The following is a 72,089-nucleotide window of genomic DNA, read 5'->3' on the forward strand; positions in this document are numbered from 1 at the left end:
CTAGTCGGGTGAACCAGTTGTGTTGCGACAATAGGTCTCTTAGAAGGTGGATTCCTTCCATTTTGAAATGTCTGTAGGTGACAAAAACGTTCAGTTGCCGTAGGTTGATAACCGGTCTGTAGTCTCCGGTTTTCTTTTGGACTACGAAGATGTTGCTGAAGAAACCCGTATCGTCTGGGGCGGGTTCCACCGCCCCCTTGTCGAACAGGGTTTGGATCTCCGTATCTATGATTTCGGTGTGTAAGGCCGACGCTCTTATTGGTGGTGGGCGTCGGTCCTGTACCGGGGTGTCTGAGAATTCGATCTCGTAACCGGCTACTGTATTGAGGATCCAGCTGTCCGAGGATATCTTTTCCCATTCCTGTGAAAAAAGAGACAGTCTGCCTGCAGTCATGTGCGAATATAGAAAAGGTATGTCGGGAATGCTCACCTGCATTGAAGCGTCCACGTCCACGGGTGCGGGTGTCTCTTGAACGGAAGGATCCTCGCTGGAAGTTGGATCTCGAGGTTGGGAAGAATGCTTGAGATGATTGGTGTCTGGGGCCTGTAGGCCAGAATCGGCTGGTGGCTCGGCCCCTTTGGCGACCAGCCCTGGCAAAAACTCCCCTGCGTGGTGTGGTGTTACGAAATACTTGTTTGATGGAGGTCTGAGCCTTATTCAGAGTGGTGAAGATGCTCACATGTTTCTTGAGCTCAGTTATGAATGAGTCACCAAATAGCTGACCGTTCGCTAGCGGTCCCATCTCTTTCTTGCCCAGCTCCATCAGTTTCGGGTCCATTTTCAATAATGCAGTTCTGCGGCGTTCTGCGCACATTGCTGCATTGGTGTTGCCCAGCATACAAATAGCCCGTTGTGCCCATTCGCGTATAGTGTGGGCGTCCAGTGTAGTGCCTTGGGAAAGGGCTAGGTCAGCCAGGTATAGCATTTTCGCTAGAGGACCCAGGATGTCAAGGAGCTTGTCTTGGGATTCCCTAAGGCCTTTTTCTATCCCTTTCCGCGCGGGACATGAACAGGGATACAGTAGAATCAAATTCTGGGGTCACTGCGATTTTGTCTGGTAGAGTTGGTCTTGGGCATTCTGCCCGAAGCCTTGCCCTGACTTCCTTGTCCATTGGCTTCCTCAGCCAGAAGTGGATGAACTGAGCCAGGTGATCTGGCAACCCCCATTCTGTCGATCTTGGGTGTCGGATCGTGCGGGGGTCGAACATGGCCATCCCCTGGGGGTCTATGAAGGTGCCCTCTTCTTGATCAAGGTATGTGTCTTGATCGCATTCCTTGTCTTCTCCTTGGACATCTAGCCAGTCTTCATCTTCCGAGTGTGAAGCCCCCACCTTCCATTCGTCCATGATGTCGAGCGATGGAGGGGGACTGCGATCGTCGTCCTCTGAGGACGGAGAGTATGGAGGGGAAGGTTCTCTCCTCGCTGCCTGGCGGCTCTTTTTCACTGGAGCTTTGCCTCTTTGTCTCTGGGTGTCCGATACGGTGCCCTTCCGTTGCCGTTTTATGGCGTGGAGGTCTCCGGGGAGGACATCTTCCATTACTTCCGTGGGTAGATCAGTAGCTGTATCGGGTTTTGGGTTCTGCATGAGCAGTCTGCCAATAGCTTTCTCCACGGAGGCGGCTACCGCTGAGTTAATAATTGTTTGCCAATCTGATGGTGGTAACTGTGGTGAGTCACTCATCTTGTGTTGTATGTTGGGTCTGTCTGTGGAAGACAGAAGAGTGTTAGGTTCCGAAATATGTGAAAAGCCGTAAGATACAGCTTTCACTATTAATGTGGTGTCATATATAGAGTCACATATATAATGGTATAGCAGGGGATGAGCCTGCTAGTATTGAGTCACTTAGTTTTAGTTTTAAAAACAGGGGTAAGACTGTTTATACTAAGACACTTGATTTATAGCAGGGGATGAGCCTGCTAGCAGTGAGTCACTTGCATACATACAACACTTATGTATTTAGCAGGGAAGAAACCTGCTGGCACTGTATCATTTGATTTGAAACAGGGTATGAGCCTGCTGGCACTGGCACTTGTATTATAGCAGAGGATGAGTCTGCTAGTATAGTGACTCTTTGTGTGTAGCAGGGGATGAGCCTGCTTGCACTAGTGACTCTAGATGGAAAGCAAGGGATGAGCCTGCTTGTATTGTGACTTTGATAAGTACAGTAGGGGATGAGCCTAACTGTACTGTGCCTTTAAGATGTACAGCAGGGGATGAGCCTGACAGTACTGTGCCTTTAAGATGTACAGCAGGGGGTGAGCCTGCATGAACTGTGCCTTTAAGAAGTTCAGCAGGGGATGAGCCTGCATGAACTGTGCCTTTAAATATGTGCAGCAGGGGATGAGCCTGCAGGCACTGTGCCCTTAATAGGATTGTATGTGACAAAGGTATATATACACAGTATGGAAAAAAACGAGTATTAGAAAGCTATGAGGATGGGTCGTTTGAATAACGACCGTAGGAAACGCTAATGGCCGTCGTGGGTCTCGCGAGCGCGAGATCCAAGATGGCCGCCGTTCGCGCCAAAACGCTAATGCGGTCCGCGATATGATCGCGGTCCGCCGTCCGTTACAAAGGTCGCCCTGAACGGAATAGTCCCTCCAACCCCACACCCTTCTCCTGAAAAGTCTCTGTGTTACCTCCCTAACACAAAAAAACGAACGTGGTCGCGTAAAAACGCAGCGGAAAGATGACAGGGAGAAAGGGAGACAGTGGTGAGGAGAGGTAGGGCAAGAGGGAACAGTACAGAAATAAATAAATGAACTATATTACTGACAGTATTAAATAGAAGAAACCAATGAATTTCTAACAGTATAAAAGTCAATAAAAGTCAATAAATAATTTAAGAAGTTGTACTCTGACCTGTGCCTTCCGGAAGCAGCAAAGAAAGAGGAATAGACACGCCCACCAAAGACTTATATACAGGCTATGTTGGCCTAGGATTGGTTAAAAGTTTTTGATTGATTGACTTGTGCTGCTGGAGGCATAAGTAAAGAAAGTTATGCAAAATAGGAAGCCTCCTGTCATGTAATAAAATTGTTTTGTAAATATGTTTGCTTGCTATTGATTGCTATTTAAATTAGCTATTGTTTGCTAATAAGCAGAGGCCTACCCAGGTGTTAAACATTCCTAGTGGGAGGTGATTTTAGGAGTATATAAGGGTAGTTGTCATTAGCTTGGCTAATAGAGCTTGGTTGCTTCATCTAAGTGTTGCTTCTAAGTGTGTGTGTGGTTGGAGATATTCTGGAGAGTTTTACAGAAGCTTCAACTGTCTAATAGTTGTGCTAAGAGTTCTTTTTTACTGTTACAGGTAAGATTCATCTGTAGGAAAAGGTTACTGACTGCACAAGGTTTGATTTCCTGTTGGTAATTATAAGGCATTTGATTGGATTAGGTAGCTACTTGCTATTGATTGCTATTTAAATTAGCTATTGTTTGCTAATAAGCAGAGGCCTACCCAGGTGTTAAACATTCCTAGTGGGAGGTGATTTTAGGAGTATATAAGGGTAGTTGTCATTAGCTTGGCTAATAGAGCTTGGTTGCTTCATCTAAGTGTTGCTTCTAAGTGTGTGTGTGGTTGGAGATATTCTGGAGAGTTTTACAGAAGCTTCAACTGTCTAATAGTTGTGCTAAGAGTTCTTTTTTACTGTTACAGGTAAGATTCATCTGTAGGAAAAGGTTACTGACTGCACAAGGTTTGATTTCCTGTTGGTAATTATAAGGCATTTGATTGGATTAGGTAGCTACTTGCTATTGATTGCTATTTAAATTAGCTATTGTTTGCTAATAAGCAGAGGCCTACCCAGGTGTTAAACATTCCTAGTGGGAGGTGATTTTAGGAGTATATAAGGGTAGTTGTCATTAGCTTGGCTAATAGAGCTTGGTTGCTTCATCTAAGTGTTGCTTCTAAGTGTGTGTGTGGTTGGAGATATTCTGGAGAGTTTTACAGAAGCTTCAACTGTCTAATAGTTGTGCTAAGAGTTCTTTTTTACTGTTACAGGTAAGATTCATCTGTAGGAAAAGGTTACTGACTGCACAAGGTTTGATTTCCTGTTGGTAATTATAAGGCATTTGATTGGATTAGGTAGCTACTTGCTATTGATTGCTATTTAAATTAGCTATTGTTTGCTAATAAGCAGAGGCCTACCCAGGTGTTAAACATTCCTAGTGGGAGGTGATTTTAGGAGTATATAAGGGTAGTTGTCATTAGCTTGGCTAATAGAGCTTGGTTGCTTCATCTAAGTGTTGCTTCTAAGTGTGTGTGTGGTTGGAGATATTCTGGAGAGTTTTACAGAAGCTTCAACTGTCTAATAGTTGTGCTAAGAGTTCTTTTTTACTGTTACAGGTAAGATTCATCTGTAGGAAAAGGTTACTGACTGCACAAGGTTTGATTTCCTGTTGGTAATTATAAGGCATTTGATTGGATTAGGTAGCTACTTGCTATTGATTGCTATTTAAATTAGCTATTGTTTGCTAATAAGCAGAGGCCTACCCAGGTGTTAAACATTCCTAGTGGGAGGTGATTTTAGGAGTATATAAGGGTAGTTGTCATTAGCTTGGCTAATAGAGCTTGGTTGCTTCATCTAAGTGTTGCTTCTAAGTGTTGCTTCTAAGTGTGTGTGTGGTTGGAGATATTCTGGAGAGTTTTACAGAAGCTTCAACTGTCTAATAGTTGTGCTAAGAGTTCTTTTTTACTGTTACAGGTAAGATTCATCTGTAGGAAAAGGTTACTGACTGCACAAGGTTTGATTTCCTGTTGGTAATTATAAGGCATTTGATTGGATTAAGTAGCTACTTGCTATTGATTGCTATTTAAATTAGCTATTGTTTGCTAATAAGCAGAGGCCTACCCAGGTGTTAAACATTCCTAGTGGGAGGTGATTTTAGGAGTATATAAGGGTAGTTGTCATTAGCTTGGCTAATAGAGCTTGGTTGCTTCATCTAAGTGTTGCTTCTAAGTGTGTGTGTGGTTGGAGATATTCTGGAGAGTTTTACAGAAGCTTCAACTGTCTAATAGTTGTGCTAAGAGTTCTTTTTTACTGTTACAGGTAAGATTCATCTGTAGGAAAAGGTTACTGACTGCACAAGGTTTGATTTCCTGTTGGTAATTATAAGGCATTTGATTGGATTAAGTAGCTACTTGCTATTGATTGCTATTTAAATTAGCTATTGTTTGCTAATAAGCAGAGGCCTACCCAGGTGTTAAACATTCCTAGTGGGAGGTGATTTTAGGAGTATATAAGGGTAGTTGTCATTAGCTTGGCTAATAGAGCTTGGTTGCTTCATCTAAGTGTTGCTTCTAAGTGTGTGTGTGGTTGGAGATATTCTGGAGAGTTTTACAGAAGCTTCAACTGTCTAATAGTTGTGCTAAGAGTTCTTTTTTACTGTTACAGGTAAGATTCATCTGTAGGAAAAGGTTACTGACTGCACAAGGTTTGATTTCCTGTTGGTAATTATAAGGCATTTGATTGGATTAAGTAGCTACTTGCTATTGATTGCTATTTAAATTAGCTATTGTTTGCTAATAAGCAGAGGCCTACCCAGGTGTTAAACATTCCTAGTGGGAGGTGATTTTAGGAGTATATAAGGGTAGTTGTCATTAGCTTGGCTAATAGAGCTTGGTTGCTTCATCTAAGTGTTGCTTCTAAGTGTGTGTGTGGTTGGAGATATTCTGGAGAGTTTTACAGAAGCTTCAACTGTCTAATAGTTGTGCTAAGAGTTCTTTTTTACTGTTACAGGTAAGATTCATCTGTAGGAAAAGGTTACTGACTGCACAAGGTTTGATTTCCTGTTGGTAATTATAAGGCATTTGATTGGATTAAGTAGCTACTTGCTATTGATTGCTATTTAAATTAGCTATTGTTTGCTAATAAGCAGAGGCCTACCCAGGTGTTAAACATTCCTAGTGGGAGGTGATTTTAGGAGTATATAAGGGTAGTTGTCATTAGCTTGGCTAATAGAGCTTGGTTGCTTCATCTAAGTGTTGCTTCTAAGTGTGTGTGTGGTTGGAGATATTCTGGAGAGTTTTACAGAAGCTTCAACTGTCTAAGCTTGGTTGCTTCATCTAAGTGTTGCTTCTAAGTGTGTGTGTGGTTGGAGATATTCTGGAGAGTTTTACAGAAGCTTCAACTGTCTAAGCTTGGTTGCTTCATCTAAGTGTTGCTTCTAAGTGTGTGTGTGGTTGGAGATATTCTGGAGATAAACAGGAGGTAATCTGAGGTATCCAGGAGGACAAATAAAAAAAAAAAGGTAAAATTTGTTTGATTTAAATTATTCGCCTCATTGGAATGGCAGACTTAGTTCAGTGTAATAGTTGCTTTGCATTTGTTTCACGTTCCACTTTTTGGAAGTTTGGTTGTTGTCTAATCTGTAGACAGTTCTCTATCTTGCGGCAGGAGATTGTATTTTTGAAGTCTGAGATTTGTAAATTATCTGGTAAACAAATTCAGGCTGGAACTGCTGCAAAGCCATTGCCGCAGAGACATACTAGGAATGGCAGATGGATTACTGTAGGATCTGGTAGACTTGGAGTTGTGGATAAAAGGCATATTGCACAGTCTGTTGTTCTACATAATTCATTTTCTGCACTTTCAGAGTGTAGTGGTGTCCTGGAGATAGGCACTGAGGCTAGTGGTGTTGTGCAGAGAGGCACTGAGGCTAGTGGTCAGGGCCGGACTGGCCCACCGGGATACCGGGAAATTTCCCGGTGGGCCGCGGCACCTGGGGGCTGCTCTGGCAATGTATGTGCCACCGGGTGGCCGGTCCGGTGGCACATACTCTGAGCCGCCGGACCGGGTGGCTGCCTCGCCGGTCCGGCGGCATTTCTAATGCCGGGGGCTGAGCCTGAAGGAGGAGGGAGGAGCATGTCTCTGTACCATGCTCCCTCGCGGTTCCCACAATTCACAGCACAGGAACCGCGAGGGAGCATGGTACAGAGACATGCTCCTCCCTCCTCCTTCAGGCTCAGCCCCCAGCATTAGAAATGCCGCCGGACCGGCGAGGCTGTAGCGTGGAACGCGCTTCCCGCCCTGACTCCTCTTAGGTAGGTGCAAGAAAGTGCAAGAAGGGGAGGGAGAATGGGTGGGGGGTGCAAGAAAGAGACATAGGGGAGGGAGAATGGGGGGGTGCAAGAAAGTGACAGAAGGGGAGGGAGAATGGGTGGGGGGGTGCAAGAAAGAGACAGAGCGGGAGGGAGAATGGGTGGGGGGGGTGCAAGAAAGAGACAGAGGGGGAGGGAGAATGGGTGGGGGGGGTGCAAGAAAGAGACAGAGGGGGAGGGAGAATGGGTGGGGGGGTGCAAGAAAGAGACAGAGGGGGAGGGAGAATGGGTGGTGGGGGGTGCAAGAAAGAGACAGAAGGGGAGGGAGAATGGGGGGTGCAAGAAAGACAGAGGGGGAGGGAGAATGGGGGGTGCAAGAAAGTGACAGAAGGGGAGGGAGAATGGGTGGGGGGGTGCAAGAAAGAGACAGAGGGGGTGCAAAAAAGAGACAGGGGGGTGCAAGAAAGAGACAGGGGGAGTGCAAGAAAGAGATGGGGGGGGTGAAAGAAAGAGACAGAGGGGGAGGGAGAGTGCCACAGGAAAAGGAGGGAGAATAGAGAGACAGAGGGGGGAGAATAGAGAGACAGAGGGGGAGGGAGAGTGCCACAGGGAAAGGAGGGAGAAAGAGGCAGAGGGGGGAGAATAGAGAGACAGGGGAAGAGATATGTGGGAGAGAGAGAGAGCGAGACACATGGAAAGGGGGAGAGAGACAGAGGGGAAGAGATATGTGGGGGAGAGAGACAGATGGGAAGAGATGTGTGGGGGAGAGAGAGACACATAGAAAGGGGGGAGAGAGACAGAGGGGAAGAGATATGTGGGGGAGAGAGAGGGAAAGGGGGGAAGAGACAGAGGGGAAGAGAGATGTGGGGAAGAGAGATGTGGGGGAGAGAGACACAGGGAAAGGGAGGAGAAAGAGGGGAAGAGAGATGTGGAGGAGAGGGAGACACAGGGAAAGGGGGGGAGACAGAGACAGAGGGGAAGAGAGAGACAGGGAGAAAGGAGAGAGACACACAAGGGGAGGGGGAAGAGAGAAACAGAGGGAGAAAGGAGAGACACACACAAGGGGAGGGGGAGAAAGGCAGAGGGGGAAGAGAGAGACTGGGAAGGAGAGGGGAGACTCCTCTCCCCCCCCCCACCCCCCCACGAGGCTCTCCCCTGGTGGTCGCAGTGTTGAAAGTGAACTCTAGCCCCATAGACACACTACCCCCACACACACACCATACACATGCACACATTGCCCCCCACACACATTTAAAGCCCCCCACACACACATTCACAGCCCCCCCATACACACATTTCCCCACACACCCTACGCATTCACACACTACACCCCCCCCCCCCCCCACACACACACATACACTGAACCTTTCACACACACACTGCACCCCTCACACATTGCACCACTGCTCCTATACCCTACTACAGCCCCATATCCCAGCAGACCCCAGGTAAGTTGTCAAACTGTTCTTAACCCCTTAAGGACCAAACTTCTGGAATAAAATGGAATCATGACATGTCACACATGTCATGTGTCCTTAAGGGGTTTTAAACGGTTTGACTTCTTACTCTGTGAAGGGGTCCCGGCACTCCTTGCGCAATAACCACTACACAGAGCAGTACTGGTTATTGTACATGGATTTTTTTCCCCTCCCGGGATCAGGCTCTGGATCCTCCAATGGTATATGACATGTATATTAATGTGTGTATTAGTTATATACATATATATATACATACATATATATATATATATACATACATACATACATACACACACACACACACATATATATATATATATATATACATATATACACACATATATATATATATATATATATATATATATATATATATAAAATTATGCCTTTTATATTTACAATAACATATTTAAAGTGAAGCGCGCACCCACAGGACTTCAATATAAATAAGATAACGTCAATTTTTTACAGTTGTGCCATACATACATTCACTATTTCAGTCCCATTACCAAGCTTTCCTTAATATGTCAAGGTAGTTGGACTGAAACATTGATTACATGCACGTCTGCTTAAAATAAATCAGCACTTTTGTTTATTTTGAAGCCTATGAGTGCTTTTCTTTACGTTGGAGTAATAGTTTTTAATTTTAAGTTCTCTTTTCTAACTCTGTATCTGCACACTATGCTGGCGCGACGCATTATGGGGCTGGTAAATCTTTTTTTCCAGGGCTGCTTTTAATTCCCAGTCCGGCCCTGCTAGTGGTGTTGTGCAGAGAGGCACTGAGGCTAGTGGTGTTGTGCAGAGAGGCACTGAGGCTAGTGGTGTTGTGCAGAGAGGCACTGAGGCTAGTGGTGTTGTGCAGAGAGGCACTGAGGCTAGTGGTGTTGTGCAGAGAGGCACTGAGGCTAGTGGTGTTGTGCAGAGAGGCACTGAGGCTAGTGGTGTTGTGCAGAGAGGCACTGAGGCTAGTGGTGTTGTGCAGAGAGGCACTGAGGCTAGTGGTGTTGTGCAGAGAGGCACTGAGGCTAGTGGTGTTGTGCAGAGAGGCACTGAGGCTAGTGGTGTTGTGCAGAGAGGCACTGAGACTAGTGGTGTTGTGCAGAGAGGCACTGAGGCTAGTGGTGTTGTGCAGAGAGGCACTGAGGCTAGTGGTGTTGTGCAGAGAGGAACTGAGGCTAGTGGTGTTGTGCAGAGAGGCACTGAGGCTAGTGGTGTTGTGCAGAGAGGCACTGAGGCTAGTGGTGTTGTGCAGAGAGGCACTGAGGCTAGTGGTGTTGTGCAGAGAGGCACTGAGGCTAGTGGTGTTGTGCAGAGAGGCACTGAGGCTAGTGGTGTTGTGCAGAGAGGCACTGAGGCTAGTGGTGTTGTGCAGAGAGGCACTGAGGCTAGTGGTGTTGTGCAGAGAGGCACTGAGGCTAGTGGTGTTGTGCAGAGAGGCACTGAGGCTAGTGGTGTTGTGCAGAGAGGCACTGAGGCTAGTGGTGTTGTGCAGAGAGGCACTGAGGCTAGTGGTGTTGTGCAGAGAGGCACTGAGGCTAGTGGTGTTGTGCAGAGAGGCTTGAAGACTATGGTGAGGCCTAATAGAAAGCAGTTGTTGTTGGGGGATTCCATCATAAGAGGTGTGGAGATGGACAATGGTGGTCTTGTGAGGTGTCTTCCCGGAGCTACTGCTCACAGAGACAGGAGACGTATCTGTAATATTGTTAAGCAAGCAAAGCAGGAAGGGGAATTGGATGTACTTGTCCATTTAGGGACAAATGACTTGGCTTGCAATGAGGTTTCAGATGTTAAGGAAGTTTTTAGTGTTTTTGCCAATGATATACGGCAGGTTGCTTCCACACTGTCATTCTCTGAAGTTCTGCCTGTGCATAACACTCAGAACGACAGGCGGATGCGTATTAGGGACTTTAACTTGTGGCTTGGTGAATGGTGTCGGGAGCAAGGATTTGGCTTTATTGCTCATGGTAGCTCTGTTTGGAATGGAAATAAACTGTACAAAAAAGATGGTTTGCATCTTTCTCAAAAGGGAACAAATGTTCTCAGTGAGCAGTTCAGAGGTTTTGCTAGGATGTTTTTAAACTAGGAGGGGGGGGCAAAAGGGTGATAAAACATCAATCCAATTGTCCCCCAAAACAAGGACAGAAGGTGCCTGTAGCAAGTGTGTTAAAAAATGATAAGCTTAGAGTCATGTCTACAAATGCTCGCAGTTTAGGGAATAAGATACATGAACTTGTGGCAATAATGGCAACTGATAGTGTAGATTTAGTCGCTGTTACCGAGACATGGTATAATGAGAAAAATGACTGGGACATAGCAATACCAGGGTACTCTTTATATAGAAAAGACAGGGAAGGCAAGAAAGGGGGAGGGGTGGCCCTGTATGTAAAGGATAGCATAAAATCTAGCCTAATAAAGGTTAGTGAGGCGAACATAGAGTCCGTTTGGGTTACGTTAGAATTTGGTAATCACACAGTAACTCGTGTAGGTGTGATTTATAGGCCCCCAGGACAAATTGAAGAGTTAGATAATCTACTAGTTGAAGAAATAGCTAAAATGACAATGAAGGGGGAAGTTATCATCATGGGTGACTTTAATCTTCCTGATGTGAATTGGAAAACAAAAATAGCTACTTGTGCCAGGAGCACACATATTCTAAACTCCCTACTGGGATTGTCTCTAAAACAAGTCGTTGAGGAGCCAACTCGTAAAGAGGCCATACTAGATTTAGTGTTAACAAATGGAGATTTGGTATCAGATATTACTGTAGGTGAAAGTTTAGGATCCAGTGATCATCAGTCAGTGTGGTTTAATATAAGAACAGTGACTGAGTCACACCACACAAAAACAAAAGTTTTAGACTTTAGAAAAACAGACTTTTCTAAAATTAGAATATGTGTAAAGGAGTCATTATCAGACTGGAGCAATTTATATGGAGTCCAAAATAAATGGGATTATTTAAAAGTTGCACTACTGAAGGCAACAGAAAATTGCATTAGGCTTGTCAGTAAAAGCAAAAAATTCAAGAAACCACTGTGGTACTCCGCAGATGTGGCCAAAATAGTAAAAAACAAAAAGTTAGCATTTAGTAATTATAAAAAAAACCAGAGTGAGGAAGACAGAATGACCTATAAGATTAGGCAGAAAGAGGCTAAGCAAGTTATAAGAGCTTCCAAATCCCACACAGAAGAGAAAATAGCACAGTCAGTAAAAAAGGGGGACAAAACTTTTTTTAGATACATAAATGAGAAAAGAAAAGTAAAACAAGGATTAGTTAGATTAAAAACAAAAGAAGGAAGGTATGTAGATGAGGATAAAGGTCTAGCTGACTGCCTCAATGAATATTTTTGTTCGGTATTTACAGATGAAAATGAAGGAAAGGGACCTCTGTTAACAAAAAGGATAAATTAGTCATTTATTACACGTGAGTTTACAGAGGAAGAGGTTCTATTTCAACTGTCAAAAGTAAAGACAAATAAGTCAATGGGACCTGATGGAATACACCCAAAGCTATTAAAAGAGCTTAGTGGTGTACTAGCAAAACCATTAACAGATTTATTTAACCAATCATTGAAAACAGGAGTAGTCCCAGAAGATTGGAAGTTAGCGAATGTTGTGCCCATTCACAAGAAAGGTAATAGGGAGGAGTCGGGCAACTATAGGCCAGTAAGCCTTACTTCAGTAGTGGGGAAAGTGATGGAAACCATGTTAAAGGATAGGATTGTTGAACATCTAAAAACACATGGATTTCAAGACCAGAGACAACATGGGTTTACTTCAGGGAGATCATGCCAAACTAATCTTATTGATTTTTTTGATTGGGTAACTAAAATTATAGATCAGGGTGGTGCAGTAGACATTGCTTACTTAGATTTCAGTAAGGCTTTTGACACTGTTGCACATAGAAGGCTTATCAATAAACTACAATCTTTGAGTTTGGATTCGAATATTGTTGAATGGGTAAGGCAGTGGCTGAGTGACAGGCAACAGAGGGTTGTAGTCAATGGAGTATATTCGAAGCTTGGGCTTGTCACCAGTGGGGTACCTCAGGGATCTGTACTTGGACCCATTCTCTTTAATATTTTTATTAGTGATATTGCAGAAGGTCTTGATGGTAAGGTGTGTCTTTTTGCGGATGATACTAAGATATGTAACAGGGTTGATGTTCCAGGAGGGATAAGCCAAATGGAAAATGATTTAGGTAAACTAGAAAAATGGTCAGAGTTGTGGCAACTGACATTTAATGTGGATAAGTGCAAGATAATGCATCTTGGACGTAAAAACCCAAGGGTAGAGTACAAAATATTTGATAGAGTCCTAACCTCAACATCTGAGGAAAGGGATTTAGGGGTGATTATTTCTGATGACTTAAAGGTAGGCAGACAATGTAATAGAGCAGCAGGAAATGCTAGCAGAATGCTTGGTTGTATAGGGAGAGGTATTAGCAGTAGAAAGAGGGAAGTGCTCATGCCATTGTACAGAACACTGGTGAGACCTCACTTGGAGTACTGTACACAGTACTGGAGACCCTATCTTCAGAAGGATATTGATACCTTAGAGAGAGTTCAAAGAAGGGCTACTAAACTGGTTCATGGATTGCAGGATAAAACTTACCAGGAAAGGTTGAAGGATCTTAACATGTATAGCTTGGAGGAAAGACGAGACAGGGGGGATATGATAGAAACATTTAAATACATAAAGGGAATCAACACAGTAAAAGAAGAAAAACTACCACAACAAGAGGACATAGTCTTAAATTAGAGGGACAAAGGTTTAAAAATAATACCAGGAAGTATTACTTTACTGAGAGGGTAGTGGATGCATGGAATAGCCTTCCAGCTGAAGTGGTAGAGGTTAACACAGTAAAGGAGTTTAAGCATGCGTGGGATAGGCATAAGGCTATCCTAACTATAAGATAAGGCCAGGGACTAATGAAAGTATTTAGAAAACTGGGCAGACTAGATGGGCCGAATGGTTCTTATCTGCCGTCACATTCTATGTTTCTATGTTTCTATGTTTCTATGTACATTATTATTTCGGTTTGAATTTGGTTTTCCTTTTCTTTTTGTTGTAATGACTTATTTCACCTCTTAATCACTATATTCAAAGTTAAGTTTTATTTTTAGAAATACCTAGTCTAATTGGTTGATATTTGCCACTCCACCAGTGATAGTTATTATTTTATAACATGACAGGAGGCTTCGTATTTGCTTAAGTCTCTCTTTACTAGAACTCCACAGCAGCACAGAAAAACAACCAATCAGAAAAAAGTTAGGAACTATAAAACTCCCCTTCCCATGCATCATTTCCTCTTTCTTTGCTGCTCCGCAGACAGTACAGGTCAGAGTACCACTGCCTCCTGCTAATAGTTGGTGGCTTTGGGATTTATTTATATTTCTGTGTTTTACATGTTTTATTATTTGGGGACATGTTTGGTATAACTGGCTTGCCACACTGCCTTATGTGGCACTGGGCTTGGTGGGGAGTTTTGTTTTCCTTCTGGCTCCCTTTTCCCTTTGGGGCTCTTTCCTCTGTGTCTGTCCCCTTATTATTTATATTTCCGTTATATCAGTATTGCATGCTGTGACATTACTTTGCATTGCTGGATAGTTTGAGACTGTCTCATATAGAGTGCTGCACTATGAATTATATCAGTATTACATGCTGTGACATTACTCGGCATTGCTGGACAGTTTGAGACTGTCTCATATAGTGTGCTGCACTATGCATTATATCAGTATTACATGCTGTGACATTACTCTGCATTGCTGGACAGTTTGAGACTGTCTCATATAGTGTGCTGCACTATGCATTATATCAGTATTACATGCTGTGACATTACTCTGCATTGCTGGACAGTTTGAGACTGTCTCATATAGTGTGCTGCACTATGCATTATATCAGTATTACATGCTGTGACATTACTCTGCATTGCTGGACAGTTTGAGACTGTCTCATATAGTGTGCTGCACTATGCATTATATCAGTATTACATGCTGTGACATAGCTCTGCATTGCTGGACAGTTTGAGGCTGTCTCATATAGTGTGCTGCACTATGCATTATATCAGTATTACATGCTGTGACATAGCTCTGCATTGCTGGACAGTTTGAGGCTGTCTCATATAGTGTGCTGCACTATGCATTATATCAGTATTACATGCTGTGGCATAACTCTGCATTGCTGGACAGTTTGAGACTGTCTCATATAGTGTGCTGCACTATGCATTATATCAATATTACATGCTGTGTCATAACTCTGCAATGCTGGACAATTTGAGGCTGTCTCATATAGTGTGCTGCACTATGCATTATGTCAGTATTACATGCTGTGACATTGATCGGCATTGCTGAACAGTTTGAGACTGTCTCATATAGTGTGCTGCATTATACATTATATCAATATTACATGCTGTGACAGTTTGGGGTCTGTCCCACATAGTGTGCTGCACTTTACATTATATCGTTATCTGGATGCTGTCCCTTTATCTCTACATTACTGGACAGATTGGGACCGTCCCACATAGTGTGCTGCACTATACATGATATACCGGATTCACAGGGATTCGGATCATTGGACATTTTATATTACCAGGAGTTATATTTCACATATAGGGAAAGCTTCACTAGCGCTGACCCTTAGGGCTCTTCTCTTACTACATTTATATATGACCTAGCCTTCTAGGTCTGTGCCCTCTGTCTGGTCTGCCTTACCAGTGCTCTATTGAAAAGCCGACTCCTGGACGTACATAAATCCCCTTCGGCCGCGAGCCTAGAAAGTTTACGGGGATTTGGATACTGTGGGGGATTTCACGGTACCCCATGGATTGGCCTGCTATATCTGTGCCCCATTAATTGGCCTGCTAGGTCTGTGCCCCATTGATTGGCCTGCTATGTCTGTGCCCATTAGAACGGCCTGCTATGTCTGTGTAATGGATCTACTGGATCCGGACCACTGTAACACACGCGAGAAATACTCACAGAGGTATAACGGGGGAGAGACTCCGACTTATTTAAACACACTCCCGGAGATGGTATGGCTAACGGATGGACCTCCGGTATTACGAGAGTGCCGGTTTTGGTATATTCTGCACCATATAATACAGAGAATAGCTTTCTGTTTTGGATATCCAGACCATTACGAACAAACTGCGCAGACAGTTTCTCCCATGTCAAGATGTCAGGAGATACGGAGACCTTCATGGAGAAAATGGGCACTGCCTTGCTCGGATAACAAGATTAAGGAAGGCCTATTACCCGGTCTGAAGGTAAACTGTACGTATGGATCACATGGTAAGACCGGAAACCCCGGTTGTCTTGACTTCCCCGGTCATTACGATCTTGGGATAAGATGGCAGGACTGCCCCGTCTCCTCGGAGCGCATACCTGGTGAACAGGGTTCGGAGATGGTGGACCCTCCATCTATACTCTATTTATCCCTCACGGGAGCCGTTTTGTTGGATTCGCGCTAACCTACTTTTCAACTACCGTCGAGGAGACCTATGAGACTTTATGGAGGTACCTGGTGTGCAAATCCGGATGGAATCCGGATGGAAATCTGCGCTCCGGTTTGCACTTCCCATCCCTTTGAATATTTCTTGGATTCATTATTCCCTGAATAGTCGACCACCGTTCCTCCACACAAGTTCAGTTCGGAACCCTGAATGGACGTCCTTTTGGAGTCTTTTCTCTACCACGTCCGAGAATTACACAGTCCATTTGGAATATTGGAATCACTTAGGATACGGCTAGTCTGACCACACTCTTGCCTGCATTATAAATTTATTCTCGGATGAGACATCTCACCGGGTAGGCCAGGAGGGAATGAAAGATCCTACTCGGTTCTATTGTGACTTGGTGGTGGACTTGGGCACATCCCTTGAGAGTGGAGGTCTACCTGCAAGGCCACATCGCTGGATGACCCTGGCACGATCGGAGGTGCCTCCTTACAGATCAAGAGTTGAGACATGGTGGCAGTTTCTTCTCCTAGCCCTACGTCCGCAAATGGCCTTCGATATTTTACAACTACAGGAAGCTGGCTGATAGGTCAGCTAGCCAGCTCATGGAACGTCTGCTAGGAAACTGGTCGCAACACCACGTACAATGGATCTATCGGCGGATGGTGTTTTTTTCCGTGTTTGAGATGCTGCGTCGACTGGCATCTTCATTGATCCATCTTCTGTCGTTTATCGCAGTTGGTAAGTCCTATGAGGATTACTCTGATATCTCCTGGAATGGGTACCAGCGACACAAACAGCGTTGGATTGGTGAACTGAGCATTGAAACAGCAAATACGAAGCCTCCTGTCATGTTATACAATTGTAGATTATGCTAGCTTTAGTGTACCTATAATCTTAATTTTATTAATGACAGGAGGCGAGTATTTCCCACCGATTCTTATCCCTCCCTTGTTTAATTTTATAGTTTGAGTTCATCAGGTACGTATGCAACTCTGCTTGTTGTCTCTGCTACCTGTCAATTGTTTCTTATATCTGTTTTCTTTTTCATAAGTAGGGCTGGGATATTCTGCATATTAGTGTAATTTTGGTTGCTACATTGGGTACCTACATGTTTGTTCAGAGTACATTTCATTGGATAATCAACCTGTTCGATTCTGTTTTTCTCTCGTTTAAGTTTAGAGTCCATCAACACTATCTGGTGTGGCAGTTCTTCTCGGAAGGTGGACTTCATTGTATCTAGGACTTCGTTTCTCCCCATTGTATTCTCTGTATTTGTTTCTGTCTTGTCGCAGCTTGAAAGAGGAAATGATGCATGGGAAGAGGAGTTTTATAGTACCTAACTTTTTTCTGATTGGTTGTTTTTCTGTTCTGCTGTGGAGTTCTAGTAAAGAGAGACTTAAACAAATACTCGCCCCCTGTCATTAATAAAATTAAGATTATAGGTACACTAAAGCTAGCATAATCTACAATTTCTCGCTCTCTCTTGGCAGTTCTCTTTTTTTCCTCACTTACTAGAAACCTCAACTAGAAAACAAGAAACCACTAGTGCCTACCCGAACCTTTCTTCCTTATTCATTTAGGTCTTCAGTAGTGGGAGGTTTCCGCCCACATGACAGTCTTCATTTTGATGACGCAGATTAACCACTGTCAGGGTACCTGAAGCCTCTACCTCCGAAAGAGGTAGAGACTTAGCAGTTTACTCCTCCAGCAGGTCGGCTTCCTCCATCCCTCGCGGCTCTCCTAGACACTCTCACGCCGGCCGCGAGGGATCCGTCTCATTTTATGACGTCACGCACGCTGCCCGACGTCATGAAGTCAGTCCGGACCGATCTGTCACTCAAGTGACTGGAAGCCACTCAGGACTCGTCGGAGGCGGGTATACTCACTGTAACCAGGGTATTTAAACCTGTTTCTCCCATTCACTCATTGAATGGGAGTCATTGAATGGGAGCCTATCTAGTCACACAGTGCTCTGGCGATTTCAGTTATTCCTTTGGTTCCGACCCGGCTAGTTTGACTTACTCTGTTTCCCTCTGGTATCCTTGACCCGGCTTGTTCCTCGCTCACCTGTCCTCTCGTTCCCTCGACCTCGGCTTGTTTCTGACCATTCTCTTTACTCTCCGTACGTTAGTCCGGCCATTCTAAGGTCCGGTATACGTACCCTGTCCTGTTTGTACTTTGCGTGTTGGATCCCTGTCCCGATCCTGACATTACGACAGGGCCAATGGATCCTGCAGGTACAAACAGTCAGGTTGGTCCCTCTGATTCCAGGTTTGACGCCATGGAACACAGAATGGACCAGATGGCACTAGCACTACAGGCGCTATTATCTCGTGCCAATAACCCACCTGAGGAGATCCGTACTACTTCCATCTCTCCTGTAAGTTCTGGTCTAGAGGTAGCCACTGTAGGTGCCTCTTCCCGTATTACCCCACCTGTACGTTATGGTGGTTCACCGGAGAAGTGTCGTGGTTTTTTGAACCAGATTAGTATCCACTTCGAACTACAACCTCGCTCCTATCCCACAGATAGGGCGAAAGTTGGATTTATTATCACCCTACTCATTGAGAAAGCTCTGAGATGGGCCAACCCACTATGGGAGAATGATAACCCATTGGTATATAATTATAATGCCTTTGTAGCTGCATTTAGAAGAACTTTTGACCCTCCTGGTAGGAAGGTTAATGCAGCCAGATTACTGTTGCGCCTGAGACAGGAGAACCGAACACTTGTGGATTATGCACTAGAGTTCAGGTCTCTGGCAGCAGAAGTCAAGTGGAATGAGCAGGCTTATATAGATGTATTTTTGAACGGGCTATCAGATATTATCCTTGATGAGGTTGCTACTAGGGAGCTTCCTGAGAATTTAGAGGACTTAATTTCGTTCATTTCTCGTATTGATGAGCGTTTAAGAGAGAGACAGAATACTAGAGAGAGGAACTTCAGACCTGCCTTTAAATTAGCCCCTACATTTCAAAGTCCTGATTCCAATACCTCACTGTATCCTGAACCTATGCAGATAGGCAATACTCGCCTCTCTGAAGAAGAGAGGCAGTACAGGAGAAGGGAGGGTTTATGTATGTATTGTGGAGCCAGAGGTCATTTGCGTCTTAATTGTCCTACTCGCTCGGGAAACGCCCGCACCTAAGTTTCTCTAGAGGACAGGCCTTGGGTGTTTCTATTTTGTCCTCTACGCATAATTATAAAGATCACAGGCTTCTGCTACCAATTTCTTTAACGTGGGAGAAGGGAATGCTAAAGACCATGGCCTTGATAGATTCCGGAGCTGCTGAGAATTTTATCGACCAAGTCTTTGCTACTAAACACACTATCCCATCCCAGTTAAGGGATACACCCTTGGCCGTTGAGGCCATAGATGGTAGACCTTTACTTGAGCCTGTTATCTCTCGTGAGACTATACCCATTAACTTAACTATTGGTATCTTACACGAGGAGAACTTATCACTTATGCTCATTTCATCTCCTTCTGTTCCCATAGTCCTGGGCTACCCATGGTTAAAGAGACATAACCCTATTATCGATTGGGAATTAGGGGAGATAATCTCATGGGGCCAGGGTTGTCAGGAGAGGTGTTTACGCAGGGTGTCTCCATTGGCTATGATTAACACACCAGATAGTTCTACCCAGTCTACAGGGAGACAGATACCTCCTCTGTACATAGACTTGAAAGCAGTGTTCGATAAGAAGAACGCTGATACACTACCCCCACACAGGACCTTTGATTGTAAAATTAATCTTTTGCCCGGCACCATGCCCCCCAGGGGTAATGTATATCCTCTATCCATTAAAGAGAATTCTGTTTTAGAGGAATATATTCAGGAGAATTTAGACAAGGGATTCATTAGGAGATCCTCTTCTCCCGCCGGGGCTGGATTTTTTTTTGTTAAAAAGAAGGATGGCTCACTCAGACCATGTATTGATTACCGAGGTTTGAATAAAATAACCATTAGGAATGCCTATCCGATCCCCTTGATTACCGAGCTCTTTGATCGGCTAAAAGGTTCTAAGATTTTCACCAAGTTGGACCTCAGAGGGGCATATAACTTGGTGAGAATTCAACAAGGTCACGAGTGGAAGACGGCGTTTAATACCCGCTACGGGCATTATGAGTACACGGTCATGCCTTTTGGCCTTTGTAACGCACCGGCAGTATTCCAGGATCTAATTAACGAAGTTCTTAGGGAATTTCAACAGGATTGTGTTATTGTATACCTGGATGACATTCTCATACACTCTAGAGAGATTGAGACCCACCATAGACAAGTCAGAAAGGTATTACACAAACTTCTACAACACGGCTTATACTGCAAATTGGAGAAATGCAGCTTTGACCAGACCCAGATAGATTTTCTTGGATACGTGATTTCTGGGGAAGGCTTTAAGATGGATCCTGACAAACTCCAGTCTATTCTAGATTGGCCATTGCCTAAGGGACTCAAGGCTATCCAGAGGTTTATTGGGTTCTCCAATTATTATAGGCGCTTCATTAAGGGTTACTCTTCTATTATTGCACCTATTACCAATATGACCAAACAAGGGGCTGATACTAAGACTTGGTCTACTGAAGCTCTCGTTGCTTTCAAAAATCTCAAAGAACTTTTTGCTTCTGCCCCGATATTAGTCCATCCTGATACATCCTTGCCGTTCCTACTTGAGGTCGATGCCTCTGAGACAGGAGTAGGTGCCGTTCTCTCACAAAGGTTGGGGGTGGATAAACCGTTACATCCTTGTGTTTTTTTTTCCAAGAAACTTTCTGGGCCTGAGAGCAGGTATGACATCGGAGACAGGGAATTGTTAGCAGTCATTAAAGCCTTGAAAGAGTGGAGACATCTATTGGAGGGCACCTTACATCCGGTTACTATTTTGACGGACCACAAGAACTTGTCCTATATTGGGGAGGCTAAGCGTTTGTCCTCTAGGCAAGCTCGTTGGTCCTTATTCCTGACTCATTTCAATGATGTACTTACTTACAGACCTGGCTCTAAGAACTCTAAGGCCGATGCTTTGTCTCGACAATATGAACCTTTCACTGTATCTGAACCGATTTTTTCTTCTATAGTTCCTAAATGCAATATTGTTGCTAATACGAATCTCAGGATTCATTCCCCGTTACTGGCCGAGATCATTAAGCTGCAACATCTAGCACCTAAACAGACTCCTGAGGGTCGACATTTCGTTCCTCCTACTCTTCAACTGGAGCTGTTGCAATGTTTCCATAACAGCAAGATGGTGGGACATCCTGGTATCCGCAAGACGTATGCTTTGATTTCTAAAGACTTCTGGTGGCCTGCTTTACGTAAAGATACTAAAGATTTCATCGCTGCGTGTGAAGTGTGTACTAAGACCAAACAACCTCATACACTCCCAAGTGGATTCCTGCATCCCTTACAGGTACCAGAGAAACCATGGTCTTGTTTGGCCATGGACTTTATTGTCGATCTACCTATCTCTAAAAAACAGACTGTTATCCTCACCGTGGTTGACAGATTCACCAAGATGGCCCACTTCATTCCCTTGCCTAAACTTCCATCCTCCCAAGAGTTGGCAGAGATATTCGCGAGGGAGATTTTTCGCTTACATGGGATACCTTCCCAAATCGTATCTGACAGAGGGTCCCAATTTGTTTCCCGTTTTTGGAGATCCTTTTGTTCTCAACTAGGTATTAAATTAAATTTCTCTTCTGCCTATCATCCCCAGTCTAACGGAGCTGCTGAACGTACTAACCAAAAGATTGAGCAATATCTACGTTGTTTTGTTTCCGAACACCAGGACGATTGGGTCGGTTTGATTCCTTGGGCGGAGTTTGCGCACAACAATCTCGTTTGTGACTCTACTCATTCAAGCCCCTTCTTCATGAACTATGGCTTTCATCCATCTATTCTTCCCTCGGTTTCTCCTTCCCAAGGTGTACCGTCGGTTGATGTACATGTTGCCAATTTGAGGAAGTTGTGGGATCAGACTCGACAAATTCTTCTACACAATTCTATGCTGGTTAAGAAACACGCCGATAAACGTAGAAGGGCGGCTCCGATTTTCGTTCCAGGCGATAGAGTATGGTTAAGCACTAGGAATATTCGGCTTAAAGTTCCTTCCATGAAATTCGCTCCTCGATATATTGGCCCTTACAGGATCTTGACTCGAATTAACCCAGTGGCGTATCGTCTAGCTCTCCCAGCTGCCTTACGCATCCCTAACTCCTTTCACGTTTCATTGTTGAAACCCCTAGTTTGTAACAGATTCTCCTCCACGATCGCCCCTCCTCGCTCTGTTCAGGTGGAGGGTCAGGAGGAGTATGAGGTTAACTCCATCATTGATTCTCGTATCTCTCGGGGGAGAGTACAATATTTGGTCGACTGGAAGGGATATGGTCCTGAGGAGAGAAGTTGGGTACCACAAGAGGATGTTCATGCTCCTCGCCTTCGCAGGGCGTTTCACTCACGCTTTCCGTCTCGTCCCGGTTCCTTCCGTCCGGTGGGTGTATCTGAGAGGGGGGGTACTGTCAGGGTACCTGAAGCCTCTACCTCCGAAAGAGGTAGAGACTTAGCAGTTTACTCCTCCAGCAGGTCGGCTTCCTCCATCCCTCGCGGCTCTCCTAGACACTCTCACGCCGGCCGCGAGGGATCCGTCTCATTTTATGACGTCACGCACGCTGCCCGACGTCATGACGTCAGTCTGGACCGATCTGTCACTCAAGTGACTGGAAGCCACTCAGGACTCGTCGGAGGCGGGTATACTCACTGTAACCAGGGTATTTAAACCTGTTTCTCCCATTCACTCATTGCCCTGTCGTGGTTCTAGCCTGTCTAGTCACACAGTGCTCTGGCGATTTCAGTTATTCCTTTGGTTCCGACCCGGCTAGTTTGACTTACTCTGTTTCCCTCTGGTATCCTTGACCCGGCTTGTTCCTCGCTCACCTGTCCTCACGTTCCCTCGACCTCGGCTTGTTTCTGACCATTCTCTTTACTCTCCGTACGTTAGCCGGCCATTCTAAGGTCCGGTATACGTACCCTGTCCTGTTTGTACTTTGCGTGTTGGATCCCTGTCCCGATCCTGACAACCACTCCCACTTCACAGGTTCCTTTTTCCTCACGTAGGTATGGCCCAATGAACGTATCCTGGCACCACGCCTCCCCGTTCACGTCACGATCACACGTCATATGACGTTGGTGATACAGGGTGGTCCTGAGAGGCAGTAGACCAATTAACAGCCAGGAAATACATCAGAGAAATATACACAGGACACACACAGCATTCAATACTTGAGAAGTTGATTGCTACAACAGGTATTTAAATCGATACAGGGAAACTTCAAAAGTTTATTGCTCCTGACGACGGAGTGCTGAAACGCCGAAACGCGCGTCAAGCTTTACTTTATTTTTCTTTATTATTTATTTTATTTATTTTTGGTAGCACTTATGGATTGATTTAATTTATTTATTTTTAGCTACTAGGACAGGTAGGGAAAAAGGTTCTCCACAGCGCCGAGATAAATAGGGACAGTAAACTATTTCCAGTGGTTCCTGTCTGGGTGTATTTTTGGGTGTTTATTCCACCCTATAGAGGTATTTTTACCTCTTCATTTTTGCCCAGTTTTTCGTTATTTTACCTCTATCTACCTGTGTGTTCTATCCATGAGGCTCAGATCATACGCAGCCTAGACCTGTATCCCAGTTAGAGGACCTGTCAGGCAGTTTTTCTCAGCCTGGATATTGACTTTTGTTTTTGGATGTGTAACTACACATTCCTCTTATTACCTTAGTCTCCCTTATTCTTTCCTGTCCTATTTTACTCTGTCTTCCCTTAGGATTATTAAAGGTAGGGATCCCTTCCCCATTCTATTACTCTCCTGCCCAGGACTTTTTAGTCCCATTTCTTGTTTTCTATATACTGTTATTTTCGTGGGTTATTCCCCATTTAGGGAGAGTAATTCTAGGACTTTTTGGGCACTGATCCACTGATCAACTCTGTGACCTCTGAATCAGAGCCTTTATTGCTTTACTTAGAAACCTCATCTATCGTAAATAGTTTCTCCAGGTCCTCTGTCTGTTCAAGTGAAAGCTGGGGCAACTCTACCCCAGCAAGAAAATCGACTATGTCTGATTGTGTTGGTTGATGCTATGAGGCGGGTGATGCTAGATTGTATAATGCTTCACAAAATGAGGCAAATTCATCCACATTTTGTTTAGGATTGAAAAACTTCACGTTTGTGTCAGAGATAAGGTAAGGTATGTTTAAAAGAGCAACTTTTGTTTTTAATTGTGAGGCCAACAGTTTCTCTGCTTTGGTGTCACATTTTAATTAGCGATGTGCCCTTTCTACCTACTGGAATTGATGGGTAGAAAGCCTGCCTCAGTGAACAATACTTTCTGCTGGTCCTCTGCATCTTTTAAGTCAGCAAGTAGTTTGTCCCTTTTCTCAGCAATTTTACGTTTAAATTGGCAGCCCTGTTTGATTAGGATTTTACGTACAACTGCACTATGGGTCAACCAGGTGGTAGGTATATCAGTAGTAGAATAAGGATTGGTTGTAATGAAATGCACTAATGCCCCTCTGATTTCTGATGCCTGTTTCTCAGAGACCAGGAACGACTAATTCAAGTGCCATAAACCTCGACCTCGCACGGAAGGAGTGTGATAAAAGAAATTGTGAATGGTGCATGATCGGACCAAGTAATTGGGAAGATTTTGACTTCCTCAAGCATGTCTAACATAGCACCATAAGTAAGACATATCTATCCTCAAATATTGGTCATGAACTTTCGAATAGAAGGTGTAGTCCCTAGTGGCAGTATTTCAGGAGCGCCAAGTTCCATGCAATGTGTGGGTAGGGACTCTTGTATAACCCGATCTGTCTAGGTCTATGTCGAGGACACAGTTAAAATCTCTGCAAATAAGTGTTTGTCTCAGTTAATCTATTTTCTTCAGAGCCTTTGCAATAAAATCTGATTGATTCATATTGGGGGCATATAGGTTTGCGATTGTAACTTGTGCATCATTGAGGAGACCCACCAAAATCAGTAATCTCCCGTCTACTGTTTTATATTCTTTAACACATTGAAAAGCCCAGTCAACGTGGAATAGTATGTCAACACTTCTGTTCTTATTCGGTGCATAGGCATGATAGGCTGTCGGGTACTTAGTGGAGGAAATTTTGGTGGGTTGTGAATAGAAAAGTGAGTTTCCTGGAAGCAGGCGACTGACACCATGGATAGATTTAGTTGTTGAAATGCCAGTCCGCATTTTTTGTGGTGTATTTAAGCCATTGGTGTTAAGGGAAAGTAGAGTAAAGTGGTTAGAAGAAGCCATCTTTTAAGATTCGGTGGCGCACTGTCAATCAAGCGTCTGATCCCTACCCGGCTCACGGCTGCAATCATATCTGGGGGACTTGCCCATGGTATATCCCAGCCCAATAGTATTAAATCGTGAAGTACAACAAAATAAAGTATATGCAGATCAACAAGCTTTTCAGCATTACTAGGAGATTGGACAATCCGTGGTCACTATAACTCTTATGGGGAGGTTCACCACGAATAGGCTTAATCTCAAAAACGTGTGAGGGTGTGTGTGTAGGGTTTAAAATTACAAAACAAACGTATGCAACTTACCCAGAGAACACCACCATCCAGGAAAGGGCGGGAGGGATAATGCTCGCCCCCATGTCGTTAATAAATCATGACTTTACATAATGTAAATAGTACAATCTGGTAATTGTATTAAGACACGGAGGCTCCAATTATGCTAGTTTAAAGCTGTGAAATAACCGTTGAATCAGCTTAAAATAAAAGTCTCAAAACGGAATTCCGATGAACAATCAACAGCTCATCAAATATAGTCTAGTCGGCAGCCTACTGAAGAAGCTTTAGAGGCCATAGCACCGCGCACAGAATGTGGAGATAATATGGAAGTACTAATGCCTGCAAATGTCATAATCCATTTGACCCAGCTGGCCACAAAAGGAGAAGATACTGGAAGATGTGGCTTGCAGAAAGAGATGAACAATTGAGGCCTCAGAGGTTTCGGGAGCAAAGCTGAGCGGAGTTCATATTCCCGTAGACATGCCACTGGGCAGAGGAGAGGCTTCTTTCCAAGAGCCGAGTACAGACTTGGAAGAGGGGTTGGTCCTTCTAGAGATGTCAAAGAGGATGCCTTAAGGTGTAAAGGACTCTTTTGCATGAGATGAGGCAGAAAAGCATGACTAATTTTTCAAAAAGTTTTTTGAGTAACAACTGAACATTCTCTGGCCATGACTCTAGAAAATTGAGAACAATAGAAACATCCCAGAGTGAAGAATAACAAGGTAGTGGAGAGCAAGAAAAACGTACTCCACGTAGGAGTCAGCAAACAAAGGGATGTTGTCTGATAGGGACCCTATCGTTGCCCTGATGTCCAGCGGAGAGCATAGAACGGTAAAGGTTAACCGTGCAATACGCTTTCCCTGCTTTAAAAAGAGAAGTCAAAAAATGCAAGATGGATGTAATAGGAGCCAATAAGTGGTCCAGATTTTTTTCCAGACATCAACCATTCCATGCATTACAAGCAGATTTCTAAACTTGCCTCATGCCGGGTGTCCATGCATTCTCAAGAAGTCTGAGAGTTGATTGCGGAACGCCATCGATTGACCAAGGTCCCCTGAAATCAGCCAAGCCATAAGTAGAAGAAAACCCTGGAGGATTAGTGGGTGAAACTGCCATCCGGATCCTGAAGGAGAGTATCATATGATGGGAGAAGGCGAGGGAAGTCTATTGACATTTCCAATATATGAGGGAACCATGGTTGTGACGGCCATAGGGGGTCACAAGTACCATTATGCCATGTTGGCGAAAGAGTTGAAGAAGGCAACGAGGAATAAGTGCAAATGGGGGGAATGCATAGTTCGTCTCCGAGGTCCAATCTTGAGAAAAAGGCATTCATCGCCAGAGCCGTTGGATCTGGCCTACAGCTGAAAAAGTGAGGGAGTTGCGCATTCAAATGAAAGGCATAAAGATCTATTCCGAAAGGTCACCAAGTGTCCGTGATTTTCTTGAATATCAAGGGGTCCAGACGCCACTCGCTGGGATGGCGTCTGAGATGGCAGGAAAAAACAATCTGCTGTGGTGTTAGAGAGGCCATATATTCTGCTGTCACCGAGATGTTGTGCATAAGGCAAAATTGCCAGAAATCACATGCCATGTTCACCAGAACTTTGGATTTCATGCCACCTAGATTATTGATGTATCAGACTGCTGAAACCTTGTCCATCTTCAGTAGAATTGTGCATTGACAATGAGTCAGAGATAGGCTGCGTACAGCAAAGTATCTGGCTAGAAGTTCTAGGCAATTGATGTACCGCCGATTCTAGGTCTGACCATCTGCCTCGTGTGGGGGTATCTCTACAATGCACACCCCAACCAGGTAAGCTCGCATTTGATTCTATGACCAGGTCTAGGGTTGTTCCAAAGATAGCGCGTCTGTGGTGAAAATAACCTTGCCACTTGTACTTGGAGGGGCCTGCTTGCCAGCCTCCTGCCCACAGACTATAGGCCCTGCATGGAAACCTGTAAAAGACTACTGAACTTGACCGACTGTTAGCACTGATTTCCTTGGAACTATTTTGGGCATAGGACCATGTGCATGATTTCCAGGAAATTCCTTAACCCCCCAAACCGATCTGGGGGATTTTTGGATATTTAGTTCACCCAGATTGGGGCTATCAGGGGATGTGTTATGTGGTTTTATGTGTTTTAAGGTGTTTTATGTGTTTTAACCCCTTAAGGACCAAACTTCAGGAATAAAAGGGAATCATGACGTGTCACACACGTCATGTGTCCTTAAGGGGTTAAGGTGTTTTTGTGTGCTTGGAAATAATTGGGTTAGATTAGTACAGTTCCTGATTCAATTATCTCCCAAGCGCAGAGGAGGGATTCTATTGTTTATGTATGGGAGTGTCTCACTGTATGACTGTTTTTATTGGTTTATTCACTTTGTGTACCTGTGCCCAACAAGGTCCACCTGGGTGTCACCCTTGTTGGGAAACTTGCATAAAAGGCCAGTGTGCCTCAATTAAACTTCTGTTCCTGCTTACCCTCAACATAGAGTCTCATCTCATGTGTGGGGGAAATGGCTGTATCTATCCTGGGGATTGCTATATCACTATACTCCCCAGGAACTATAATCACTAGCTCTTATAAGAGCTGTTCCTGCTATGCTCTCTGGGAGTATAAGAGGTCTGCCCACTGGAAGCTGGATCCCGGTCTTGGGTCCAGGGTGGATGAAGGACGGCGAGACCCCGGCGCAGCTGCATCACTGGAATTAGTGTCTGCAATGCCTTTGGTGTCTGGTGGAATGCTGGAATTCGTCGGTGAGCACTAGGAGCATCGATTCGCGGAGGCACTCGGTCAGAGTGCCAGGCGGTTCGTCACAGCATCCATTCCACGCTTCCATGTGAAGAATCCACCAATGAAGCTCGTCTTTCGCCCCATGTCTTCGTAAGATGCCCACTTCTGAGTTGAGAGGCTGGTAGCTGTTGAAGTGATCAGTAATGGAGCAGAATATGGCTTGGATTGAAGCTGCTAGGAGTCCGATGACTCATGCCAAGTGTTTGAGGGAGAGATGGGGAACAGATAATGTGCGTCTGATTTCCTTTTTGATATTTAGCAATTTTGATGCTGGTAGATGTACTGTCTGAGGGGTTGAATCGATTATTAATCCCAGGAATTCGATCCATTGAGAAGGTGTCATAATGGATTTTTCCCAATTGATAAGGAAACCCAGGTTTTGTAGCAACATCAAAGTCCATGTCAGGTGTGTGTGGAAGGTTGGATGACTGAACTAAGATGAGTATATCATCTGATTAGCCAACGCCTCGACTCCTTAACAGAGCAGTCATCGGTTTCATGATCTTAGTGTAACACCACGGGGCTGATGACAGGCCAAATGGGAGGCACCTGAACCTCCATTTCCATCCTTGCCTCATGAACTGGAGAAAATTATGATGTTACTCTATATTGAGACCATGAAATACATGTCCTGCAAGTCTAATTTGGCCATCCAGTCTGTTGGTTGGAGTAAGTCATGTAGACAATGTACGCCTTCCATCTTGAAATGGTGGTAGGACACATCATTCAATTGCTCTAAATTTATGGCTTGTCAGGGGAGCTCCCGCTATCTGAGCTAGAAACACTTCCCCTATCCTGTGAACATTAAGTGAAGGGGACGGCTCCCGGCCTGCTAGCCGCTCCCCAGAGAACCACCTATCGTCGCTGCGCAGGCGGCCAGCTGATCGTCGGCAACAAGGCCGGCTCTTCCTAGCCCTGCTCCTCGCAGGCCTGCCAGCCTCCCCAATGGACATGACACTAGGAGATATTGCATCACAATCCTGGGTGCGGCACAGTTTGCCCACCCATACACCAGCCGCCTCAGTGAGCTCCCCATCGTTTCCATCGCCAGGGGACCCCGTCTTCTGTCTCCGACCACCCCGGTCCAACCGAGCAGGATGCATGCGCTGCTTCAGGGGTCATTTCCATTAGATGAGGGAACCATTAATATTGTAAAGCGCTACGGAATCTGTTGGCGCTATATAAATGGCAATAATAATAATAATAATAATAACCATGGTTGTGAATGGAACTGGGGCTCATGCGCAGGGGCGGAGTGCCGGCCTCATGGGCCGGCACTCGGTCACTTCCGAAGCCCAGGTACCGGAACTGCAGCTCCCAGGCCTTCCTGCAGCCAGGACATCCCTCTCTCATGAACAGCTGTCCTTACCCTCTCCATACAGGCATCCATCTGTAAAAGAAAAGAAAAGACACCAAACAAACTTGCTGCATACAACAACAAATAAGTCAGGATTAGTAAAAAATGGACCATACACTAAAATGTCTGTTATTAATATTCCTGTAAGCCTCGCCCCCTACCCATTCCAAACCAATCAAATCCTATCCCCCTGTATACCTGCCTCCTAGCTATGTCAAGGCCCATTCCCTTAGTTTCACTGCTCCATGGGCTACAATAAAGTCCCCATTAAAACATCATCCCTTACCGCTGATCTAGCTAGTAACAGCAGGAAAGTCCAAACTCCTCGCCCCCCTTTTACTACCCTCTCGATACATTAAGAGTATTAACTATCTAACTGGATAAAGAATAAAAACATGCCTTGTTAAAGAACACAATATAACATGCAATATGAAATTAAATCTTTGGAGAAGTTACTGTGAACAACTTGTGTCTGTGTCAGTTCATGGTGGTCACTTCCCAGCACTGCAAAGAGATTGCAGGAGAAACAAGAGATTGCTAAATTACATAGAAGTTCATGGCAAAGAAGTTGTCAATTATTTAAAGAGGTCTTCATTTTATTCTCACAATCAATGTATTGTATGTTTGCAATATTAGGCACAGTTATTTTTGTTTTATTAAAATATTATTCACCGTCTTGGCCCTAACTGATGCTCACTTTCTCTGATGGTAAAATTCCTCTTTGATGCTACCAAATTGATTTTATTACAGTTAAAATATATATTGCATAGCTGGACAGGATGATTGCTAAATTAAAGGGATGACTGAAAATGCACTTTTAAATTTGTAGTGGTTTCAGTGGTATAGCTGAAGCTTGGGATGGTGTAGTTTTGGTGATTACGTTGGCATAATTGTGTGCCATGTTGGTGGGTAAAAGTTAGCAAGACCAGAGGCTGCTTTTAACACAATTTTGCACAGAATTCATATTGCACTTTTGTCCTGGGATTGAGATACAAAACAGTTAATATCACTATGTGCAGCTTTTCATATTACAGCATTTTAAATTTCAGGCCAAAAGCTGAACTGTAAAAATTTTCGAAGTCAACTATGCTTTTAGTTTGGCTATTCTGGCTTTGAATTTGAAATGCTCTCAGAACTCACTTCTCACTTTATAAACTCACTTTAGTTAATAACCCTGCCAGACTCTAGGCACCATGACTACTTAAAATCACAGAAGTTGTCATGGTGCTCGGAGTAACTTTTATTTTCCATCTACATAGGTACTTGATTACTCGTGTTAGCCTTTGAGTTTGACATGCTTGCTCTAAGGTGTCACAAAAAATTAAAATCTATGTCATGCTATCAGTTTTAGAAGACAAAGTAGACAACAATTATTACAGCAAGGTGAATTGGATAGTAATAGTCTATTGCGGTGATGACACAACAGGAATGCAGAAATCTCTCTGATGTCACAGAAGCCAACATTTCACTAAAGGCCACAGGGGGAGGTGCAGACTATGCACTCCACCATCAGACCACCAGGTAAACATTATAAACCCCACTGGACCACAAGGGAATTATTAACCCCCCACCACCACCAGACCACATGGCCACCAGATATTTATTATAAACCCTAACTAGACCACAAGTGAAGAGAGGGAACATGTTTTTTTTCTATATTTATTTTATTAAAGAAGTTAAATTATAAAAAAACAAAACAAAAAACAGCCATATGTCACACACAGCCTGACCTTTGTTTTCATGTTCAATTGCAGTGGTGGCAAATACTTGGAAATAAATAAGTTGGTTTCAAGTTACAGTTTGGGAGCTCGGGATCAAAAACTCCATCACTGGCCTGTTGGGATGGCTCTATGATTAGTTACTTCCTAGGATTGTGCTAGAAAAGTATTTGTGTGATTCAAATATCTGTTAAACAATTTAGTTATCACAAATTAAAATTCACTTTTTGTTGTAGAAATCCATATGCATTATAAAGTATACATCAGATAAACAGAACAATTTAATCTGCATAAATACACTGCTCAAAAAAATAAAGGGAACACAAAAATAACACATCCTAGATCTGAATGAATTAAATATTCTTCTGAAATACTTTGTTCTTTACATAGTTGAATGTGCTGACAATAAAATCACACAGAAAAAAATGGAAATCGAATTTTTCAACCCATGGAGGTCTGGATTTGGAGTCACACTCAAAATTAAAGTGGAAAAACACACTACGGGCTGATCTAACTGTGATGTAATGTCCTTAAAACAAGTCAAAATGAGTCTCAGTAGTGCGTGTGGCCTCCACGTGCCTGTATGACCTCCCTACACCTACAACGCCTTTGCATGCTCCTGATGAGGTTGCGGATGGTCACCTGAGGGATCTCCTCCCAGACCTAGACTAAATCATCTGCCAACTTCTGGACAGTCTGTGGTGCAACATGAGGTTGGTGGATGGAGCGAGACATGATGTCCCAGATGTGCTCAATTGGATTCAGGTCTGGGGAACGGGCGGGCCAGTCTATAGCATCAATGCCTTCGTCTTGCAGGAACTGCTGACACACTCCAGCCACATGAGGTCTTGCATTGTCTTACATTAGGAGGAACCCAGAGCCAACCGCACCAGCATATGGTCTCACAAGGGGTCTGAGGATCTCATCTCGGTACCTAATGGCAATCAGGCTACCTCTGGCGAGCACATGGAGGGCTGTGCGGCCCCCCAAAGAAATGCCATCCCACACCATTACTGACCCACTGCCAAACCGGTCATGCTGGAGGATGTTGCAGGCAGCAGAACGTTCTCCATGGCGTCTCCAGACTCTGTCACGTCTGTCACATGGTGTTCTCTGGCAAATGCCAAATGTCCTGCACGGTGTTGGACTGTAAGCACAACCCCACCTGTGGATGTCGGGCCCTCATACCACCCTCATGGAGTCTGTTTCTGACCATTTGAGCAGACACATGCACATTTGTGGCCTGCTTGAGGTCATTTTGCAGGGCTCTGACAGTGCTCCTCCTGTTCCTCCTTGCACAAAGGCGGAGGTAGCGGTCCTGCTGCTGGGTTGTTTCCCTCCTATGACCTCCTCCACATCTCTTGATGTACTGGCCTGTCTCTTAGTAGCGTCTCTATGCTCTGGACACTAGGCTGACAGGCACAGCAAACCTTCTTTCCACAGCTCGCATTGATGTGCCATCCTGGATGAGCTGCACTACCTGAGCCACTTGTGGTAGCATGAGACGGAGTCTACAACCCACACTAGAGTGAAAGCACCGCCAGCATTCAAAAGTAACCAAAACATCAGCCAGGAAGCATAAGAACTGAGAAGTGGGGGTGTCTTGCTAATTGCCTATAATTTCCACCTGTTGTCTATCCCATTTGCACAACAGCATGTGAAATTGATTGTCACTCAGTGTTGCTTCCTAAGTGGACAGTTTGATTTCACATAAGTGTGATTGACTTGGAGTTACATTGTGTTGTTTAACCCCTTAAGGACCAAACTTCTGGAATAAAAGGGAATCATGACATGTCACACATGTCATGTTGTTGTAGAATTATTAAATTACCTATTATTGATTGACTATTATTCTTTTTCCTAACAGTATTTAGAATATTAGAAGGAAATGCTTTTCTAGAAGGTTATGAGCAGCACCGGAACAGTCCAGTTCCTGTAGTATAAAACATTGTATGCCATAGTTAGATCATGAGAACTGTACTAATAAAATGTCTATTCACTAAAGCTTGAGAAACTAACCTTGAAGCTAAATGGTGCCAAGTACTCAAAATGGCTGGCTGCCAGATCCCCCCTCCTATCGAGCGAGCCTCGTGCTAAACAACAATGGCGCTTGTATCTTATGTCCACTCCCGTGTCAAAGATGACGACATCCCATGATGGGAGGATGCCCAACTAGCCACTTAACACCTAGACCAATTAATAATTTTGATGGGAGGATATTGACTTAACCACTTAACACCTTATCCAATTAATAATGTTTATTTGTTGTTATCTTGATATTCTATGATGATGTAATATTGCTTTTATAAGGGTCTGCTTTTTATTCAGATGCCATTAAATTTTCTCGAAGTTCTTTTAACCTGAACTCCGTGTGTCAGTGTGAATTTACTTCTGCGTATACGCAATTCAATCATCTCTAATTTGGACAGGAACAGATAGTCATTCAAACTTATTTGTTTGCTTAAAAGAATCTATATCAATTTGGCGCATCCAACGTGGAGCTCTGGGTTATGACCTATCTGGCAGCCGTCCAAGAAGACGCTGGGTGGATGAATCCTGGGGGAAGGAAGGAGATTGATCACCTCTGAATACACGGTAGAGTCTGCTGCAGCACCTGGCCGGTATGTTCATTTTCCCTGTGATTTACCTGTCCCAGTGTCTGTGATTGGCTGCCAAGAGGACATCAAAGACAGGTAATATCTTGCCCAGAGAACCTATACCTTATTTGTTAATACCTATTTTACCTGCATGTTGACTATCTGTTGCCTGGGTGTGTTTGCCTTGTTTTGTTTTTAGCTTAGTGCCCGGGTAGAGTGAATGCCTGTTTACCCCTTTTAGGAGCCACGTGGCTGTGGCTGTAAGGAAAGAGGGGGGTGGACCTGTGGAAGTTTTCCTGGGGGTCCTCTATTGCCTGTTTGCCCTTTTTAGGTGCCACGTGCTGTGGCAGTAAGGAAAAAAGGGAGAGGGATCTGTGGAGGTTTGTGTAGACTCATAGCTTCCTGGGGGTTCCTCTGGTGTCACTTTGATAGCCTAGCTAGCCTCATTGTGCACATTGCTCTGCTTGCGAGCGCTGAGGCTGGTGGCATTCCAATTTTTCTTTATTTGTGGCGCGTGGATTCGGGCAGGCATTGCTGTCTCCATCACCACGTGGTAGTGAGACTTACGGGTGGGTCCGTAAGGGCACTACGGGAGTGAGGGAAGTGGTGGTCACGGGTACCGGACCACTGTAATGGGGGAGGCGTACGGAACTCGGGCCGGTGTTAGCTGTTTTCCGTCGCCGTTCTTAGTGAGACTTACGAAAGTCGTTCTCCGAGCGGGGACACTACGAGGTTGAGGGAGGTGGCTTTGGCCACATGAGTAAAGGAAAGGGATTACTGTTGAATTTATTTGAACCGTGATGCATGCACTGTATTTTTAATTGAAATGTTGTCTTAATTGGGAGTCATTCAAACTACTGTGTCTATCTGTGTTATTTACACTTTCCCCTCCTATTTCTCTTTGTGAGAGAAGTGATTGGTCACACACTTCTCACCTCGCTCCAATCCATGGCTACCTCGGGTAGGCGGAATAAGTGACTAGTCTACGTTTTGGGAAGACGTACGTAGGGACCCACCCTTACCTAGCAGTCGAGCATAGTAGACACTCTGTTTCCCTCTCTTCCTCTATATCTGGGACGCCTTTTATAGGGGGAATGGGACAGGGGTTAGATAAGCCCAGTAAGGGCTGGTTAGCGTGTGATCTAGTTGAAGACAGAGAGGGTGAAGAGATGGTTAAGAAAGTTGAAAAGATTGCTAAAGTGTGTGGAATTGCTGTACCTTCATGTGGTAGATTACAGCCAGAGAGCTGGCGCAGATTACTGACAGAGAAGAGATGCAAGCTTACAGATAATGATTTGCTTCGTACAGCAGAAGCCTGGTACAGAGTAGCAAGAGCTATTCAGCAGGAAGGTTGGGTTGAGGAAGAGATTGATCACAAAGGTTTAAGATTGTATGTTTATCATAATAATTGTGTTACTGGGAAGTTCTCCCAGCCAGCGCCCTATTATTACATTATTATGTCCGGGAGGTGACCACTCCCATCATCCCGTCAGTAATGACCGAAATGTAGCTGACCACGGTCACCATCCCTGGTCCCCACCCAACCCCAATCTTAAATGCAGTGGGGTTTTTGTATTTTGTGTTAGCCATTAGATGGTAGAGGACCACCCTAGTAGAGGGTTGGGGTTTGTATTGAGTTTCACTGAGATTATTACTTTCTGCTATAGTATGGGTAAATGTTGTGTTTTTGTGTCTCTTTGCTTTTGCAATAACTGTAACGTAACTGTCCTTCCAGCGCTGACATAGTTAAAAATTCATGCTTGCAGTCTCTCTCTCTTGTTCCTCTCCCCCTCTTCCCCCCACCCCTCCCTCCTTGCCTTCTGTGAGACGCGAGGGGGGGAGGATGGAGGGTGTGACATGCTTGCGATTCAGATTTGTGTTCCGTGGAGTTATTCAGAAGCTACTGATAAGAGTTAGCAATGGAATTTTTGCTAGAAAATATTCTAATTGTGTATTTTGTTATTTACATAGGAGTTGATAGGATGGTTAAGGAGTGATGTGTCATATAAGAGGTTTCTAGGGTTTGTATATTGTTATTGTTGTTGCCATTTATATGACGCCAACAGATTCCGTAGCGCTTTATATATATATTGTGTTTTGTGATAAGGCAGTGAGGATCGTGGGGGAGACTAGCTCACAAGAATGCATTCCACCTTTCTGAGGCTGTATTTTCTTTTGCGGTGCAAAGTAAAGACTGGTGTATATGATTACGGAGGTTAGGAAAATGAATCTGCTACAAGAATAGAGGAATATTTGGACGTGTTAAGTGATTAATGGCTGGTGGATGATAAGGGAAATTGGTTGAATTCTGTGAGTTTATTTTGCATCATGTTATTTTAAAGTATAGAGACAGCTTTACGGGCTGTTAGATGCATGTTGTTTTCAACTGTCTTATTTAACCTGCCAGGTTTGTTTATAGTTTAGTATTCAATTTTTGCAGAACAGAATGTTGCTTCTCTGATTTATTTTATTAGCTATAATATAGTGTAATGTTGAAAGTACGTCAGCCTAGTACAAAAGGAGGTTGGCACAGCCAGTCTCGTGACCTCCACCTAATTACCATACCACTGATGTCACTTCTGCCCTTACCATGACCACACCTCCTGTCTCTTCCTTTCCCATACATGTCATGGTCGTCACTTCCTCGCTTGTCATCATTTCCTTCCCCGCCCCTGTCATGGCTGCCTCGATCATAAGACCTACTCCTATCATGCTCATCCTATCTTAAGACATGCTGTTCTCCTTGAATCCCACATATTATGAACAGGAAAGTTATAATTACTGAAGGGAAAAATTAGAGAGTTTCAATAATTTAATTTAATGGTAACACAATTAAAGATTGGTCTCAAAATGTTTTGATCTAATTAAAAAGGAACCAGAAAACATTATAAGCCTAACTATTAACAAATGGATAAGGTGGGAGTGTGCTCCAATCTGTCTTTATTGGATAATGATAGCCTCCAAGATTAAAGACTGACTAACATAATTTTTGAAGTAAGCCCAGATATTTTATTATTGCATATACATATAAGTCGAGACTTTGGGCATTATAGTGTATTGATTCCAGATCTGTTACTAGCAGCAAGTGCATTACATAGAAACATAGAATGTGACGGCAGGTAAGAACCATTCGGCCCATCTAGTCTGCCCAGTATTCTAAATACTTTCATTAGTCCCTGGCATTATCTTATAGTTAGGATAGCCTTATGCCTATCCCACGCATGCTTAAACTCCTTTACTGTGTTAACCTCTACCACTTCAGCTGGAAGGCTATTCCATGCATCCACTACCCTCTCAGTAAAGTAATACTTCCTGATATTATTTTTAAACCTTTGTCCCTCTAATTTAAGACTATGTCCTCTTGTTGTGGTAGTTTTTCTTCTTTTAAATATAGTCTCCGCCTTTACTGTGTTGACTCCCTTTATGTATTTAAATGCTTCTATCATATTTCCCCTGTCTCGTCTTTCCACCAAGCTATACATGTTAAGATCCTTTAACCTTTCCTGGTAAGTTTTAATCCTACAATCCATGAACCAGTTTAGTAGCCCATCTTTGAACTCTCTCTAAGGTATCAATATCCTTCTGAAGATATGGTCTCCAGTACTGTGTACAGTACTCCAAGTGAGGTCTCACCAGTGTTCTGTACAATGGCATGAGCACTTCCCTCTTTCTACTGCTAATACCTCTCCCTATACAACCAAGCATTCTGCTAGCATTTCCTGCTGCTCTATTACATTGTACATTGTCATTAACAGCCAGAAACTGGAAAACAAGAAAGGTAAATTAATGTATAGCTATTTATAAAGCTTAACAAAATCTCCATTATCTTTTTCATTTATTTCGCAGAAAACATTTTCTATTTTGTATGTTTTAATACATTATCAGTGAAGAGTAGAATTAGTTTTATCCCTTTTGTGAGACATAAAATTGTGATAATGTATATTTGTGATGTATGTAAGAATTATATTTTGAGATATGTTAGAAATAAATAAATAAATAAAATAAAGAACGAGAGTCAGGGATAGTGTCTGTCTCCACGGGCACAAGTCTGGTGTGGGAGATGTAGTGGGTTAGCCACTGCGGGATACCCACGGAGTGAAGCGTTCGAGGCCTGTTCAGACAGATGAGCATGTTAGCCTTTTATTATTTTTCTATAGGGAAAGCATAGTGTCAGTTAATAGTTGTTGTAAATGGGCTATTTGCGGCCTTCTACCTGGTCTTGAATGCTGATGGATCCTTATTCTTCCCCCCCATCAGTCCTATAGATCTCGTCACCCTCATCCTCTCCTTTACCACCCTCCCCCTCTAATCCATTTCTCCCGTCCACTTTTCCTCCCTTCAAACCCATCCACAACCCTGCCCACCTCCACTGCTTCATCACCTGTCTGCTCCCTTACCTGCCCACCTCCTCTTACTCCTTCCACCGATCCCTCCTCCTCCTTCATCTCCTGTCCTTCCTACTCCACCTTCTCCTCCTCCTACTCCTCCTGTCCTTCCTACTCCACCTTCTCCTCCTCCTACTCCTTCCGTCCTTCCTACTCCACCTTCAGCTCCTCCTACTCCTCCCGTCCTTCCTACTCCACCTTCTCCTCCTCCTACTCCTCCCATCCTTCCTACTCCACCTTCTCCTCCTCCTACTCCTCCCGGCCTTCCTACTCCACCTTCTCCTCCTCCTACTCCTCCTGTCCTTCCTACTCAACCTTCTCCTCCTCCTCCCTCATCTCATGGCCTTCCTACCCCACCTTTTCCCCCTCATACTCCACCCACTACTCATTCCTACATCTCCCCACCACCATATCTATATCCTTTATATGCTTCCTCTCTTCTTAATCCCTACCCATCTCCTCCACCCTACCCGTGCCCCGCCCTGGCATCTGCCCAAATGGCCTGGCCATTCTCCTACCCTTACCATGCAACTCCGCCCTATTCAGCCACTTGCCACTTCCCATGTACCTTCCATTGCCACACCCCCTACCCCGATCACGCCTACCCTGCCTCAACTTGCTCAAGTCGTGCCCACATCCAATATGGCAGCCCCCAGTGGTGTGGCACCTCTAGTGCCGGTCCTAATGATTCTTGCTCCTCATGATATTAATTATATTCTCTATTGTATCCAGCCAATACACCTTACTTCTCTAAGACATTTCCGCCCACAGACAACTCTGCCTCTACCTGACATCATATTTTGAAGAAAAGTCCACTCTTTTGCCACTTCCCATGGGGGAATACCACACTACGAAAATTTATTCAGACTGGTGGAGGTACACCTCATCATGACAGACCTGGTTTGGGCACTCTCAAGGAAATAGTGCGGTCCTGATCCAGATACCCATGGAAGTAAGACACATGTATCATCACTGGGAGGTGGCTGTCCCTCATGTTTTCTTCACTAAGTCCCCAGAAATCTCATGAAAGGAACCTGACTAATTAGAACAAAAACATGAAACACTAAAAATCAATATCAGCTCTCTACAGAGGGGGGTCAGCAAGAGAACTGTAAATAGAAAGACAAATACCCCCAATCTCACACAGAAATAGGTGAGGATACCTCTTCTACTGCTCCTCATGGTTGCTTTGAACAGATGAAAGAAGAAACAAGACACCTCTCAACAGGGCATGCAGTAGCTTTGCCAGATCCTGACTCCACTCTGTTTGCGGATGAAGAGGAAAGGTACCATACTGGATTTGCTGTTGCCACAGAAGATCAGGTACGTCAAACATCTTCACTTTCCTCACCCACATCTGCTCAAGACGCCGAATTGACAGCCTTCTCAGTGGCATACAAAATGTCTAACTGGAAGACAAGAAGCTTTCACACAGCGACTGGCACGCCAGTTAAGCATAGCACGGCTATTAAGAAGTTGGTGGATGCCCTACTCCTGCTGAAGAAGTGGCCATACTGAAGGTAAAGGCCCACGGAAAACTGAATTTAGAAGAAGCACCACTCAGCTGACCAAGCTGCCAACCAAGCCACAAGTGCACCAAGGGAAGTGGACAGAAGGGTGTCCGCTGAAGAAACTTCTGTACTCACCATGTAGATCCTATCCACAGATCTCAAGCTCCTGAAAGAATGACAAGCAGCTGCTGACCCTGAAGAAATACAAAGCTGGAAAACAGAAAGGGGCAACCCTTGAAGACGGGCTGTACTCCAACACTCTCAAGTTCTGTTTACCCAAAAACATGTACTGGGCAGTGGGCCCATGGAGTTTTATACCTATTCAAGACCCTCATGAACTCTTTGATCTCTAAATACTCTGAAGCACCTATAATTACTCCTCTAATCAACAGTTACTGCCGATCCTGTATCATTTGTGCCAAGGACAGCTCAGGCAGAAGAGGAGGAGAATCCTAAGCATCTAGCTAACTCTCACTATCCCTTTCAAGAATCCAAGTGACTATATCCAGGTGCCAAAGAGCTGCCGGTTCAAATATGCACTAGTTATAATAGACATTTTGCCAGGATGGCCAGAGGCCTATTCGGTCATCAATGTGACAACCAAGACCATATACCCAATAGTGCATTGTGAAAGTTGCAGAGATCACTCAGTGGATTCACTGTTCCAGATTCAAGACTCTCTCTGCAACATGGGAAGTAACATTTGTTAATCTTGACAAACCTTTGACTCTAAAGAAAACAATTACTTGTTAGAAGACAAAAAGATATCAACAAGTAGGTGTTTGATGGCCATAATAATGCCTGACCACCTGCCATTGATGGAAAGCCGAGGATCCCCAAAAGGAGACCTCGTGAAGCTAAAGAGATTCAAACGCCAAGCTTCTTCAGGATTATCTGCCCATCCTGAGTTTGTGGTGATATTAATATTGACTATATGATCCGAGTCCACCTACACTGATGTAGCGTGGGACAGGTTTAATACTATGATGAATAAGTAAATGTGCCCTAGCCAAGGTTATTATGTCCATACACATAATACATGACAAGGTACTCTTGACACACCACATTCATGCTTCAGAACAAAAAAAAGGAGCACCCCTCTAAAGGGAAGTTTGACACATATATACATATATATTGATGCCATAGGTGAGCCAAGGGGGGTACCAGATGATTTTGCAGTTAAAGGAAAGTTTGAGTCCATTTTCCCAACCGTCACAGCTAATAATAATATTTTGATTTGCATTTATTATATCTATTGCAACCAACAACGTTTTGTCAACTACACCAGAGATGCCCTCCAGGGCTTGGCCGAACAGTTGCAGGCCACATCCCAGATGACCTTCCAGAACAGAATGGCCTTAGACATGATTCTAGCTGAGAAGGGGGGTGTATGTAAATTACTACCTGTCACCATGACTTGTTGTGCCTATATTCCAGATAACACAGGTCCATATGGTAATGTAAGCTTGTCTATTTTATGATGTCCCTCTGAAGAACTAAAAAGACTTTAGGAACCGTTACTTCATAGGGTTTTGTGCCTTTGGGCTAACATGTCTTCTGGAACTAACATATATAGTTTATCTTTTAGTGACTAACATTTTATAGGGGGGACTGTTGTAGAATTATTAAATTACCTATTATTGATTGACTATTATTCTTTTTCCTAACAGTATTTAGAATATTAGAAGGAAATGCTTTTCTAGAAGGTTATGAGCAGCACCGGAACAGTCAAGTTCCTGTAGTATGAAACATTGTATGCCATAGTTAGATCATGAGAACTGTACTAATAAAATGTCTATTCACTAAAGCTTGAGAAACTAACCTTGAAGCTAAATGGTGCCAAGTACTCAAAATGGCTGGCTGCCAGATCCCCCCTCCCATCGAGCGAGCCTCGTGCTAAACAACAATGGCGCTTGTATCTTATGTCCACTCCCGTGTCAAAGATGACGACATCCCATGATGGGAGGATGCCCAACTAGCCACTTAACACCTAGACCAATTAATAATATTGATGGGAGGGTTTTGACTTAACCACTTAACACCTAATCCAATTAATAATGTTTATTTGTTGTTATCTTGATATTCTATGATTATGTAATATTGCTTTTATAAGGGTCTGCGAGCCCGCTTTTTATTCAGATGCCATTAAATTTTCTCGAAGTTCTTTTAACCTGAACTCCGTGTGTCAGTGTGAATTTACTTCTGCGTATACGCAATTTAATCATCTCTAATTTGGACAGGAACAGATAGTCATTCAAACTTATTTGTTTGCTTAAAAGAATCTATATCAATGTGTCCTTAAGGGGTTAAGTGTTCCCTTTATTTTTTTGAGCAGTATATTTTATTACTCATCTCTTATATACAGCACTATTGCTGTTTTTTTATATACCTTGGAGCACTGAATAAATCAGGCCGGACTAACGGACGCACCTTTCCAGTATATCCTTTAGCAGGGGATTATACCGCTACACGCCCTCCATCTCAGAGCTGGTTAGAGCTCTCACAAATGTGAGTGTATTGTTACAAATCGCTATTTGTAACTGGCCCTTTAAATGAGAAATTGCCCTGCTTCCCTGGATTGTGGAGAAGCATGTTTGCCAGCCTCCTGCCTCATGACTATGGCCCCTGGAAGATTGTGCCCCTGAAAACTTATTAACATTTATTGGGTGTGTATGGCCCTTTAAGAACCGTCTGGGGACATATTGTGACTTTGCTGAACAATGCCCCTTTAAGACTATGTCCCCAGACCGGTAAAATAACTTGCCCCTGGCTTTCCCCCACTTGGTTCAGTAAATAGGGCTTACTGAACCAAGTACCACACAGGCGGACCACCCAGAAGCTAAAGTGTGCAGGCAATTTACCTCCCAGGCTGTGAGGTTACTGCCGGTCAATTGCACGTGGCGGCGGCCATCTTGGTTTCCTCGAATGCGGTCAGCGGTGTATGCTAAAGATTCTGTGGAACCGAAATCGGCTACACATTCTGCCGAACACCGCTGACCCTTACCTTCTCCCATACGGAACTTGCAGCTCCAGAGACTAAGTCCCGTTCGAAATGGGACTTAGTCGTTTTTCGGCATGAAATTGACCGGCCGCACAGCCCAAATCTATGGAACTGTTTTGGGCAGGAAATTGTGCTTGCGGTCGGTCATAAAGGACTTCCAGCTAACTTTTGATCCACTGGAGGGATTTGGCTGATTTTTGGAAGTGTTTATGTCTGATGTATGCTGAGTCTGAATATGTAACTTTTATTGAAATTGAATGTATGGTTTTAAAGTTACAGTGTGTATGTGAAAACTGTATTTTTATTGTATGTAATAATTGGTTTAACTGTTTATCTGAGGGGAGGGAACCTGTGGGCTGTACTATGCATGTGATTGGTCAATTTCATCCTCCCCCTGGGAGTGTCCTGTGTGTACCTTATCCTAATAAAAAGCAGGCTGGGTGTTCCAGTCCTCAGACCTCTTCTGACCCTCAATACGTAGCCGTGTCTCGTTATTGGAGGGAACTGCTATATCACACTGGGGATTGCTATGCGCTGCATATTCCCCTGAGCTCTTAATCACTTAGCTCTTTTAAGAGCTTGTTCCTGTTACGCTCTCCTGGAGGAGAGGTCTTCCCCACACGGTCCTGGAGGACAGAAGCCGATCCAGGGTGGAAGGAAGACGGCGCGGCTCCAGTTAAGCTACGGCGGTTGTGGAGCCTGCGGTGGTTGTGGTGTCGTCTGCAGTGCTTGGAGTCCTCTGAGAGCGCTAGGAGCATCCATCAACGGAGGGTACTCGGTCGGGGTACACGGAGCTCCGTTACATTGGTGGCAGCGGTGGGATGGCGTCCTAGTGCGAGGAGAAGCAGCTCAGAGACACTGGTAACGTTTGGAGTTACAATTGAGGGCAACGCTAGCCATTGGGCAGCGCCCCTGGCTACAACAGGATGGAATCAGCTGGTTTGCGGACAGCGTTCCATGATGAGGAGGAGAAGGAGGCCGCAGATTACAGGGATGCAGCCAGAAGGGAACTCTGGTATGATGCCCTGGAAGATGCCCAGTGGCGGCGAGGTGAGGACCTCCCCAGTGATGAGCAGCGGCTACAGAAGCGTGTGGCAATGCGAATATGTCTATTGGGGGAGCAGCCCCTAGATGAGTGGGTGGCAAGACTGGAGACCCTGGTATGGCGAGAGATCGGGCTAGACAACGCATACCAGGCCCTCTGGTGGCATACCATTCGACTTACTCCCTGGACGGCCGAGCACGACCTACCGGAGGGGGATGATTATGATGGTCCTGGTCTACTTCAGGATGCCATGGAGGAGGATCTTGATTTCGGCAGCACGGAGGAGTCTAGGTTTTGGGACATCTACGACTACCGGATGGGCATGTATGTCTGGGCTGACGAACGCGAGGTGAGAGAAGACATGACCCACCTGGTAACAAGGGAGTGGGAGCTGGAGCAAGACTACCTACACCTGCTCAGCTCCGTGCAGCCCCAACCTACCCGACAAGCAGAACCAGGTCTAGAGCCCTTCAGCTGGAAGGATATCGTAGAGGTTTACTGGGAAGATCCCCAACCCCAGAGTGAGTGTCAGGGAGCCGAAGGTGCCGTCCTTCCCCCCCAGCAGCAGTGTGTCCTACAGAGAGCAGAGACAGTTGGTCCCTCTCTACAGCAACAGGACAATGGTAAGGGAGTGGAGACAGGCGGTCTCCCGCTCCAGCGGCAGTGTGTACCCCAGGGGGCCGAAGGTGCCGTCCTTCCCCCCCAGCAGCAGTGTGTCCTACAGAGAGCAGAGACAGTTGGTCCCTCTCTACAGCAACAGGACAATGGTAAGGGAGTGGAGACAGGCGGTCTCCCTCTCCAGCGGCAGTGTGTACCCCAGGGGGCCGAAGGTGCCGACCTTCCCCCCCAGCAGCAGTGTGTCCTACAGAGAGCAGAGACAGTTGGTCCCTCTCTACAGCAACAGGACAATGTTACGGGAGTGGAGACAGGCGGTCTCCCTCTCCAGCGGCAGCCTGTGTTTCCGGGAAAGGAGCACAGCACCCCCTCTCCCCAGCGGCAGCTTACCCTAACAAGGGGAGACACCAATCCCCCAGACGGCGCAGATGGGACCGTGGTCTCTGTGCCTGACCTACAGGGATGCTGGACAGCCTTTCCAGATCCCCAACTACCCTCACCGGGACACCCAGAGGAGGGGGTAAGTACAAATTCCCCTCCCCAGGTAACTCCTAGCGTGGCACCAGAGTTAACAGAGGCAATGTTAACCCCTACTGACGTCCATGTTCCCTTGGCTACTGAGCCGGACTATGTCCCAAGCATCCCAGCAGACGAGCTGGCAGCTGGGCAGAGTGCAGTCGGCCTCTGCCCTACCTTTGTCCCTGGTCCAGAGCCGGATGTCCCGCAGGCTACCCCAGCCGAAGAGCTGGCAGCTGGGCAGAGTGCAGTCGGCCTCTGCCCTACCTTTGTCCCTGGTCCAGAGCCTGATGTCCTGCAGGCTACCCCAGCAGAAGAGCTGGCAGCTGGGCAGAGTGCAGTCGGCCTCTGCCCTACCTTTTTCCCTGGTCCAGAGCCTGATGTCCTGCAGGCTACCCCAGCAGAAGAGCTGGCAGCTGGGCAGAGTGCAGTCGGCCTCTGCCCTACCTTTTTCCCTGGTCCAGAGCCTGATGTCCTGCAGGCTACCCCAGCAGAAGAGCTGGCAGCTGGGCAGAGTGCAGTCGGCCTCTGCCCTACCTTTTTCCCTGGTCCAGAGCCTGATGTCCTGCAGGCTACCCCAGCAGAAGAGCTGGCATCTGGGCAGAGTGCAGTTGGCCTCTGCCCTTCAAGTACCCTCGGCATGTGGCCTCATTACCACAGCCAAATACCCAGGTGCAGTGACTGTGTGTTGTGGGTGGGCTGTTCCTGTACTTTGATGTTGTGGGGGGGCTACTCGGACATCTGTTTATTGTGGGTTGGTGGATCGACTAACGGAGGCACTGACCGACAGAAGGTCAGGTGCCTGGTTAGTCTTCCCCCCAAAGGGGAGATGTGTTACAAATCGCTATTTGTAACTGGCCCTTTAAATGAGAAATTGCCCTGCTTCCCTGGATTGTGGAGAAGCATGTTTGCCAGCCTCCTGCCTCATGACTATGGCCCCTGGAAGATTGTGCCCCTGAAAACTTATTAACATTTATTGGGTGTGTATGGCCCTTTAAGAACCGTCTGGGGACATATTGTGACTTTGCTGAACAATGCCCCTTTAAGACTATGTCCCCAGACCGGTAAAATAACTTGCCCCTGGCTTTCCCCCACTTGGTTCAGTAAATAGGGCTTACTGAACCAAGTACCACACAGGCGGACCACCCAGAAGCTAAAGTGTGCAGGCAATTTACCTCCCAGGCTGTGAGGTTACTGCCGGTCAATTGCACGTGGCGGCGGCCATCTTGGTTTCCTCGAATGCGGTCAGCGGTGTATGCTAAAGATTCTGTGGAACCGAAATCGGCTACACATTCTGCCGAACACCGCTGACCCTTACCTTCTCCCATACGGAACTTGCAGCTCCAGAGACTAAGTCCCGTTCGAAATGGGACTTAGTCGTTTTTCGGCATGAAATTGACCGGCCGCACAGCCCAAATCTATGGAACTGTTTTGGGCAGGAAATTGTGCTTGCGGTCGGTCATAAAGGACTTCCAGCTAACTTTTGATCCACTGGAGGGATTTGGCTGATTTTTGGAAGTGTTTATGTCTGATGTATGCTGAGTCTGAATATGTAACTTTTATTGAAATTGAATGTATGGTTTTAAAGTTACAGTGTGTATGTGAAAACTGTATTTTTATTGTATGTAATAATTGGTTTAACTGTTTATCTGAGGGGAGGGAACCTGTGGGCTGTACTATGCATGTGATTGGTCAATTTCATCCTCCCCCTGGGAGTGTCCTGTGTGTACCTTATCCTAATAAAAAGCAGGCTGGGTGTTCCAGTCCTCAGACCTCTTCTGACCCTCAATACGTAGCCGTGTCTCGTTATTGGAGGGAACTGCTATATCACACTGGGGATTGCTATGCGCTGCATATTCCCCTGAGCTCTTAATCACTTAGCTCTTTTAAGAGCTTGTTCCTGTTACGCTCTCCTGGAGGAGAGGTCTTCCCCACACGGTCCTGGAGGACAGAAGCCGATCCAGGGTGGAAGGAAGACGGCGCGGCTCCAGTTAAGCTACGGCGGTTGTGGAGCCTGCGGTGGTTGTGGTGTCGTCTGCAGTGCTTGGAGTCCTCTGAGAGCGCTAGGAGCATCCATCAACGGAGGGTACTCGGTCGGGGTACACGGAGCTCCGTTACATGTATTATCTCCCTTTTACCTATTTTAGCATTGGGTTTTAACCATATTACACGATCGACTGCCTGTCGTGTTCTCCTTTTGTCTTCACATATATACGGATATTTTAACAATCCAGACGGGTCAACTCTCGAGGACTGTTCCCCCACCCTATCCAGATACATCAGTGAAACTTTTATATGACTTTTTATTATGTTCCATATTCAATATATTTTATTATCCGGACGGACCTTCATTTATTTTCATTCTGTTGTTTTAAGTGAGACTTTTTATCATCTATATAGGCCTACTTGTTGTCTATCCATTTAGACCATTTGGTCTGGTTTTTATTGTTATAGACTACTACTTTTTGCTCTTAGCGCAGCCCTTACCTCCTTCACTACTTCTAGCTTGTCTTATTAAGGGTCTTGCTGCTTGTTATCCTGTTATTTAGCGCTGACTCTTACCCCCTGTTCACATTTAGGTGTGGGCATTGTAAGGCGTGCCAGTACATTACTCCCTCAACATCAGCAACATCTAGGCAATCTAAGATCACGGTACACACTATTGCACTAATAAATTGTAGCACCACCCGCATCATATCTCTCATGCAGTTGTGGCGCACAATATATTGGTAAGACTTTCAAGCAGTTTTGACGTAGGATACTGCAACACTTTGTATCAATCACCAATGATTCACCCCTCATCACCCCTCACTCCTACTCCAGTAGTCAGGCACATCTTCAATTTCCATGATGGGCAAGTGCACAATCTTCATTTTCAGGCAATAGAAAAACTTACCTCCAATCCAAAGAAAGGAAATTTTAATAGACATTTATCATTTTGCTCTTGGTATACTTTATTGAGACATTAAGTATTCTATTCTGTATACCATTTCAGAATTAATCAGTTAATCTCGCTTGTATCCACTTTTTGATGTATACATTTTTAATGTATATTTAACATTACATATGTACTTTATCTAGTTTGTGTCACAGAGGGATTTAAGATGGTGGGATCATCTTATCCCCTCCTTTAACATTAGTCCATCATACTTCAACCACAGTAAGAATTTGTTTACCCTTATGACAGAGGAGTATATGTGACACATATCACTAATGGATTTATTATTTGTTATGAACATCATGATGGTCATATCGGATGTTATGATATCCTTATCCTACATTACATATTTCAACCATATTTGGGTTGTTCACTGACAATCAAATTATATGTCCTCAATGTTTCATTTTCATAATTTTTAGAACATGTCATACGAGAGAGGAAATATACTTACACACACCCTCGCAAACTGGGAAAGTTTACGAAATTCCCTTTGTCAATGTAACTAGCAATCAAATATGACATCATCCTTAGCAACCTTGTGGACCTATCAGAGTGTAGGGTTTGTTTTTAAACCTTAAAACCCAGGGCATGGGTTCCCCCTTTGAAGAGCCGGTTACCGACGAAACGCACGTTGGGGCTCAGCTAGACACTCGATCCTACTTAGGGATTCAATCTCTCTTTATAACCGTTATTGAAATTTCTGCTCACTGATTGATTTTTTTCAGCTGATTTGATATGTATATGTATTGAGGTTACTAGGAAAAGGTGTAGATAGTTTTATGTTGAGAGTATAGGTAGCAGATATCAATCCTCTATATCGAATTGTATAGGGTTTATAGGGCTTACCAACAGATGTAGTTTCACTTAGGTCATTTTGGATATTTAAATTGTTGCTCTTTTACATACTTTGAAGATTCTCTAAACAGGTGCCCCGAAGGCACGGATTACATTTGAATCCTGTTTACCTTAAAGGACCACTATAGTGCCAGGAAAACAAACTTGGTCCCCCCCCCCACCCTCAGGGCTCTCCTCCCACTTACCTTAATCCAGTGCCAGGCTCCCTTGGCGCTGGTGACCTCTCCTCCCCCTCCGATGTCAGCTCCCGAGTGGAGCCGAATGCGCATGTGCGGCCAGAGCCATGTGCACATTCAAACCGCCCATAGTAAAGAATTACTCAATGCTTTCCTATGGACGTTCTGCGTGCTCAAAGCGATTTGATTTGATTGAGCGTTGCGGAAGCGCTTTTAGCGGCTGTCAGGAAGACATCCACTAGAGGCTGGATTAACCCTGCAATGTAAACATAGCAGTTTATCTGAAACTGCTATGTTTACAGCTGCAGGGTTAAAACCTGGGGGACCTGGCACCCAGACCACTTCATTGAGCTGAAGTGGTCTGGGTGACTATAGTGGTCCTTTAATACAGCGTTACCTATGCACTCCATTAATATTCACTCTCGGTAATAGCTATACTGGTGTCCCAAGTGTATTCACCCTTCGGCTACGAATCTCATTTATGTAGATTCCTTGAGGGTATTACCAGTATTAATTTACTTTCTTTGTAAATTTATCAGGATCTTGTGACCATTTACACCCTGTTCCAAATGAATATGCAAATTCTATTTAAGTGTCACAAAGATTAAATATTTTGTTTTTCAGTTTAACTCATGGATGGCATTGTGTCTCAGGGCTCTTTTGATCACTGAAAACAATCTTGGACACCTGTGATAATTAGATTGCCAGGTGAGCCCAATTTAAGGAAAAACTACTAAAGGAGGATGTTCCACATTATTAAGCAGAGCACCATTTTCATGCAATATGGGGAAGAAAAAGGATTCCGAAAAGAGTGAAATAGTTCAATGCCTTGGGCGAGGTATGAAAACATTAGATATTTCACGAAAACCTAAGCGTGATCATCACACTATTAAGAGATTTGTGGCTGATTCAGAGCACAGACGGGTTCGTGCAGATAAAGGCACATTGAGGAAGATTTCTGCCAGATCCATGCATCGGATCAAGAGAGCAGCTGCTAAAATACCATTACATAGCAGAAAACCGATATTTGAAGCTGCTGGTGCATCTGGAGTCCCACGGACATCAAAGTGTAGAGTGCTCCAGAGTCTTGCAACTGTGCATAAACCTTCTATTTGGGCTGGAATCATGGGAAGAGAGCTGGTTGGCCCCTTTAGGGTCCCTGAAGGTGTAAAGATGACCTCTGCAAAGTATGTGGAGTTTCTGACTGACCACTTTCTTCCCTGGTACAGAAGGAAGAACTATGCTTTCCGTAATAAAATCCTCTTCATGCATGACAATGCACCATCTCATGTTGCAAAGATGCTGCTATGGGGATAAAAGGAGAGAAAGTCATGGTGTGGCCTCCATCCTCCCCTGACTTCAATCCTTTGGAGCATCCTCAAGCAAAAGATCTATGAGGGTGGGAGGCAGTTTACATCCAAACAGCAGCTCTGGGAGGATATTCTGTCATCTTGCAAACAAATTCAAGCAGACACTGTCCAAAAACTGACAAGTTCAATGGATGCAAGACTTGTGAAGCTGCTATCAAATAAGGGGTCATATGGTAAAATGTAACGTGACCTGTTAAAATGTTTAAAAAGTTAAAATGTTGTTATAAGTTTGATTGAAATAGCTTTTGATTTCAGTAAATACACCGCAAACACAACAGATGACACTTTTCCGTTCTTTACAACCTATAAAGTGTTTTGAAACTTACTGTGCGTAATCATTTGGAACAGTGCATTGTAAGTCTATGTTTAATAAAAATACTGTTATCATTAGGAGGTTTGTTCAATAAAATTTTAATTGTACTCTTAATAGTTGATAACATGAGAATTATGCTGACTGTTATTTACATAAATTATTTAGGTAAATGAGAAAAATATAATTTGCATTATAATTTGGTAGGTAATATTCCCCCCTTTTTTTTCTCCTTCTGGTCTGTATGAATATGCAGTGGCTGTATTGATTGTTGCAATAGGGTTCTACTTTCTTTAACTTAGTTGCACTTTCTCTATAAGGGGCTTCTGTTAACATTGCTACTATTTTTTGCTACATTATATCATGTACTTGACTTCCAGACACCAGTATTACCATATAGACTTGTTTATAGTATGTTGAGTTTAGTTATTACCACCATTCTGATATTTCTATCACTAGAATATATATTTTGGAGCAAATTCTGTATTCTCCCTCCCTTTTTACCCTTGTTTTAGGTTTATTGAGTTATGTTTTAATATCATGAGTGTTATAACCAGGACAGTTCACTTTTCATTGTAATTTTCCCTTAGGGTTACCCCTATTGTCTGTCCAAGATTTTTCTTATTGAATATAAGCTTCCAATTTGTCTTGTCTCTTGTGGTAAAGACTCCTCTCACAACATATTTCATTCCATACCACTACAATTTAAAAACAATTGGAAACTGATTTAGGCTGTAAGATTCCCTCCCCCCTCCCCCAACAATGACAGTATATAATCAATTTACCTAACAGATGGCTTAAAGGAACACTATAGGGTCAGGAACACAAACATGTATTCCTGACCCTGTAGTGAAAACCCCCCTCTTAGCCCCCTCAGAATGGGTTAACACTCACCCTGCCCCCTAGGTGACATCATCAAAATTGCAGATTTCTTGCCAATCCAATGCTTTCCCATGGGGAAAGCATTGGATTAGCTAACATCGGCAAGGGGTAACGGGGCCAAAGACCATTTTGGCCAATCAGCACCTCCTCATAGAGATGCATTGGACCAATGCATCTCTATGAGGAAAATACAGCATCCCCATGCAGAGCATGTCTCAGTATGACTGTATGTCTGTGTCTGTATATCTCTGTTTGACAGTGTCTGCATGTCTCTCTGTTTGCCTGTATGACTTTGTATGTTTGTATGACCATGTACCTGTATGTGTAGATTTTATGGCTGTTTGCTTGTATGTATGTGTGGCGGAACCAGCCCAGCCACTTGTGCCTGGAGAGGACTGCTTGCCAGCCTCTTGCCAGCTTCTTGCCCTGCGACTATGGCCCTGGGATGTATTGCCCTTCTAGGAACTGATTTGGGCACGTTGTATTGTATTATGCTGCTACTGGCCCTGTAAGAACCATCTAGGGACTGTCAGGATCGGGACAGGGATCCAACACGCAGAGTACAAACAGTAGCCAGATACGTATACCGGACCTTAGAATGGCCGGACTAACGTAAGTAGTACAGTATAGAATGGTCAAAGACAAGCCGAGGTCGATGGTAACAGAAGACAGGTAAGCGAGAGACAAGCCGAATCAAGGGTAACAGAGATAAGCAGAGTAAGGTAAACAAGCCGGGTCAAAACCAAAAGGGATAATAGAATACACAAGCACTGAGTGACTTGAACAAGCTAGAACCACGACAGGGCAATGAGCTAATGAAAGAAGCTCTGTTAAATACCCTGTTCAGAGCAGTAACCACGCCTCCAAGGCGTCCTGATTGGTCCTGCAGCCATTGACTGACAGGTTGTTCCGGGGGAGTGTCCTGATGACTACTTCCTGCCTAGATGCTGTAAAAGGCAGTCACTCCCTCGCGGCCGGCCTAGCATGACCGGATAGACCGCGGGGAAGGGAGCCATCAGACCGTCTGGATGGAGGAACAGCTAAGTCTCTACCTCTTTCGCAGGTAGAGACCACAGGTACCCTGACAGTACCCCCCCTCTCAGATACGCCCACCGGGCGGAATGAACCGGGACGAGATGGGAAGCGAGAGTGATACGCCCTGCGGAGACGGGGAGCATGAACATCCTCCTGAGGTACCCAACTCCTCTCCTCAGGACCATATCCCTTCCAATCAACCAGATATTGTACTCTCCCCCGGGAGATTCGAGAATCAATAAAAGAGTTAACCTCATACTCCTCCTGACCCTCCACCTGAACGGGGCGAGGAGGGGCTATTGTGGAGGAAAATCTGTTACATATGAGTGGTTTCAGCAATGAAACGTGAAACGAGTTCGGGATGCGTAAGGTATTAGGAAGAGCTAAACGATACGCAACTGGATTGATACGGGTCAGCACCCTGTAGGGTCCAATATAACGAGGAGCGAACTTCATGGAGGGCACTTTTAAACGGATGTTCCTCGTGCTCAGCCATACCCTATCACCTGGAACAAAGACCGGAGCCGCCCTTCTACGTTTATCAGCGTGTTTCTTGACCAACATAGAGTTGTGCACAAGGATTTGTCGAGTTTGATCCCACAACTTCCTCAAATTGGCAACATGAACATCAACCGACGGCACCCCCTGGGAAGGGGAATCCGAAGGAAGAATAGACGGATGAAAACCATAATTCATGAAGAAGGGGCTTGAATGAGTAGAATCGCAAACGAGATTGTTGTGTGCAAACTCCGCCCAAGGAATCAAACCGACCCAATCATCCTGGTGTTCAGAAACAAAGCATCGTAAATATTGTTCAATTTTCTGGTTGGTACGTTCAGCAGCTCCGTTAGACTGAGGATGATAGGCAGAAGAAAAGTTTAATTTAATACCAAGTTGAGAGCAGAAGGACCTCCAAAAGCGGGAAACAAATTGGGAGCCTCTGTCCGATACAATTTGAGAGGGTATCCCATGTAGGCGAAAAATCTCCTTAGCGAATATCTCTGCCAATTCGGGAGAAGACAGGAGTTTAGGCAGGGGAATGAAGTGTGCCATCTTAGTAAACCTGTCAACCACGGTGAGGATAACAGTCTGTCTTTTAGAGATAGGTAGATCGACAATAAAGTCCATGGCCAAACAGGACCATGGTTTTTCTGGAACCTCCAAGGGTTGCAGGAATCCACATGGAAGCGTATGGGGTTGTTTGGTTTTAGTACAAACTTCACATGCAGCGATGAACTCCTCAATATCCCTCCGTAAAGCAGGCCACCAGAAGTCCTTAGAGATCAACGCGTAAGTTTTGCGAATACCAGGATGTCCCGCCATCTTGCTATTATGTAAACACTGTAAAAGTTCCAGTTGAAGAGCAGGAGGAACGAAATGACGGCCCGCAGGAGTCTTTTTAGGTGCTAGATGTTGCAACTTAATGATCTCGGCCAGTAATGGAGAATGAATCCTGAGATTCGTATTAGCAATGATATTGCATTTCGGAACTATAGAAGAAAGAACTGGTTCAGGTACAGTAGAAGGTTCATATTGGCGAGATAATGCATCGGCTTTAGAGTTTTTAGAACCAGGTCTGTAAGTCAGTACATAATTGAAGTGAGTCAGGAATAAGGACCAACGAGCTTGTCTAGAGGATAAGCGCTTAGCCTCCCCAATATAGGACAAGTTTTTGTGGTCCGTCAAAATCGTAATAGGGTGTAGGGTCCCCTCCAACAAATGTCTCCACTCCTTTAAGGCTTTAATGACTGCTAACAGTTCCCTTTCCCCGATGTCATATCTGCTCTCAGGCCCAGAAAATTTCTTAGAGAAGAAACCACAAGGGTGTAACGGTTTATCCACCCCTAACCTTTGAGACAGAACAGCCCCAACTGCTGTCTCAGAGGCATCGACCTCGAGCAAGAAAGGCAGAGTCGTATCAGGATGGACTAGAATGGGAGCCGAGGCAAAAAGTTCCTTGAGAGTCTTGAAAGCACCCAGAGCTTCCTTAGACCAGAACTTAGTATCAGCCCCTTGTTTGGTCATATTGGTAATAGGCGCAATGATAGAGGAGTATCCTTTAATGAAGCGCCTATAGTAGTTGGAAAAACCAATAAACCTTTGGATAGCCTTGAGTCCTTTGGGCAAGGGCCAGTCTAAAATAGATTGGAGTTTTACAGGATCCATTTTAAAACCCTCCCCAGAAATCACGTATCCAAGAAAGTCTACCTGAGACTGATCAAAACTGCACTTCTCCAATTTGCAATATAGACCATGTTGCAGCAGCTTGTGTAATACCTTTCTGACCTGTCTATGGTGAGTCTCAATCTCCTTAGAGTGTATTAGTATGTCGTCCAGGTAAACAATAACACAATCATGCTGAAACTCCCTAAGTACCTCATTAATCAAATCTTGAAATACTGCAGGAGCATTGCATAGTCCAAATGGCATAACAGTGTATTCGTAATGGCCATACCGGGAATTGAATGCCGTCATCCACTCGTGACCTTGCTGGATTCTCACCAAATTGTAAGCCCCTCTGAGATCTAACTTGGTGAAGATTTTGGAGCCCTTAAGACGATCAAATAACTCGGTAATCAGTGGGATAGGATAGGCATTTCTGACAGTTATTTTATTCAAGCCTCGGTAATCGATACAAGGTCTCATTGTTTGTGTGTCCTTTTGTATACCGCTTGGTTCAAAAGGCATTGTCTTTCAGTAGATTCTTCTTAATGAAAAAGAACCCAGCCCCGGCCGGAGAAGAAGACCTCCTGATGAATCCCTTTTCTAAATTCTCCCGAATATACTCCTCTAGAACCGAGTTTTCCTGAACAGACAAAGGATATACATGGCCCCTCGGAGGCATAGTGCCGGGTAGAAGCTTAATCTTACAGTCAAATGACCTGTGTGGAGGCAAAGAATCGGCATTCTTCTTGTCAAACACTGCCCTTAAGTCTAGGTAAAGGTCTGGTATTTGTCTTTCTGTGGACTGAGTAGGATTCTCCGGTATGTTAATATTAGCTAATGGAGAAACCTTGCACAAACACCGATCCTGGCAGCCCTGGCCCCACGAGAGTATCTCTCCTAACTCCCAATCGATAATAGGGTTATGTTTTTTCAACCATGGGTACCCCAGAACTATGGGAACGGAAGGAGACGAAATGAGCAGAAGAGATAAATTCTCCACGTGTAGGATACCCACATTTAAATTAATGGGTATGGTCTCACGAAAGATAACAGGGTCTAGTAGTGGTCTACCATCTATGGCCTCAACGGCCAAAGGTGTCTCCCTTAGCTGGGATGGGAAATTGTTCTTACTAGCAAAGGCTTGGTCGATAAAATTCTCAGCAGCACCGGAATCTATCAATGCCATAGCCCTTACTACTTCCTTCCCCCAAGTTAGGGAAACTGGTAGCAGAAGCCTGTGATCTTTATAATCAGGAGTAGAGGACAAAATAGAAACACCCAAGGCCTGTCCCCTAGAGAGACTTAGGTGTGAGCGTTTCCCGGGCGGTTAGAACAGTTCGAGAGTAAATGACCCTTGGCTCCACAATACATACACAAACCCTCTCTTCTCCTGTGCTGTCTTTCCTCCTCAGAGAGGCGGGTATACCCTCTCTGCATAGGTTCAGTAAGCAAAGATATCGTGGAGTCAGGACTTGGAACAGCGGGAGCTAACCTAAAAGAAGGTCTCTGGTTCCTCTCTCGAGTGTTCTGTCTCTCTCTTAGACGTTCATCTATACGAGAGATGAACGAAATTAAATCCTCTAAATTCTCAGGGAGTTCTCTGGTAGCAACCTCATCAAGGATTACATCAGATAGGCCATTCAAAAATACATCCATATACGCCTGCTCATTCCACTTGATTTCTGCCGCCAGAGACCTGAACTCTAGTGCATAATCCACCAGTGTTTGGTTCTCCTGTCTCAGGCGCAACAGTAATCTGGCTGCATTAACCTTTCTACCTGGAGGGTCAAATGTTCTTCTAAAAGCAGCTACAAATGCGTTATAGTTATAAACTAATGGATTATCGTTCTCCCATAGTGGGTTGGCCCATCTCAGAGCTTTCTCAATGAGTAGGGTGATAATAAATCCTACTTTTGCTCTATCTGTAGGATAAGAGCGAGGTTGCAATTCAAAGTGGATACTAATTTGGTTTAAAAAACCACGACACTTCTCAGGAGCCCCACCATAGCGTACTGGGGGGGGTAATGTGAGAAGAAGCACCCACTGTGGCTACCTCTAGACCTGAACCGACAGGAGAAACAGGGGTATTACGTATCTCCTCTGGTGGGTTATTGGCACAAGCTAATAGAGCCTGTAGCGCAAGCGCCATCTGATCCATTCTGTGATCCATGGCTTCAAACCTAGGATCAGGAGCAGCCAGCTGACTGTTTGTACTTGCAGGATCCATTGGCCCTGTCGTAATGTCAGGATCGGGACAGGGATCCAACACGCAGAGTACAAACAGTAGCCAGATACGTATACCGGACCTTAGAATGGCCGGACTAACGTAAGTAGTACAGTATAGAATGGTCAAAGACAAGCCGAGGTCGAGGGTAACAGAAGACAGGTAAGCGAGAGACAAGCCGAATCAAGGGTAACAGAGATAAGCAGAGTAAGGTAAACAAGCCGGGTCAAAACCAAAAGGGATAATAGAATACACAAGCACTGAGTGACTAGAACAAGCTAGAACCACGACAGGGCAATGAGCTAATGAAAGAAGCTCTGTTAAATACCCTGTTCAGAGCAGTAACCACGCCTCCAAGGCGTCCTGATTGGTCCTGCAGCCATTGACTGACAGGTTGTTCCGGGGGAGTGTCCTGATGACTACTTCCTGCCTAGATGCTGTAAAAGGCAGTCACTCCCTCGCGGCCGGACTAGCATGACCGGATAGACCGCGGGGAAGGGAGCCATCAGACCGTCTGGATGGAGGAACAGCTAAGTCTCTACCTCTTTCGCAGGTAGAGACCACAGGTACCCTGACAGGGACATACTGTGGAGTTACTGGGTGGCCACCATTTCATGTATCAGAGGCACCTGGTGAGAACAATGGATGAAGCACATGGTGAGAACAATGGATGGCGACCATTTTAACTTACAGACACTGTTTATACTTTTCTACACGGTGCCATCTAGCCGGTATTTGGTGCACAAAGACATTGTGCAGTAGTTTTAAACTATACAACAGGGGACACATTATACAGTAATTCTTTTTCATATAGCCTGTATATGTTCTGCGGAATCTGCATTAAACTGTATCTTCCAAACTACTGAATGGATCTGGGTGAATTTTGGATATGTTGTTTTACACAGATCCCCCAGTTCTGAGGACCTTTTATGGGGTTATTGCATGTTTTGGGGTCCCTGTGATATGTTTTATAAAACTGTATTTCTCTGTCTGTGATAATTATTTTACCCATTGTGTAATCATATCACCGGCAGAGGGGAGGATTTTGTGTGGGAGTGTCTGTGTGTATTGTACGGATTGATTGGTTGTTCTGTAAAACCCTGTGGGCAGTACTATGTTTGTGGATTGGGAATAAGTGGCTGTATGTGCCAGTACAGTCAGTTCTGCTTGACCTCAAAACAAAGTGTTGTCTCGTTATTAGGGGAATTGGATTGTATGCTGATTGCCAGGAGTGTAAGCTGATTGAATGCTTTTCCTGTTCAGCTGTTTACAGCATTCATATGCTTGAGAGCATTTGTATGCTTCTCCGGTTCGGTGGTTGTGGTGTCTGCTGCAGTGCTTGGAGTCCTCAGGAAGTGCTAGGAGCATCCTTCAATGGAGGTACCCAGTCGGGGTGCCCATCGATCCGTTACAGTATGTTTATGTTTGATTATGTGGCTGCATATCTATGTGTCTGTGCCTGTATGGTGGTGTGTGTTGCTGTACATCTATGTCTACATGGCTTGGGAGGAAAAAGACACACAAAGGGCCCTGGCTTGGGAGGAAAAAGACACACACAAAAAACAGGCTGAAAGGAGAGAACCACAAAAAAGAGCTGTGGGAAAGAAAGACACACAAAGAGGCAGGGGGGAAGTAAGAGACACAGGGTGGCTGGGAAAGTAAGAGATACACAAGGGGGGCTGTAAGAGACACAGAGGGGTTTAAGACACGCTAAAGGGGGATAAAATATACTGAAGCAGAAAGAAATTCAAGAGGGGATTAGGAGGCACAGGTAAAGATGCCTTTTTTTGGGGGGGTGGGGTGGGGTGGAGAGGCTGGTGCAAAATGCATCTTTGTCTGTGTAGTCAAAATTCCTTGTACAGACTGGGTATACAAAGCAGCCATGGAAAAAATCTATGATTGCCCCATAAGTCATTGCGCCATGTAATGCATACGGCTATGTTTTGTCACCCCAGATGTTTGAGTAATATATAGATATGGATATATATATATATATATATATATAACTCAATCATCTGGGGTAGCAAGACATAGCCCCTTACATGTTATTGGTTAATATATATTTCTTTTTTGTAATATAAAATATTGGTTCTTTCAGAGTAAAACATTTAATTATACAGAAAGCATACTCACATGCAAACAGAGAATCTCACTGACACACACAAGCTCATTGATACACAGCCTCATAGACAAACAATCTCACTGATATACATAAGCTCATTGACATAAATACACAAGCTTACAGATGCACACAAATACGCTCACTGACAATCTCACTGACACACACAGACAAGCTTATTGGTATACACACACAAACATAGTACAGACAAACTGACACGCACAAGCTTACTACAGACAAGCTCACACACAAACATACACACACACAAGCTGACTCACTTACAGGCACACACACACACACAAGTTCACTCACTAGAAGGCACACACACGCAAGCTCACTCGCTAGCAGGCACACACACACACAAGCTCACTCGCTAGCAGGCACACACACACACACAATCACTCTCACTAGCAGGGACACACACAAGCTCACTCACTAGCAGGCACACACACAAGCGCTCTCCCTAGCAGGCACACACACACAATCACTGTTATGGCTGAAGCTTGCCTGGCACTGGTAGGTGAAGTTGACATTGTGTGGCCTCTTCCTTCTGGCGAGCAATGTGCATGGAGCGGGGCTTGCGTGCAGGAGGTGGGGCTATGTTCATGAGGCGGGGCTTGCTTGCTGAAGTGAGGCATCCGGACGAAATTAAGGTAAATTGTGCAGGGAGACTGACAAGTCGCCCTCCTGCCACGGGTAGCCTAATTGGGGCCGCACCAGCCCCCAGCTAGTCCCTCTTTACTCCCCTCCCCTGGCACAGTCCGAGAAAAAAATTATTTAAATGAAATTAGCCTGATGATCAGGGCTGTCTGATCTGCCCCAGGTACCGCTGTCCACCAGGAAATTTCCCGGTATCCTGGTGGGCCCTGTGCTGGTGTTCCCCACTTTCACCTCATCCTGAGCTTGGAAGTATTTTCACAAAAAAGGACACTATCTTACAATCCTTGGCGTTGGTATATTGCAGGCGCCTAAGAAGGTGAGCAGATACCCTTATTATAAGTGTATTCCATTGTGGAATTCGATAGAACACTAATGAGAAGCACCCTAAGCTGGCGCAAATCGCTGCAACCAAGCCTACAACAGCTGAGATCCAGCAACATTCAGTATTGCTGGGGAACACCAAGGCTCATCACCTTCACATTCCAAGGGACTATCTTCCGGGCGAGAAGCCCACAAGAGCTGGACACTCATCTGAGCCAACTAGGCCTGTCGGATACACGACCAGAGCCCACAACCACCTTGTCCAGGCTGGACCCCACCGCGACAAAATAATTTATACCCAGAGCATCTCGACGCACCACGCAAGCAGGGGACACAACCTGAACGCCACCAAAAGACGATCTCTCCATCCTTTAGGATGCCATAGACTCCGCCACTAAAACCCGTGAATACACTCACCTATATTCACCAAGTTATATTGTTGTAATGTTGCTCGTTTTCATTTTTTCATTTTCATTTTTTTTTTATTCTTTATTTTATTTGTGGATATGCACATGCAAAAAGAGGTACAGTAATCTTGTTATCCACTTTTTTTGTTAAATGGCAAGTATGGTAACAAAAACAAGCATATTTAACTTTGATAAATAACTTTACAGTAGCAAAATAGCATATATGCGGTTAGTTTGCATGAGTTGGGTTTTGCTATTGTGTTGTGGTATGTGAGCTAATCCCTCTGGGGCTTAACATGTTGCTCGGGAGGTCGTCCCATGTTGAAGCTGAGTGCTCCCACGGCATGGGTAGTTAGTGCGTGCGCAGGTGTCTACTGAGGCTCTGGGTTAGTGTTAGTCTGGGTTAGGAGGTGGGTGCCGGGTGAAAAATGACTTAGGGTTGTGTGAGTGCTTAAGGTGGCCAGCGCTCTTGTATGCGGAGCGCACTGGCATCGCTGCTAAACTGAGTGTCGCCTCTGGCTAGGTCCTCCTGTGCTTCTTCTGGGTGTCATCCCTACTGTTGTGTGGGTGGAAGCAGACATGAGGAGAGCATGGAGGGGGTGTGAGTTGGTTGGGAATGGCATATATGTTTGCTTGCTGGCATGTGCTGTTGCCAGGCTTGCGGATGGCACGCGTTCTGTGCAGGTAATGCTCGGGATGAGTTCTGTGGGTGAAATACTCTATGCATACAGACATTCTAAACGGTAACTAGATTAGTGCAGAGTAGTCCAAACCGGGGTTTGGACCTGACCACGGTCGGAGAAGGCGTGTAACTTGGGTGAATGTCCCGTGCCTCTGCGAGGCCAGGTAGTGGTAGTCCCTTGAGTTTAGTCCCCTGGGTCAGTTGTAGATGGGTAGGAACCTCTTCTTGGCTCAAACGGGGTGATGTTGTTCACATCCCATTGTTTTTTCCTGGGGCTGCCCTTCCTATGTTCCGTCTGCGTTGTGATGCCCCGCTGGGTCAGGAGCAGTTGGCCCTCCGTTGGGGAGTGTAGCTTATGCATTGTTCCCTCCACAGTGACCTGAAGGGAGCGTGGTGTGCCCCAGCGATATGGGATCCTCTTCTGCCTCAGCACACTGGTAACAGGGCGCATTGTTTGCCGCCAGAGCATGGTGGGCTTTGATAAGTCATTGTAAAATGTCAGTGTGTGTTGCTCGAAGGACAGGGAGGGCGAGTCCCTGACCGCTGTCATGATTGCCGCTTTGTCCAAGTATGTGACAAGCTGTATTATGACATCGCTTTGTGGTTGCTGGGGCAGTCTGCCCTGCCTGCGGACTCTGTAAATATTGTCCACCAGGATGCTTTTAGCCTGTCTGTGGGGAAGTATTTGCTGAAGCAGGCGTCTTATATATTGTGGCAGTTCCGTTTTCTCTACCGTGGTAGGTATGCCTTTAATCTTGATGTTTTTGCTGCGGCTGCGGTCTTCAAATTCGGTCATTCTCAGGGACATGGTGGCTTGTGAGTCTGCTAGCCGTTTCTGCTCTGCAGCAAGTGTGCTTTGCTCGGCTTTGAGGTGTTTGGATGTCTCCTCTGCAGCCTTTATTCGCCCTGTGATTGAGAGCATATCTTCTCTCAGTATTGCTAGGTCTGCCTGGAACATCTTGCGGATATCACGGAGTAAAGATTTAATATCTCCGTTTGTGGCTGGGATGTTGTTCTCCTCATCCGAGGACTCCTCATGCAGGCCACCGGCTTGGGGGATCTCATCCAATGCGTCCAGAGAGGGTTCTTCCTCGGACGACGAGATATCAGCTTGTTGTTCCGCCATTTCTATCTCTCTGCACGTCCGTTCTGTGTGCTGGCTTGGCTCTGCCTTCATTTTCATTTTATGCTAGATAGACACTTCTCTGGCGTACTGTCACCAAGAGTGTAACCCTGGTTCACTTGCGCACCCAGGCATACCAGAGAAGGCTGATGCTCCTTAATATTAACAGCTCAGAGATCATCACGCAGCCACAGTGAATGTGCCCACATATAGAGAGGCCCCAAGTTAGAGAGATCTGTTGAGGCACAAGCTCCGATACACCCCTTCTCATACCCCTTATGTCAGAACATGGGATAACTCAATGCAATAAATCCCCGGAGGGGGTACCCTTTCCCTTTGTGCACTTAAATACTCAAAATTTATAACGCCCATATTTTGCCTTTATCTTACTTGGGTGCTCAAGGGATTGTCATTATACTGTACTACAATGTTGTCCTACATGTTTTAAAAAATTAAAACCCACTCAGCATGGGACAGTGATCCAAATACTAATTACATATGTATTGTTAAATGTGACCTTTTGTGGCCTACAAGGGATCTAATCACGGATTTTGAGCGGGAGGTGGCCAATCCCTCTACCTACTGCCTAACTGAATTCATGTGGTCTCCCCAGTGAGGTTTATCCCAGTACTTACTGCATGTGTTTCGGTGACAACCTACCAGCAGCAATCATTGAGTTGCAGTTATTCTGTCATCTACACAATGGCAGATGTCATGTGTACGTTCGCACCACAAAACCAGATGTCCCCTATACTGGATTAATTGGACAGGTTTTTTTGCAGACTTTTGGTCTAAGCTCAGCTGTCACCCGAAGGCTTCTGTGGATGAGCCGTTGACACTTACCTTGCCTGTACCTACTAAGCAGTGTGATCCTCATACCCATGAGTTTTAGAAACCATGATATCGTCTGCTGAGACAGGTTGTGAGCCAACATCACGTCCACCTTTGTCGTAGGTCTGGGCCATATACGCACTGGGTGGCCAGGACACTCTTTGCTGAAGATGCCGTTACAGCCCACCTGGGAGCCACCTCCCATGCCAATTTCTGTCTGGGAACTTCTCACCCCTGGTCCTCTGGTAAGTTACCATCTTGTGGCTCAGTGCTGTACTCTCAAAGAGCATGAGCGGACAACGGATCAGTAAATGGGCTTGTTTACCTGGTGCCCTGCCTCTGCATCTTTCATCTCATGGGAATTATATTACCTGTTTCTGTTTTGTTCATGTTTTGTTCTTTCTACTCTAAATACCAGTTCATACCATGCTATGTATACAAATAGGAATAAGAGATCCTACATGTACTAGGAGGTCACCTGTGAGATTGCTTCATACAATATATATATATATATATATATATATATATATATATATATATATATATATATATATATATATTTGTGGTCGGGGAAGAAGGCCGTATACTGCAACTTATATCTATAAACATATTAGAATATACTAAGTCGGTTGAGGTGTGCCGAAACCGACGTACGGGTTGGCCTGTAAATAAAGAGGGCTAACCATATAATAGCTTCCTTTTGTGGAGAGGTGGGTGGGGCAACCGGAAGTGACCAAGCGTTGTCAGCAAGGTATGAAGGTGAGTAGTGGATTTAAATAGGCCGGCTGCAACCCCTCCCACAACTCCAGGCTCCGCCTTCTCATTTGTGGTCGGGGAAGAAGGCCGTATACTGCAACTTATATCTATAAACATATTAGAATATACTAAGTCGGTTGAGGTGTGCCGAAACCGACGTACGGGTTGGCCTGTAAATAAAGAGGGCAAAAAGAGAATTTATATTCCACACTTTATTACGTATGCACATATAACATTAACAACGGATTCATCATTTAGCCAATTGTGTGAACGCAAGCCTCAATTCTTTCTCTGGTTGTGGTATGTAACGATGGTATGCCGAAGATTTCCACCGTCCAAGCCTTTTAATAATGTGAACTGGTATGTTTTGGCTGGAGGCGGATGTGGCTGCTCCGATACGAAATGAGTGGCCCGTATAGGCTGCGGGATCGAACCCGATTCTTGTGAATAGTAATCTAACGTATTTGACGAACTTTGAGGTAGTCAATGGTTGACCGTGTATGGTGAGGAGAGGAGCTTGTTTAGGCTGGTCCACTCTATCTGCCATGTATAAATTGAACAAGTGTACGGGGCACCACTGATTGCCGGTTGGGTAGAACTGAATGTCAAGAGGTGGCCCTACTTGATTGGTTTTTGACTGTTTTAACGACAAGGTGTAGTGATCACCTATTTTATTTAGGTGTGATATCCGCAGCATTTTTCCCTTGTTATTGATATTATTAAGTGTGAGTTCGTTAGGACGCATAAACCCATAAAAGGCCAAGTATATGGCTGTTTTAAGTGTGTTGTTGGTTTGACTGTCGAAGGGTTTGGTGTCTAACATGTCTGATAAGGCCCTGAATTTTTCTGCGTCAATTGGTAACCGTGTAGTGGGTTTAGGGCTGTCTAGGCGTTGTATGCCTTTTAGCATGTTTTTTATGGGATGTGCGGACAGGAAGTTTTTTATACCAGGATATGTGTTACTTACATAATGCTGTATTCCTGTTAAATAAAGTTTTATGGTGTTGTGTGCCAGTTTCAAATTAAGATGGCAAAAAGAGGTGAATGCCACTAAGGTACTTAAACAGTAATGATTCGTGATACCATATTCGGAAATGAACTTATGCAGTAAGATTAAGGCACGGTTGTATGTGCGTCTGGTGTTTGGGGATAGTGAGGCTTGTATTAGTATTTTCCCATGTTCCATGATTGTTTTTAGTCCAGGATGAGGTCTCTGAACTGCGGTGCCTTGCTTGGCCAAACCTCCGCTGTTGGGTGTAGTTGTCTGAAGACCTGCAATTTTGAACGGGATAGTGCGTCAGCTGCTGTATTTTGGTGACCTGGTATGTGTATGCAAGTCAGGAAAAAATTGTGTGTGGCTGCCAACCATGTAAGTCTCCTGACCAGGCTCATGATGATCAGTGATGAAGACCTGCCTTTGTTCAGAATCTCGCAAGCCGCTGTATTGTCGGAGTAACATTTGACAGCTTTACCACCCCATAAGTAGCCCCAGACTTTTGCTGCTGCCACTATGGGGTAGATTTCAAAAAGTGCCGAAGTTTTAGTAAATGCGGGTAAGCCTATTGCTTCGCTAGGCCAAGCATCCCTTAACCATCTATTCTCGAAGATGGCTGCGAACCCTGTTTGACCTGCGGCATCTGTCCATAACACTGGGGACTCTAATGTTAGAGGTGGGATGAACAAATTCCTCCCATTCCAGTCTGACAGGAAATGGTGCCACATGGTCAGATCTGCCCTAGCCTGACTGTCCAGTGTAACCCTGCTGTCATCGTTGGGTAAATCGGGTAATAACCTGAGGAGACGTGATATGAAGGCTCGTCCCTGTGGTGTTATTCTCATGGCGAAGTTCAGAGAACCCAGGAGTGACTGAAGATCCTTCCTCGATGTTGTGCCGTTATCGAGAAATGACCCGATCTCTACCCGGATTCTCTGAACCTTGTCTGCTGGCAGGCTGGCTTGCATGGCTGCTGAATCTAAATCAACACCTAGGAAGGTTAACTTGGTGGTGGGACCCACGGTCTTGTTCTCGGCCACGGGTACGCCTAATGTCTTGAATAATGCCACCGTCTTGTTAATGCTGTGTGGTATCGTGTCTTGTTTCTCTACTGTAAGGAAGTCGTCCAGATAGTGTATCACCACTGGACAACAGCAGATATTCAGCAGTAGCCAACACAGTGTCTCTGCAAAAACGTCAAATAATTTGGGGCTACTTTTAGCCCCAAATGTCAGTCGGTTAGCGAAATAGTATAATCCCTTCCACCAAACTCCCTGCAAATGCCATAGAGAGGGGTGCAGAGGGAGCAGTTTAAATGCATTAGAAATGTCAGTTTTACTTAGCCACGCTGCCCTTCCTGCTCCCAGAATGGCCTGTATCGCATTATCGACTGTGGCGTACTGTAATGAAAACTCGGATGAAGGTATGAGTGAGTTTAGGCTTGGTGTGGTGCTTGAATGAGGTGCTGACAAATCAATAATCAAACGTGCTTTATTGTTGTATTTGCCCCGTGCCACGCCTATTGGGCTGGTTCTCCAACAAGTGAATGGTGGCCTCGTGAATGGCCCTAACATGAAACCATTCCCTACTTCGGTTTTCAACAGTTCGTCTACTGTTGTTGGATCTGTAGTGGCAGATTGTAAGTTCCGGCATTCGATAGTGCCTGAAGGCAGTGCTACCAACCCTGTGTGAAACCCTTCTGTGAAACCCGTGATTAGAAATTGTACCAAGTCCCTGGATGGATGTGAACTAAGGTAAAATGCCAGTGTATCTACATTAACCTCCGTCAGTCATTTCTTAGGGAATAAACGGTTGGGGCACATCGTTTTAGCGTGAGCTCTGTGGCAGATGGTGCAGACATGTAATAACCTGCAAGCGCTGAAGCTGCATCCACCAGCATTAAAGTTATTACATATCTGCGCCTTTCCTAGGAAAACTATTGGCCTACCTAATTTATCCTTGAATGTCCTTTGGTCCGTACTATTGGTACCTGGAGCTGCAAAGCTGGTAGTAGGAAGACTTGGTTCGTTCGGGCACAAATTGGTGGAATGGGAACTGGATGCACAAATTGCACAAGACGGTGGGACGAGCCCAGCAAAATGACGGCAAAAAAGTTCCGTATCTAAATGCCTCCAGTCTGTCCTTATGTTGAACTGTACCAAAGCTGCCGCTGCTTTAGCCGAAAAGGACTTGTGGTACTCAAAGAAGGTATGGCCACCGTACTTGTGTCCCAGATCCACCAATTTGTGTAGATACAAGTCCAGTTCTTCCCTACGATGTGGAAAACTGGTGCATACCACATCTCTATAAATCCCGAAAGCTAGGACAAACTCCGGTATGGTTAATTTTTTACTTAGTCTGGGGTCTCTTGCTTTCATTACCACTGACAGATCACCATAATTAAAGGTCTTATTCTCTATCACATCTTGGGATGCTATAAGAAGGGAAATAAGGTTGACATCTTTCTCTTCTAAAATGTCTTTCCTAATGTTAGGAGGTACCAAGTGTGCTGGAGTGATGACATGAGTGGTAGGATTTTGTGCAACTTGTGCCCCTGCCACATTACCCTGTGCCGCTATGTGTTCAACCTCTGGCGTGAGATTGATGTCTGGTGCCAAGATAACTGGTTCGGGTGCTTCCAGCCTGTCCATTCTCTGGCTGATATTACTAATTGACGCTAGGATCGAAGTCATGGTGACTTGTAGTCCAGCTAAAGTTTCACTCATATTATCCTGTGAGCTGGATCCGGGTTGAGGGGCCTCTGGGGTTGTCATCATGATCCTATACAGTTCAGCTTTCCTTGCCGTGGCCGGGTATGGTACACCCCTACGTCTTAGTTCCGCCGCAATTTTCGGAATAGTCCATGACCTCAATGAACATGGACTATCTGAGTTCTCGGCTGCTGCTGGGGCCATCAAAGGGGTGGGTGGCCTAACAGGCGTGCTGGGAGGGGAGACGTCTTCTGCTATGTCAGATGCGTGAGACATCCTATATAAATGACACAAGTGTTTGAAGCGACTTGTCAGTAACTAGTAGTAGCTACTGACGCTGTTAACGTAATGTTACTTGCCGATGGGACGATTGGCCTGTTATTTAGCGTTTGTCGTATGTATGTGCCACCGAAGCGTTGTGGCAGGAAGGTGGGCCTCGTACGTCGTATTACGTGATTTGTGAGTGACTTGTGGGGCCCTCTCTGTACTTTGGGTTGAGTACCGTGGAATCTATCTAAGTGCTATGGCTAACGAAATTACCACCGTATTGAGTGTAATTTAGACGTTAATCGTCGTGAGGTTTATAAAATTATCAGTACATTATCTATACCCAACTATCGTGTTAGATTCTATATCGAGTGGTAGGTATAATATTTGACTAATACGTACCTGATGCGTTGATGTTTAGGTTACGGCTGTCCTTGTATATGCCTAGTTTGCTTGGCCTATGATGAAAATATTCAACGTAAAACACCCGTTTAAGCATACCCCTTCCCCTTATTGAAATAACCTGTAAATACCCGCTTATTACCTGTCTCGCACCTAAGCGTTTGGTCCTATTTATTACACCTATTCTGGCCCAGGTGTAATATGTACTACGATTCTGCCGACTCGTAATAACCAGCGTTGGTCTTGAAGATTCTGTAACGTATGAGGGTAATTTGTAACGCAGCGTCCCTTATAGGTTTGGCATAATTATCTTGAATATCTGATGTGTAAACTTTAGGACAGTAATCCACTATTAATGTCACCAGAGTTATATTCCGTGAACGTACCGTATTTATCAGATTTCCTTAATACTGAGTCGCTCCCGTGTAGTAACTGTTAGCAACCCGCCTGAAAGGACATGATATTATCTAGTTTAAATTATTATTCCCGTTGTAATCGTATGTTGATGTATCCGTGCATTTATCACAATTATTACCATATGTCCCGTATTATATTTTAATCATAATGAAAGGTTTATGCATGGTGACATAATAACATATAAATCTATTTTATGTGACATATTACTAAACTTCATTTAACCTTAACCTAGTTTAACATACCGTCATTTACTTTATTATTTACGTGGTGACTGGTGTGACATAAAAGGATTATGCATGGTGACCTAATAAAATATATCCATTTATATGACATACTTTAAACTTCCTTAACCTTAACCCAGTTTAAATACAAATCACATTATAAAGTTTTTTTTTTTTTTTTTTTTCATGTTATAACGCTGCCTGCCGCTAGATGGCAGTATTGAACCGTATTGACATTGCTGAATGAATTTGTGCGGTAGCCTGATTTATAACCCGTATGATTTGGTACCGTACTGTTGCTTGGGTCAGACAGTAATTGTACCCGCCGTATTGTAAGCATTTTTATTAACGTAATTATGCCCGTACTCACGATTTACCGGCCAGTTAACCCCGGAAGTGTCGTTCACCCCGGAAGTGTGACCCGTCTTTCCGGCAGTCGAGATGCCGACACCGCTCTGTTTACCCGCCGAAAAAGTTACTCCCGCCGAGTACCTGCTACCGCCGTTCAGTGTGAGTGGGACTCGCCGTCTGGACCGGAACCGGAAGTGACCAAGCGTTGTCAGCAAGGTATGAAGGTGAGTAGTGGATTTAAATAGGCCGGCTGCAACCCCTCCCACAACTCCAGGCTCCGCCTTCTCATATATCACTTTGTTATTAAGAACAAAGATCCCCACTTATGGTGGACACAAAACTACTAGTATGCAAATAGTGCAGAGAACTTACATATATTTCTGAAAATACAAATAGAGCACCTTAGGCTAGATCTGTACGAACAAAAAAATGGTGGCCCCCCTACTAATGTACACAGATAAATACAGACAAAAATAACAGGCAGAAATCAGCAAAAATTGGGTGAAATAAGGGGCCTGTTGACTTAGCAGTGAGTTGGTAAAGGATTATTGCAACAAAAAATTCACTCACAAAGAAGCTGAGGGCTAGTATTATTAAACATAGAGTGTTATAATGATGTCCAGTGAAAAGTCTGTAGTTAATGCGTTTGTGAGGTACAACTCAGAAAAGTCTATTCGCAATAATATTACAGCTAAGTTGTACCTCACAAACTCTTTATCTCTCCCTGTCAAGGGGGAGGGTGGCCCAAGAGATGGAACCCCTCCCCACCCCCAGCAGGCGGCTGTCTACCTGTCAGACCTGGCGAGGGAGCTGTGTTCTCTCTGCTCTGTACCCTCGCACGCTGTTTGCTGATGCCAAGAGACGGAATAGGACATCATATTCCAGCTCCCAGTACACCGGCATCAGTAGACCGCCCACGTGGCGCGAGGGAGATCATAGAGAACAAAGCTCTGGGAGTATGTGTGTATGTGAGTATGTGTGTGTGTGTGTGTGTCTGTGTCTGAGTGTATGTGTGTTTGTGAGTGTGTGTGTGTGCACCTGTCAGTGTGTGTGTGTGCATGTGTTTATATATGCATACAAGTCTATTATTGGGTGAGTTCCCACACTTTCTTCCCCAAGGACTTGACCCCTGTTATAATCCATTGGCTATTCACAGTGAGTAGTGTGGGAGAGATGTGCACAAATGAAAACACATGATGAGTAGGAAAGTTCAACAACATACCACAAATAAAAAAATCCAGCAAACAAGATTCTGAAGTAGTCCATTGTGCCTTTAAAATTTAGTTTCAAAACAATTTCAAATATTCAGTGACATTTGACTACATTTAAAAAGAGCTGTGTTCATAACTGGACCTAGGATTAGGAAGTGCCTACCTTCATGATGCTGGTGATTCAGCTGGTAGATGCAGCCTTACGCGTTTTGTAATCACTTCCTCAGAATTATGCATCTCGTCCGCTCGGCGGGTTTTTAAGCCTGCCGAACTTCGCAACGGCTTGGGAATTTAGCCCTTGAGTGTCCTCATTTAAAGTTCATTAAGGGTTTTTCAACCTTACATCATTAAATGTACAGGTATATATTCATGGGATAAAAAAGAGGGATGGAACAGCGCTATCCAAACTGATCACAACGGGGAGGGGGAGGCTGCACACCTGAAAGGAAAGTTAACCCTCAAAACCCTTCAAAGGACTAGAAAAACAGGAAACAACAATTACAGGGTGCGCCAAGAACGAAGTAAATAAATAAAATGTATTATAGGAAAAAAAATACCAGGGAAACAGGCAAATTAAAGTCTCTAATTCACAGGTATATTCTTCAGAAATTCTCAGGACGTCTTGGGTCAAGTTCTCATCAGCATATATGAAAGAAAAAAAAAAACACAGAGAGGGGACCAATGTTGCAGTAACTTAAATGAGTATTGCTACAGACAACACTGAGACTAAGAAATGTCAACTCACATTTATGGGAGCTATGACCAGCTCGAGTTAAAACAGCATAAGTGGTATTTAAACTCCCCACATGTAGGATATTCCTCTCACGAGATTTTCAGTGCAGGTTATATGAAATAAAAACACAAGGCCCATAGTGATCTCTATATAAAAAAAAGTGCTGGATAAAATAAGAGATGTACTTACAATTTACAGAGCAGACACACCGCTCTGTGTAAAGCGCCTGGGTGGTACGATCCCCACCATGGATTCTTTGGATCGTATAAAAGCTTCAGATGTTTAGGATATGCCAGGTAAAAAAATAAGGATAAATATAAAAGTATTTAAAATAGTCTGAAAAAATACTTTTATTAAGATTAAAACACAACGCGTTTCGCCACAAAAGGCTTCTTCAAGTGTGCACAATGTTAGCCTGGCACATGTGGGTTTATATACGGTCCAAGCAATCATCAAATTGAAAATGGTGTCTTATTTGACCTTTGACCCTAAATGAGGTCACATGGCATGTTTCAAAGGTCAAAGGACATATAAACAGGAAGTAGAAAAACTAAAAACAATAAAAACAATGTTACATAGTTGACTGGGCAAATTTACATTTGAACTGGAAAAACAGGCTTGTGCACCACCAGCAGAATATACCCGACCCCTAAGGGCCACAAGTTCAAATCCCCCCATCCCTCCAAGGCAAACACAGGCAATATACTAGTTATGTCAAGGGGAGAGGGGGGTTTGTAAATATTATAAAAAATAGAATAGAGACAAAGTAAAAATAGAAATAAAAGGACAATAAGGTTAAATATAGGGGC

The sequence above is a fragment of the Pelobates fuscus genome, chromosome 8 (genome assembly GCF_036172605.1).
Source record: "Pelobates fuscus isolate aPelFus1 chromosome 8, aPelFus1.pri, whole genome shotgun sequence".
NCBI classification, from domain to species: domain Eukaryota; kingdom Metazoa; phylum Chordata; class Amphibia; order Anura; family Pelobatidae; genus Pelobates; species Pelobates fuscus.